Raw genomic sequence first — 72,089 nt, 5'->3', positions numbered from 1 at the left:
TTTTTCTTCTCATATGTCTATTTAACCTTTGTTAGCATAATTTACCTCCAAACGTTTGTGATTTGAAAGTAAAACTTGAATGTTATGCAAACAGATGAAGGGAAACCTGATTGCTTTGGTAGAAATAAGAGAATTGGTAATATATTCTACTTTTTGAAAAATAATCTAGATATTTCTTAAACACTGGGAATATGTAGAAAATGAAGATTATTGCAAAACAGTATACCTCTCCTGCCAGGAAATCAGTTTGTGAAATAAAAGGGTTCTATAAATATTAAATTTAGCAAAATCTACAAAATAAAATTGTTTAAAATATTTTTCCAGGCTACTGCCCCAGTATGTTGACTAGAAATTTTACACATATAGGGTAATTATACATTCTTAAAGCACTTATTCTGTGTATGCTTTCCATTTCTATGATATTCAACTTTTCACTTATGTTAGTAATAACAAAGTCTTGGTAATTTAGTATAATACATATAGTTATCACACCCTATATTAAAGATTTCATCTATGTTGCCTTATTTGACCATCACAACTACCTCATCATGGAAGTTACTGCTATTTCTCACATTCATAGATGAGGAAACTGAATGGTACAGAGATTAAGTAATTGATCAAGCTAACACAACTCGCTAGTGTTAGAAATAATCTTCGCCTACATGATTTTGAGAATGTGCTATTGACTACTAGGACATACTACTTCTAGATACTGCCACCTCTTTAAAATACACACACACAGAGACACACACACAATACACAGTCTTCCAAACCAGAGAGAGAACTGGAAAGGCTAATTGAAGTGACGAGGGGAGGTGAGGAGGATTATATAGGGACTATCATGGGAATATACATTCTTTTATAAAGAACTCGGTATTCTGAAAGGCAATGGCTGAAATCTAACATATGCTGAACTTCCCTAAACTTAGTAAGAGTAGGAATGAAGATATTTGGTCCACATGATGATTGAAATAAGAGAAACTTTTTTAGTTTGAAATAGTGACTACATACTGTCTAAACTCCAACAGAGTTTTACATCCTTGATGAGTAGAGAAGGAAAACATTTCAAGTGTTAGGTCAATCAAATACAAGCATATCTTTTTAAAATGTTCTGCTCTGTGGTGTGTTCAATAAAAGCAGTAAATATCATTTTTTGTGTTGTAATAGATATGGTATTTGAGGTGTGTTGAAAATATTAATAGTTTAAAACTTAACTGGTTAATTGGAGTCATGTTATTATAGGGATGACATGTTAGAAAGATGAATATTGGTGTTTATTATGAATATTTAACTTGATGTAAGACAGTGTTTCTTAATCAAAGGTAACCATCCAAGTTTCATTCTTAGTGTCTTTTACATCCTTGTTTTAAAAAGAAAAGAAAGCTAGTCTTAAGGTGACTGTCACTTAATAGTTCATACACAGAGGCTGAGTGCTATAGTTTTTTTAAGTCATGAAGAACTTGAATATCAATTTATGTATAAGAACTTTAGAGCATAAAAATGCAGCTTTCCTTCCCGCAATAGCACTCTCTTTTCATCCTTTGTTTCAAACATTTCTTTACATAGACCTATTTAAAACATTTGGGATTCATTCATAGTTGATGTACATGTGTAACATTGCTATTAATGGTAATCAAGACAGGAATATTCCCTCCTGTCAAACCCACAGAGAAAAGCTAAATTGCTCTGACAGGATAAGAGAGACTGGCTGTAAATTTTATATTTGCTGAAATCTTAACAGGAAAGCAAATAAAAAGGAAAAAGCCCAATTTCCCTTCCTTGAAACAGATCTACTCAGTTTTTACTGTTCACAATGAAACATAGAGCTGGATTTTTCTGTATTTCCAGGCTACTGTTTTCTTTTATATAACTCATATTTTTAAATAAAAGTTTTGTTTGCTGTAGATATTATTCTGCACTGAGATTTCTTCAGCGGCACTAGACTCCAAGGAGTACAGTTATCTATGAACCACTGCTCTTTTTTCATGGGATTTGCATCCAATTCCTACTCTTATGACACATCCCATCTATTTGAAAAGAGAATATTTATACACAAATGCCTGGGTATAAGTGCAGCATCAAGTCAGGTGTTAAAAGGGAAATATGTTTCAGTAGTAAGTTTCATACTAGTGAATTTCATCATATCCACCTGTTAAAAATGACAGCACATTCCAGATTTAACATTCTTTTCATGCTACCTGTATCACTAGGGAGGAGTATCCAGTGGTAGCAAATTCCAGCATTTCTTATCAACACAAATTCCTATAACTGCCAAAAACTGAGTGGTAAGAAAGAATGGTCAATGATGCAGGCATTTTTCTGTCTCATTTCTCATGCTTCCTAACCTTACTCTGCCCTTTCCCTCATACGATATGAAACGTATAGGATAGGCACCATTTTCAGAATTGTTACCAATTTTTCTGAGAAAATACCTTACATTTATAAAATAAACCCATCAAACTTCTTTAAGCTATCCTCCTTATCTGCTGGGGTTGTGCACACATGATTGACTTCTTTTAAAAATGGCAAAAAAATCTTAAGTCCCCTGCCAATAACCACATTATTTCAGTTGTACCTACTACTTATTATATAATTATTTCTTCATGGCACCTATCATTGATCACCATTATACATCATCTGTCTTCATCACTAACCTGGGTATTGCATAGAAACAGGATTATGATTATATTTCACCGCTCTCACTTCAGTTCAGTCGCACAGTTGTGTCCGACTCTTTGCGACCCCATGAATCACAGCATGCCAGGCCTCCCTGTCCATCACCAACTCCCGGAGTACACTCAAACTCATGTCCATCGAGTCGGTGATGCCATCCAGCCGTCTCATTCTCTGTCGTCCCCTTCTCCTCCCGCCCCCAATCCTTCCCAGCATCAGAGTCTTTTCCAGTGAGTCAAGTCGTCGCATGAGGTGGCCAAAGTATTGGAGTTTCAGCTTTAGCATCAGTCCTTCCAGTGAACACCCAGGACTGATCTCCTTTAGAATGGACTGGTTGGATCTCCTTGCAGTCCAAGGGACTCTCAAGAGTCTTCTCCAACACCACAGTTCAAAAGCATCAATTCTTCGGCGATCAGCTTTCTTTACAGTCCAAATCTCACATCCATAAATGATCACTGGAAAAACCATAGCCTTGACTAGATGGACCTTTGTTGGCAAAATAATGTCTCTGCTTTTTAATATACTATCTAGGTTGGTCATAACTTTCCTTCCAAGGAGTAAGTGTCTTTTAATTTCATGGCTGCAATCAGCATCCACAGTGATTTTGGAGCCCAAAAACATAAAGTCTGACACTGTTTCCCCATCTATTTCCCATGAAGTGATGGGACCAGATGCCATGATCTTTGTTTTCTGAATGTTGAGCTTCAAGCCAACCTTTTCACTCTCCTCTTTCACTTTCATCAAGAGGCTTTTGTGTTCCTCTTCACTTTCTGCCATAAGGGTGGTGTCATCTGCATATCTGAGGTTATTGATATTTCTCCCAGCAATCTTGATTCCAGCTTGTGCTTCTTCCAGCCCAGCATTCCTCATGATATACTCTGCATATAAGTTAAATAAGCAAGGTGACAATATACAAACTTGACGTACTCCCTTTTCCTATTTGGAACCAGTCTGTTGTTCTATGTCCAGTTCTAACTGTTGCTTCCTGACCTGCATACAGGTTTCTCAAGAGACAGGTCAGGTTGTCTGGTATTCTCTTTCAGAATTTTCCACAGTTTATTGTGATCCACACAGTCAAAGGCTTTAGCATAGTCAATGAAGCAGAAATAGATGTTTTTCAGGAACTCTCTTGCTTTCTTCATGATCCAGCGGATGTTGGCAATTTGATCTCTGGTGCCTCTGCCTTTTCTAAAACCTGCTTGAACATCTGGGAGTTCACAGTTCACATATTGCTGAAGCCTGGCTTGGAAAATTTTGAGCATGACTTTATTAGCATGTGAGATGAGTGCAGTTGTGTGGTAGTTTGTGCATTCTTTGGGATTGGAATGAAGACTGACCTTTTCCAGTCCTGTGGCCACTGCTGAGTTTTCCAAATTTGCTGACATATTGAGTGCAGCACTTTCACAGCATAATCTTTCATGATTTGAAATAGCTCAACTGGAATTCCATCACCTCCACTAGCTTTGTTTGTAGTGATGCTTTCTAAGGCCCACTTGACTTCACATTCCAAGATGTCTGGCTCCAGGTGAGTGATCATGCCATCATGATTATCTTGGTCATGAAGATCTTTTTTGTACAGTTCTTCTGTGTATTCTTGCCACCTCTTCTTAATATCTTCTGCTGCTGTTAGGTCCATACCATTTCTCTCCTTTATTGAGCCCATCTTTGCATGAAATGTTCCCTTGGAATCTCTAATTTTCTTGAAGAGATCTCTTGTTTTTCCTAGTCTGTTGTTCAAGTTCAGGAGGGGCGGCCTTGAGGAGATACCCCTTGTCGAAGGTAAGGTGCAGCGGCTGCACTTTGCTGGAGCAGCTGTGAAGATCAAGGTAAGAGAAACCCAAAAAGATGGTAGGTATTTCGAGGGGGCATCAGAGGGCAGACACACTGAAATCATAATCAGAGAAACCTAGTCGATCTGATCACATGGACCACAGCTGAATGTGGTCCACTGGAGAAGGGAATGGCAAACCACTTCAGTATACTTGCCTTGAGAACCCCATGAACAGTATCAAAAGGCACAATGATAGGATAGTGAATGAGGAATTCCCCAGGTCGGTAGGTGCCCAGTATGCTACTGGAGATCAGTGGAGAAATAACTCCAGAAAGAATGAAGGGATGGAGCCAAAGCAAAAATAATACCCAGTTGTGGATGTGACCGATGATAGAAGCAAGGTCCGATGCTGTCAAGAGCAATATTGCATAGGAACCTGGAATGTTAGGTCCATGAATCAAGGCAAATTGGAAGTGGTCAAACAGGAGATGGCAAGAGTGAACATAGACATTCTAGGAATCAGTGAACTAAAATGGACTGGAATGGGTGAATTTAACTCAGATCAGCATTATATCTACTACTGTGGGCAGGAATCCCTTAGAAGAAATGGAGTTGCCATCATGGTCAACAAAAGAGTCCAAAATGCTGTACTTGGATGCAATCTTAAAAATAACAGAATGATTTCTGTTCGTTTTCAAGGCAAACCATTCAATATTACAGTAATCCAAGCCTATGCCCCAACCAGTAATGCTGAAGAAGCTGAAGTTGAACAGTTCTATGAAGACCTAGAAGACCTTTTAGAACTAACACCCAAAAAAGATGTCCTTTTCATTATAAGGGACTGGAATGCAAAAGTAGGAAGTCAAGAAACACCTGGAGTGACAGGCAAATTTGGCCTTGGAGCACGAAATGAAGCAGGGCAAAGGCTAATAGAGTTTTGCCAAGAGAACACACTGGTCATAGCAAACACCCTCTTCCAACAACACAAGAGAAGACTCTACACATGGACATCACCAGATGGTCAACACCAAAATCAGATTGATTATATTCTTTGCAGCCAAAGATGGAGAAGCTCTGCAGTTAGCAAAAACAAGACCAGGAGCTGACTGTGGCTCAGATCATGAACTCCTTATTGCCAAATTCAGACTGAAATTGAAGAAAGTAGGGCAAACCATTAGACCATTCAGATATGACCTAAATCAAATCCCTTATGATTCTACAGTGGAAGTGAGAAATAGATTTAAGGGACTAGATCTGATAGAGTGCCTGATGAACGATGGACGGAGGTTCGTGACATTGTACAGGAGACAGGGACCAAGACCATCCCTATGGAAAAGAAAGGCGAAAAAGCAAAATGGATGTCGGAGGAGGCCTTACAAATAGCTGTGAAAAGAGGAGAAGTGAAAAGCAAAGGAGAAAAGGAAAGATATTCCCATTTGAATGCAGATTTCCAAAGAATAGCAAGGAGAGATAAGAAAGCCTTCCTCAGCGATCAATGCAAAGAAATAGAGGTAAACAACAGACTAGGAAAAACAAGAGATCTCTTCAAGAAAATTTCACCCCTCTACCATTAGTATATAGCAGAATGCTCAGAACATAAAGTTTAATCACTAAACTTTTGTTGACAGTGTTTTCAGGATGTTATAATTGAACTCTACTGTTTTTTATGGAAATAATTTTTTTTTTCTCACAAGTGCTTCATGAAATATGTTGGGCAGAGAGAGGACTAGGATGATGAACAGATCATATCCAAAAGAAACTTGCACATGAATTTCACAATCTCTGTAGCAAGTGGTATAGTACTATTATGGGCATACTGGAATCCCTGTTTCAGTTTTTCTAGCAAAATATATAAGATATCTTGAATAACTTCTTCATTATTAAAATTATTAATAGTTGGCATTTTCCCCATAACCCCAAATTTTCTCATTCTCTTTTCCCTTATTCCTAACAATGTGAATTTGGACTCATTATTTGCAGACGTTTTATATTTCTGATAATACCTATTACTTCCTCACAACATGTGGCTGGATGCCTAATTGACACTTAATAAATAGTTAAATGTCTCCCACAACTAACAGATGTTGCCAACAAGATTTTGGCAAGCCCTGAATTCTGTCAGTTTAAGGTTGAAATCCTTGACAGAAGCTCAAAGCGCTGATTATCTGTGGCATTGACTAAAAGGAGAGAAATACATGAGGCAGAAGTGGCATTCTGTTTGAAAATGTAAGGTTTCTGACACACATTTTTGCTCAGATGTAGAACTGCTCTACTTCCCTATGGAGGTGGATTGGAGGGACTCCTGTGGAAAATAATTGCATGATTGATGGATAACCAGACACAGTCAGTCAGTTAGGCCCTAGGTGTTGTTGGATATGGTCTAGTACTTTCAAACCTAGGCACTCTAAAGGAGTAAGACATGTTTGCTGTTGTTGGGAGATTTGAATAAGCAACAGTATTGCTTTCTGCTCGATGTTAGTACTTCTGTATTACATAGTAAAAACCTTTTCCTTACAGTTCTCATGTAAGGCGGTACCATATGTTCAGGCTACTATAACAAAATACCATAGACTGGGTGGCTTATAAACACCAGACATTTATTTCTTATGCTTCAGGAATCTGGAAGGTCCAAGATCAAGGTGTCAGCAGATTAAGTATCTGGTGAGAACCTTCCTCATGGTTAATAGATGGCTGTCTTCTCATTGTGTGTTCATATGAAGGAAGGGGCAAAGGAGCTGTTTGAGTTTTCTTTTGAAAGGGTGCTAATATCTTGATGATTCCACCCTCATAATCTAATCACCTTCCAAAGGGAAGTCACTCTTTTCAACCACATGGACTGTAGCCCACCAGGCTCCTCCGTCCATGGGATTTTCCAGGAGAGAGTACTAGAGTGGGTTGCCATTTCCTTCTCCAGGGGATCTTCCCCACCCAGGAATCGAACCCGGGTCTCCTGCATCGTAGGCAGACGCTTTACAGTCTGAGCCACCATGGTAGCTCTCTAACCCTAAACAACATCATATGCTGAATTAGGCTTCAATATATTAATTTTGGGGCAACACAAACATTCAGTCTTTAAGGTCATGTACTAGCCTTGTACCTTTATATAAATTTTCTCATCTCATCACACCATGCAGGACCTTGATTATATATGTAATCTACTGATCATCTACCTGTAAGTGTTTATGTGCTAAAGTTTATTGGTCTCCTTGTTACTGTCTAACTTGAAGTTGGAATTTGCTAAATAGCAATTGTTTAAAGGCCAGATCCTTCTAATTTTCCCATTTTGCAGCACACCCAGGATTTTCTGAGTGGTTTAGGCCAGTGTTTAGACTAACTCATTTCCTTTTAATCAGGTAAAATTCAATTAAAATTTGGTATCATTGACAATATTGAAATAAATCTCACAGTTTAATTTCCTCACATAGAATATTTCAGATATGCTGCAATTTGACTACTTATTAGATTTGGAAAAAATTGATCTTAACAATGAAAATTTTATTCTAATCCATTCTGAGTTCTACATTAGAGTATTTTTCTTAAAACCCAATTCTTAGTTATGTTAGTTCAGTGGTCCCTTTTTTCAAATAATAGGGATTCTTAAAAATTAAATGATAGAAAATAATGAAATGGGTAAAAATGTGCATTCTTAGGATTTATGGTTAGGACTGAGGGAGCTAGAGAGAATGGGGAAATTTCATATGATATATACTTGACAATGTATTGTTTGAAATTTCACAATGAAGGTAATATAATAATCTTCCAAAATAAAAATCATAAGAACAATATTGAAAATTTGCAAGACCTAATCACCTCATTCATTCATTCATTCAACCAGTACCTATAGGGTACTATATAAGCTCTATTTCTGGAGAATAAAAGGAAAAGTAAAACATAATCCCTGTTCTTTAAATATTTAAAATCCAGAAAGCAAACATATGAAACATCCATGATTCTAGTATGGTGTTATAAAATCTAAGAATCATTGCACTACAGTAATGTGGACTCTTTCGCTACATGGATTTGAATCCCGACTTTATTATTTACTAGCTGTATATTGGGAATGTGGCTAAAACTCTATGTACCCCATTTGCACCATCTATAAAGTAAGAAGAATTAAAGTACATATCTTAAGTGTGTTTTGGGGAAGATTAAATGACAATATCTGCAGAGAGTTTAGGATATGTTTGACAGAGAGTAAATAGTTAATAATTACTAGGTAATTATCCTGGAAACATAAACAAAGGGCATCCAAGTCGCCTTTTTTCTTTAATAGAGAGGAAATTAGAAAAGGCTCCCTTAGACTGGGTAACTGATTTAAATTTAAAGAACACTGTGGAAAAAAAAAAAAAAGGCCTGGATATTCTGCTGGGCTAGTGGTCTGTCTGGAATCCAGACTGCTGAGAAATTTCATTTGATTTGCTCAGTGTTTTAGATTTGTAAATATTATCTTCAAATATTGATTATCATGAAATTTCACATAAAAATCAGATATTGAAAAGTCAGAAGTAATAAGCCCATGTCCAGATGACAGCATTTGGTCAGAGCTATAGGACAGCTGTGTAAGATACTTGGATGAAGCCCTCACTTTCTTTTTAACCAGCACACCTCTGAACTCCTGACACTGGAGACTCTAATAAAATGCATTTTTGCCTATGTTTTTCTTTCATGCTGCCTCCTTTGCACACGCCCTAAAGCATTTAAATTGTTGACCCATGATGAAAGGGATCCTACAGGGACTAGCTGGAAGAGACAATAAAGGGCAAAGCCAAGGTCAAAATTGTAAAAGGCTTACTCTTTGTGTTTGGAGGAATAGAGATTGTACGCTAAAAGCTTCAGGGAGCCACTGATGCTTATAGCAAGGTGAATTAAGTGATGAGAGGGGCTCTTTCAAAAGACTGTACTGATATCACAAGGGGTGATAAACTAGAGGAGTGGTTGAGATTGCTTTCAATTTTTTTAAGTGCTGAGTTTGAAATGTCCAAGAGATATATATATACGAGCTAAAATCATTATGTGAATTCTGTTGCCTAGATATGACAGCCTCAATAGCTGAAACCTAAGAATTGATGAGGTTACCAAGATGGGGAAAGGGCAAAGCTTGGAATCGAAAAAAATCCAAAGTATCCACAATACTAAGACTGGGACATGAAAAATCTAGGACCACAAAACAAACAGAAGTACTTTGAGACTTCAAAACATTTTATAGTTTTACTGAGGTATAGTTTATATACAATAGAATTCACCCTTTTTGAGTGTTCAGTTTGAATGTTAATAATTGTGCGTAAATATACAACTCCCTGGAGAAGGAAATGAAAACCCACTCCAGTATTCTTGCCTGGAGAGTCCCATAGCCAGAAGCACCTGGCGGGTTACAATCCATGGGGTCACAAAGAGTCAGACAGACATGACTGAAGCGGCTTGGCATGCATGCATGCATACAACCACCAGCACAATTCCAATGTAGAATTTTTTTTTTCCTTCCTCCCTTTGATTCCTTCCACCACGCACTGGTCCAGGCAACCATTTATCTTTTTTATGTCACTATAGATTTTCTAGAAATTCATATAAATGGCATCATACATGTAGCATTGTTTTTACTTCTCTCACTAAATCATCCATGATCTTACATGTGTTAATATGTCATTTCTTTCTATCACTGTATAATATTCTGTAGTGTGAATGTATCACAGTCCTATTTACCAGATGATGTAGATTTGGGTGGTTTGCAGGTTTTGACTGTTTGAATAATGAATGAATAATATGTGTGTATATATTTTCATTTCCTTTAGTTAAATATATAGGAGTAGAATTTCTAGGTCTATGGTAAATATTTCAATTACTTTCTAAGGTACTGCCTTACTGACTTTTAAAGTGGCTGACCGCTTTACAATTTCACAAGACTATGAGAGATCTTCACTTTCTTTACATCTTCAGTAGCATTTGGCATCATCAGTAGTTTTAAGTTCAGTCATACTATTGAAAATGTGTAGTGGTGTTATAACGTGGACAGTTTATTTCCAAGGTGACTAGGGATTTTTGTGTTTCTAAAACAGTGGAAACAGTGTCAGACTTTATTTTTGGGGGCTCCAAAATCACTGCAGATGCTGATTGCAGCCATGAAATTAAAAGACGCTTGCTCCTTGGAAGGAAAGTTATGACCAACCTTGATAGTATATTAAAAAGCAGAGACATTACTTTGCCAACCAAGGTCTGTCTAGTCAAGGCTATGGTTTTTCCCGTGGTCATGTATAGATGTCAGAGTTGGACTGTGAAGAAAGCTGATCGCCGAAGAATCAATGCTTTTGAACTGTGGTGTTGGAGAAGACTCTTGAGAGTCCCTTATACTGCAAGGAGATCCAACCAGTCCATTCTAAGGGAGATCGATCCTGGGTGTTCATTTGAAGGACTGATGCTAAAGCTGAAACTGCAGTACTTTGGCCACCTCATGTGACAGGTTGACTCACTGGAAAAGACTCTGATGCTAGGAAATGTTGGGGGCGGGAGGAGAAGGGGACGACGGAGAATGAGATGGCTGGATGGCATCACCGACTCTGTGGACATGAGTTTGAGTGTACTCCGGGAGTTGGTGATGGACAGGGAGGCCTGGCGTGCTGTGATTCATGGGGTCGCGGAGAGTCGGACACGACTGAGCGACTGGACTGAACTGAACTGATGTACTTGTGGTCTGTTTGCATACATGTTCTTAAGTGTCTATTTAAAACCTTTGACCACTTTAAAATTGAACTATTTGTCATCTTATTGAGTTGTGGCAACAAAGCATTACTTGGATAAACCAGGTTTAGACGTGATGTATTATCTTTACAGATTGTTGGATTTAATCTGCTATAATTTTATTGAGATATTTTTTCATCTGTGTTCACTAGGGCTATATAGTTATATTTTTCATGGACTATATCTTTGTCTATTCTTGGTATCAAAATTTTGGCTTGATAAAATCAGTTGGAAAATTTTTATTCCTCCTTTAGTACTAGACAGAGTTTGTTTAACATAGGTATTTTTCTTCCCTAAATGTGCTATGGAAATAAGCTGACAATTCATGTGAGTCCAGAGGTTTCTTGGTTGTTAATTGGTTTGTTTTTAGGGAAATTGCAGTGCCAGTATTCTGCATAAGGTTAATTTTTTGTTTATTTTTTAATCATTTGGTCATTTGTATATTTCAGGGGGAGGTGGGCAGTGCTTTTCAGATATCTCAGTGTTAAAGAATCTCTGCCAAGCTGGAGATGTGGGTTTAATCTCTGGGTGGGGAAGATACCCTGGAGAATGGAAAGGCAACCCACTCCAGTATTGTTGCCTGGGAAATCCCATGGACAGAGGAGCCTGGCAGGCTACATTCCATTGGGGTCTCAAAAGAGTCGGACATGACTTAGTGACAAAACAACAACAAACTTCAGGGAATTGTTCATTTCATCCAGGTTTTCATATATATGTGTATAATGTCATTCATTACATTCTCTTATTGCCTATTTAATTTCTGTAGGATCTGCAGTGATATACTATTTTTAACCCCTGGTATCATTATTTTCTGTTATGTCTTTCTTTGATTTGTTATTTCTAGGTATAAGTTTATACATTTTCAAAGCATTAGTTTTTGGTTTTACTTTGTTTTTCTCTTTCAATTGTTTTGATTTCTGCTTTTAGTTTTACGAAGGCCTTATATCAAATTTGATTTCTTTTTTGTTTTCCTGATTTCTTAAACTCAAATAATTGATTTTAAATTCTCTTCTTTTCTAACGTTAGTATTTTTTTTATTTATTTTATTTTTTTTATTGGAGGCCAAGTAGGGAAAACCACTAGACCATTCAGATACGACCTAAATAAATTCCCTTATGATTCTACAGTGGAAGTGAGAAATAGATTTAAGGGACTAGATCTGATAGATAGAGTGCCTGATGAACTCTGGATGGAGGTTCGTGACATTGTACAGGAGACAGGGACCAAGACCATCCCCATAGAAAAGAAATGCAGAAAAGCAAAATGGCTGTCTGAGGAGGCCTTACAAATAGCTGTGAAAAGAAGAGACACGAAAAGCAAAGGAGAAAAGGAAAGATATAAGCATCTGAATGCAGAGTTCCAAAGAATAGCAAGGAGAGATAAGAAAGCCTTCCTCAGTGATCAATGCAAAGAAACAGAGGAAAACAACAGAATAGGAAAAACAAGAGATCTCTTCAAGAAAATTAGAGATATCAAGGGAACATTTCATGCAAAGATGGGCTCGATAAAGGACAGAAATGGTATAGACTTAACAGAAGCAGAAGATATTAAGAAGAGGTGGCAAGATTACACAGAAGAACTGTACAAAAAAGATCTTCACGATCAAGATAGTTACGATAACGTGATCACTCACCTAGAGCCAGACATCTTGGAATGTGAAGTCAAGTGGGCCTAAGAAAGCATCACTACGAACAAAGCTAGTGGAGGTGATGGAATTCCAGTTGAGCTATTTCAAATCTTGAAAGATGATGCTGTGAAAGTGCTGCACTCAATATGCCAGCAAATTTGGAAAATTCAGCAGTGGACACAGGGACTGGAAAGGTCAGTTTTCATTCCAATCCCAAAGAAAGGCAATGCCAAAGAATGTTCAAACTACCACACAATTGCACTCATCTCACACGCTAGTAAAGTCATGCTCAAAATTCTCCAAGCCAGGCTTCAGCAATATGTGAACTGTGAACTCCCAGATGTTCAAGCAGGTTTTAGAAAAGGCAGAGGCACCAGAGATCAAATTGCCAACATCCGCTGGATCATGGAGAAAGCAAGAGAGTTCCAGAAAAACATCTATTTCTGCTTCATTGACTATGCCAAATCTTTTGACTGTGTGGATCACAATAAACTGTGGAACATTCTGAAAGAGATGGGAATACCAGACCACCTGACCTGCCTCTTGAGAAACCTGTATGCAGGTCAGGAAACAACAGTCAGAACTGGACATGGAACAACAGACTGGTTCCAAATAGGAAAAGGAGTACGTCGAGGCTGTATATTGTCACCTTGCTTATTTAACTTATATGCAGAGTACATCATGAGGAACGCTGGGCTGGAAGAAGCACAAGCTGGAATCAAGATTGCCAGGAGAAATATCAATAACCTCAGATATGCAGATGACACCGCCCTTATGGCAGAAAGTGAACAGGAACTCAAAAGCCTCTTGATGAAAGTGAAAGAGGAGTGTGGAAAGGTTGGCTTGAAGCTCAACATTCAGAAAACAAAGATCATGGCATCTGGTCCCATCACTTCATGGCAAATAGATGGAAAAACAGTGGAAACAGTGTCAGACTTTATTTTTGGGGGCTCCAAAGTCACTGAAGATGCTGACTGCAGCCATGAAATTAGAAGACGCTTACTCCTTGGAAGGATAGTTATGACCAACCTTGATCGTATATTAAAAAGCAGAGACATTACTTTGCTCACCAAGGTCCATCTAGTCAAGGCTATGGTTTTTCCCGTGGTCATGTATGGATGTGAGAGTTGGACTGTGAAGAAAGCTGATCGCTGAAGAATTGATGCTTTTGAACTGTGGTGTTGGAGAAGACTCTTGAGAGTCCCTTGTACTGCAAGGAGATCCAACCAGTCCATTCTAAAGGAGATCGATCCTGGGTGTTCATTGGAAGGACTGATGCTAAAGCTGAAACTGCAATACTTTGGCCACCTCATGTGATGAGTTGACTCACTGAAAAAGACTCTGATGTTGGGAAAGGTTGGGGGCAGGAGGAGAAAGGGACGACAGAGAATGAGATGGCTGGATGGCATCACCGACTCTGTGGACATGAGTTTGAGTGAACTCCGAGAGTTGGTGATAGACAGGGAGGCCTGCCGTTTTGTGATTCATGCGGTCGCGGAGAGTCGGACACAACTGAGAAACTGAACTGAACTGAATTATTTTACAATATTATATTGGTTGGTTTTGCCATACATTGGCATGAATCTGCCCCGGGTGTACATGAGTTCCCCTCCTGAACCCACCTCCCTCCTCCCTTTATCCTCCCTCTGGGTCATCCCCGCACATCAGCCCTGAACATCGTGTAACATGCATTGACCCTGAACTGGTGATTCGTTTCACATATGACCACATACATGTTTCAATGTCATTCTCCCAAATCATCCCACCCTCACCCTCTCCCACAGAGTCCCAAAGACTTCTATATATCTGTGTCTCTTTTGCTGTCTCGTATACAGGGTTATCATTTCCATCTTTCTAAATTCCATATATATGCGTTAGTATACTGTATTGGTGTTTTTCTTTCTGGCTTACTTCACTCTGTATAATAGGTTTCATTTTCATCCACCTCATTAGAACTGATTCAAATGCATTCTATTTAATGGCTGAGTAATACTCCATTGTGTATATGTACCAAAGCTTTCTTATCCATTCGTCTGCAGATGGACATCTAGGTTGCTTCCATGTCCTGGCTATTATAAACAGTGCTGCAATGAACATTGGAGTACATGCGTCTCTTTCAATTCTGGTTTCCTCGGTGTGTATGCCCAGGAGTGCGATTGCTGGATCATATGGCATTAGTATTTAAAGGTATAAATTTCCCTTTAAGTACTGCTTAAGCTGAATCTCCTACATTTTATGTGTTTTATTATAATTTAGTTCAATATATTTTCCCATTTCCTTTCTGATTACTTCTCAGACCTCTCATTTAGAAATGTATTATTTCTAAATATTTCTAGTTCTTATTTATCCTGATCTTTAATTTACTGTGTGGAAATAGAATACACTCTGGATTATCTCATTCTTCGAAAAGTAAAAATATTTTGGGACTTGATTTTTAGCTTAGTATATTGTCTGTCACTGTAACATGTCATGTATTCATGAAAAGAATTTGTATTCTGATGTTATTGTGTTTGAGACTGATGAATACCAATCAAGTCAAATTGGTAAATAGTTTTTTGTTTTCTATGATTTGTATTTCCATGGTTCTTGTAAAATTATTTTAAAGAGTTTTAGACATATTTGCAACAAAAATGTATATGTTTAAGGTGTGCACTATGTTTCTTTGATAAATATATATACATTGTGAAATGATTGCCATAATCTAACTAACTAATATATCCGTCATCCTCCAAGGTTACCCTTTTTCATGTGTCTGGTGAGGACTCTTGAGATCAACTCTGTAAGGAAATTTCAAGCTTATGATACGTTATTAATATCAGGTGGCTCAGTGGTAAAGAATCCACCTGCCAAGCAGGAAACATAGATTTGATACCTGGGATGGGAAGATCCTCTGGAGAAGGAAATAGCAACTCCGATATTCTTGCCTGGGAAATCCCATGGGCAGAGGAGCCTGGCAGACAACAGTACATGGGGTTGCAAAAGAGTCAGACACGACTTAGTGACTAGGCAACAAACAGCAAGTTTCAATAAGTTTGTTTTTTAAAGTTACAGTTGTTTCAGAGCTGACATTTCTACAATTAAGTTTTTGTGACAGTTTTTATTCTCTTTGTAAGTTCATTAGACTTCTTAGGTAGGATTTGCCTGTCACTGATGTATTACAATGATGAGTTTTATATTTTCTTCTCTCGCAATTTTTTTTTGTAATTTTTGTATTATTTTTATGGAACTGAAATTTAGGAAACTTAAAACTGACAGATCTCACAGTAAATATGTGCTTCAGTGATAAATCATGTAGATATTTGTGAGACTATGAATTTAGATTAACATCAAGACTTTATTGTTATAATTAGAGCAATGAAAATGGAATTTATTTCTATATCACTAGGCTTGATTTGTCATATCGTTTTTATACCCAGTCAAATGAAAATAATGTTTGCTTTTAGGTAAATATTTTAAATAAATATTTCTAGCATTATGAATTACTTATGTCTTGGGGTAAGTTCTCTCAATAGTAGGTATCATCTTGACTGATAGAGACCACATACGATATCTTTGTGGGGAGGCTCAGCATCATGTAGACACACACATATTTTTCCTTGACATGTGTTAGGAACTGATAAACACTTCTCTGCACAAACATCACTTTTACTTCTTTTCAGTACTTATAAAAAGCTAGTGGATAATTAGAGTAATCCCCTGATTGAGTTTAAAAGTTATTTCAGAAACAGAGAAAAGAGACATCGGTGCAGCAGAGATTTATTTTTAACACTCTGACTTCAAGGTCAGAATCAATTTTTCTTTTGTACACAATGGTGATAGGAAGGTGAAGGCTAAAGATAAAAATCTATAAGCTTTTTTCTAGCTATAATTTATAAAATATGAGTATTTTTAAGAGAAACTTGTGTGAAAAGATAGAATTGATTTCCATCTGAGAAAATTTGAGTGTTGTATAAGGTGTCATAAAGCTACATATCATGTAACTTGGTGGTCATTCTTTCAGTTTCCTCATGATACATTTGATTAACTATAGGGTTTGTGCAATTTTCAAAATTTTGAAAAGTCATAATCGTCACTCAACTTTTAAATATTTGTAACTATGGAATTTTTATTGTTATTTCAAAATCATTTATTTATTTATTTTCTAACTTTTTGTTTTGTAGTGGGATGTAGCCAATTAACAATGTCATGATAGTTTCAGGTGAACAGTGAAGGGCCTCAGTCATACATATACATGTATCCATTATCCCTCAAACTTTCCTCCCATCCAGGCTGCCACATAACATTGAATCGAGTTCTGTGTTGTATACAGTAGGCCCTTGTTGGATATCCATTTTAAATATAGCAGTGTGTACATGTCCATACCAAACTCCATAACTACCCCGGCAACCATGAGTTCATTTGCTAAGACTATGAGTCTGTTCCTGTTTTGTAACTAAATTCATTTGTATCATTTCCTTTTCAATTCCACATACAAGGGATGTCATATAATATATCTTCTTCTGTGTTTTGATCATGAGATGTTCAGGTAGTAAAAGTTCATAGAAACAGTTTGTGACTCTAGTTCCAATTATTGCAATTTTTTATCTTGGAACCTAATCTCATAACTAACATTTAAAATAAAAAGTATTTTGGTATATCAACAGAAGTAAATACCCTTACTTAAACAGGAAAGTTTGAGAGAAGGCAGAGAAATATGAAGATTATCAGAAAGTGTTGCTTTACTGGAAACAGGCCATCATCTTAAATCTTTTTGTTTATTAATCTCACTTTGAATATTTTGAGGCCTTGGAAAACAGCACTTTTGAAGTGTATTGTTATTTCTAGTTTGTGGGCATTTATTTACATGGTTACACATAAGCTGAGGGTTGTGGCTCAACTAGAAATTCAATTCCTTGTCTAGATTTAGATATGGAATTGGAATATAGGGAGAAACTTTAAAGGCTCCATATGTTACAGATCTACAGAGAGGAGAGGTGAAATGCCTACATTTACTTAATTAGTTATTTGAGAGCAAGTGACTACAATTCTGGTGTCTTGAATTCTATGATATTGTACATTTGATTATATTATGCTGCCTAAACATGATGGGGAATATATACAGTTTCAAAAAGATACATTTCTCCCTGATGCTACCACAACACGCATCCTGTGTTGTAATCCCCACTCCATTACATTTTGTGGCTTTTATAGATATAAATGTATAAAGACTGTTAAGTTGTGTGATTGATTGACGCTTTTCAATTTTTAACACATGTATTAGCATATAGTTGATGTACAATCAGCTGTTCATATTTAAATAGCATATTTTGAGAAGTTTTAACAAATACATATTTCTGTGAAACTCTCATTGCAATCACAATCATAGAAACACACATCACTTTAAAAAATTTTCTTCTGCCCCTGTAATTTCTTCCTTCCAACTCCTGCTTCATTTCACTCCCATTTCAGGTTGCTACTGATCTGTTTTCTGTCAATATACATTTGCATCCTCTAGAATTTTATTTTAATAGAACCATACAATATGTACTCTTATTAACTGGCTTCTTTCACTCAGCATAATTATTTTGAAATCCCTCAATGGTGTTGCCTATATAAATAAATCATTGCTTTTTATTGTTATTGTTGCTGCTGTATCATTATATAGATATATCAAAATTACCTTATCCATTTACTTGTTGATGGACACATTTGGATTTTGGATTGAGACTGGCTTTTTTCCGTCTTCTAAATGAAGCTGCTATGAACATTTATGTTCATGAGTTTTTGTAGACATATGAGTTTACTACACTTGGATAAATAAGTAGGAAAGAACTGCTAGTAAGTGTACGTGCTTGGACAATCTTTTAAAAATGATTTTACCATTTTGGATTTTGAGTTCTAGTGATTCCACATTTTTGCCAACACTTGATAGAGGTTGTCGTTTTATTTGGTTTTTAATTTTTGGTTTTCCCATCCTTTGGTATGTCATACTATATCAGTGTGATTTTAATTTGCATTGTAGATAGTCTTTTTTGTTTGCTTATTTGCCATTCACATGTGTTAGCAAAGACATTTTTATTGTATGAATTTCCTCTTTTTCTGTTATATATTTCCTTGATTTCTACAGTGGTGTTGTTATTATTTCCATTTTTCTGTGTAGCTTGCTTTTTTGTTTCTAAGATAAAAACTAAAGATGTTGTTTGACACACTGCTTCATTGATAATGTAGGCATTTTATGCAAAAAAAATCCCTCTAATAATTTTCTTAGCTGCATCCCATAGAATTGGATGTTTTGATTTTCATACAGTTAAAATGATCTTAATTTTCTTTGTGATCTCTTCTCTGTTTCACAGATTATTTTAAAATAATACGTGGATACCTTTCTAGAGTTGACTTCTAATTGGATTCTATTGTGGTCACAAAGCATACTTAATATGACTTTAATTCTTCCAAATTTGGTAATACTATTTTGGGGGCTTCCCTGGTGGCTCAGTCAGTAAAGAATCCGCCTGCAACGCTGGAGACCTGGGTTCTAACCCTGGGTTGGGAAGATCCCCTGGAGGACGGCATGGCAACCCACTCCAGTATTCTTGCCTGGAGAATCCCCGTGGACAGAGGAGCTAGTGGGCTGTAGTGCATGGGGTTGTAATGAATCAGATACGACTGAGTGACTAAGCACAGCACATGTTTTGGCCCACAGTGAGTTTTATTTCAGTGTATCATCTTTGTTCAATTGAAAAGAATGCACATTATTCTGTCACGACATGGAATGTTCCACAAATGTCACTCAGGTGAATTTGATTATTGTGTTCATCAAAACTTTTATATTATTTCTGATTTCCTGTATACATGTTCTGTGAAGCAGAGTAAGGTGAGTGTTGAAATCTCTATCTATAGTTATGGATTTGTCTGTTTCTTCTTGCAATTCAAATGCTTTTTTATCACTTATTTTGAAAGTGTTAAAATTTTGTAAATGTCTATGGTTATTAAGAGTTTTTGCTGAATTGGCTCATAGAGCATTGAGAAATGACCCTTTTGCATCCCTAGTAATATTCTTTGCTATAAAATTTATTTTGCCTGTTATTAATATAGGTATTCCAGGTTTTCTATAATTAGTGTTGGCATGTTGTATCATTTCCATCCTTTTAACCTAGTTTTGTTTTTATATTCAAAATGCATTTCTTTTTGGCTGAATATGGTCTTGTTCTTTTATCCCATTTGATATTCTCTTATTTTCATGTATTGCTACCAGTTATTAAATTGTCTAAATACAAAGAAGACAATGTGAATAGTTATTCACATAATATAAAAGATTAAGAAAAAGTAGAGAATAGTGATTCTAAGCTAATATTTTAGAGGGACTGGTACAATAAATGTTAAGAATGATGTTGTTTTAATGAAGATGATAAGTGTTGAGCTAGAATGGGCTTTTTCATAGATAAGGATTGACTGACCCTATATCCCGTAACTAAATGTATTTTAAGGATAGAGCATATATTTATAAAAGTGAGGGAAAGAGATCACTAAATGCTTTGAAAAAAAGTTAGAAAGTTTTTGAGTATTCAAAGTAACATAGAGTGAGATTTAAAAAAAAAAACAACTAGAAACAAAGTGGAAATAGCTGTGAGAATATCTTCATTAATCTCACATTATTTATATTTTACCTAGAGACATGAAGAGTATGGAATTATCTGAGTGGAAATTACTGATACTTTTAGTATCTGTTATTTGTTTTCTGTGCAAATTACCCTTACATTCATAATATGAGCATGAATGTGCGTTACACTTGATACATTTGTTAGCATATTGGAATGAGGGAAGAGTCGTATCCACAATCAATCATAATGGTAACATTTAGAAACAGATGGGAATATAGCATTAGATTCAGTTGGACTGACATGGGTGAAACAAGCTTTCTCAGAAACCCCTAGATGGCTGAGAATTTTGTACAGTACACATGTAAGAATTGCATATTCAATGATAAAAGCATCAATGATAGTAATTTTCATTATTACCATTTTACAAATGAAATGAAAAAAAAATCAGTGACCTTCATATACTGAGTTAATCCAGCTTGTCTTTAAAACATTCTTATGTTGACAGCCACTGAATTAGGCTTTTCTTTCTCAATTTTAAAGAGAATTTTGAAAACTGTCATATTCCTAGGTAATTCATAATAATTATATTTTGGCATCTCTTGAGTCACACAGTTTGATTATATTTAACCCACACTTTAATTTCCACTATTTACCCATATGCATATATAGCTAACTTGGTACAGATATCTCAAAGCATATTTTTTTTCTCATTAGTAAAGCTACATAGCGAAAGAAACAAGGAAATATAAACTGGAACTGTGCTACAAATAATCTAAAATATATACTTAGAAAAGGTAGATATGTCACTCCCTGGTTTGCTAGCAAACTCACTAATAGCATAGCAGCCAGCTCTTGATTTACTTCAAAGGAGAAATGTGATGTCAGAAAAAAACCAAAATATACTCTAAATATGAGAAATTCCCTTGTAGAAAATATATGCATAGATTTTAAATAATTTCAAAGATTATTGTTTCAAATTAACAAAGAGCATTTTGATTCTCTACTGTCTAAGTTGACAGCTGCAGGACTTTGAGAATGTTGAAAAAGTAAAGTTGAATGCATTAGTTATTTTTGAGAAGATGGAGGAGTTCATTCACATTTAATAGGCAGTTAAAATTTATGTTTTCCCCTTTAAAGTGGTGGGCAGATGCATATAGGAAATTCTGTTTGCAGGCTTCTTTGAAAGCTACAAAATAGAATAAGGAAGAAGGAAATGCATGAGATTCATATCAAGGAAGACATTTTTTTTTTCCTGAGGGAAGACTGTCACTATGCCCTTTGTTGTAACAGATGAGATAAACGGATAGAGAATAAAGAATGATAACTATTCTGAAGATTCTGGCACTTCATATGATTGATCCCATAGGTAATCCAGAGAATGTTGTTTAAAATAAGATTGCACATATCTTTGGCTTGACTTTTTTGATCCTAGAAAAGATGCTTAAAGAAACCTAGTGATGATATGAAATTTCCAAAGGTTGTGAATATAGCTATTTTAAAAAATTTATTTATGCATGCAAAATCATTGTTTGATTTTCCTTTGTTCATAAAGATTTACAGCCTTGACTCATCCGACAGTGACAGTAGACAATAGAAAAATTAAAAGTAAATCTGATAATATATTCTGATTATCTCTTGCTAGATGAGAAACCACCTAAAAATCAGTTGCTTAAAACAGTGAGATGATACTATCTCTAATAGTTCTGTGTTTCAACTAGGTTCACCTAGGCAGTTCTCACTAGAGTAACTTGTGCGGTTGCACTCAGTAATGGCTGATTACAGTTGCTGGCATGGCAATAAAAGGATCTCAGAGAACACTCTCCCCTGGACAGAAAGCTATTAAACTTGTAACAATCAACAAAGTCAATCATTCAAAGTCTCTGAAGATTCATTAAAGGGCTAACAACAAATTGAGAAAAATTTATTAAACAAAGTCCTTGGAGGCAGGATAAGAACAACAGGAAGTCCTGGTTTTAGTTATTAGTTAAATGCAGTTAGTGAGTGCAGTTATATCCCCATAGTTCTGCCTCACAGAATTGCTGTTCCAGTAAGTTTGATTGCCTAGTGGCAGTTCTGATCTCCCTCAGAATCCTGGGGAAGAGCTTTTTGGAATGACTTTGTTGTTTGAATGCTAAGTCGTGTCACACTGTTTTGTGACCCCATGGACTGTAGCCTACAAGGCTCCTCTGTCCACTGGATTTCCCAGGCAAGGATACTGGAGAGGGTTGCCATTTCCTTCTCCAGGGGGTCTTCCTGACCCAGGGATCCTACCTGCGACTCCTGCATTGGCAGGTAAATTCTATACCACTGAGCCACCTGGGAAGCCCTTGAAATGATTTTGGTAGCCAGCAAACATTGGCAGATATCATTTGCACTTCTCTGTGCTATGGAAAGTTTATATCATGTGACTGGCAGTAGCTGTGTGGCTTCCAGTTCCCTACCTGCCACTGTTGCTAGGTAGAATGGACCTAGGGAAGAAGCAGATAAAGTGAGAAGATCCATTTCCCACACAGTTCTCTGTGTTTGAAAAAAAGCTGCTGCAGAGGGCTTGGTAGGTGTGTGGCAGCTTCCATTCCCTCCAGCTTCCTGTAATTAAAGAACGATTTCAAGTAAATTTAGCAGCTGATCAACTTCAGCAGATACCATCACCTGTGATTCTGGCGTGTAGAAGTTTCACACTGTGTCGTGGCAACAACTGGAGAGCAGCACCAATCCTCCAACTCCCTGTTTGCATGCACATGTACCCATATGCCTCACACACAGGTATGTGCACACATTCACAAAGTTCCTGGTACATAGCACAAAAATTTGCCTGGAGAGTGTTGCTGCTAAGTCACTTCAGTCATGTCTGACTGTGCGACCCCATAGACAGCAGCCCACCAGGCTCCCCCGTCCCTGGGATTCTCCAGGCAAGAACACTGGTGTGGGTTGCCATTGCCTTCTCCAATGCATGAAAGTGAAAAGTCAAAGTGAAGTCGCTCAGTCGTGTCTGACTCTTTGCGACCCCATGGACTGCAGCCTACCAGGCTCCTCCACTCATGGGATTTTCCAGGCAAGAGTACTGGAGTTGGGTGCCATTGCCTTCTCCGGGAGAGTGTTGAGCAAGCTTCAAAGATGGGCAATACCCTGCCCGTGTAAAGGAGTTGGGATTCAGTGTGGAACAATGCATGCCTGAGGACATTTTTGCAAACAGCAGTGCAATTAGCTGGCAATTAGTGGGGGCTAGTATCTCAGTAGATAACCAGCCAGGAGCTTAATTTGCTGATAAAGGAAAAAGGGACTCAAAGAGAGCGGAGGTAAAACCTGACTGGTCCTTGATTGTCAGGAAGACAGTGTACATGTTGCAGTGTGACCCTCTGAGAAAAATATCAATAGTATACACTACGAGAGAAATAGACTTTGTTGGGCTAGTTCAAACATTCTGTGAGGTTGGAGTTATCCTGATACGAAAATCCAACAGAGGAATCACTAAACAAGAAACCTACAGGCCATGTAGACATAAAACTCGTAAACAACAAAATACTGACAAACTCACTCCAATGATGCTTGAAAAAGAACCCAAAACATCTGTGTTTTTATATATATATAAACCCCGTGTCCATCAACTGATGAATGAATGAACAAAATGTGATCTATCAGTAAAATGGAATAATATTCAGACATAATAAAGAATGACATATTGATAAATGGTACATCATGGAAGAATATTGAAAACATTCTACTACGTAAAAGAAGTTAATCACAAAAATCTCACATGTTATATGATTTCTTTTATATGAAATGTCCAAAATAGGTAACAGAAAGTAGCTTTGTGGTTTTCTACAGCTGAAGGTGGAAGGAGAAAAGGAAAGATATGTGTCTGAATGCAGAGTTCCAAAGAATAGCATGGAGAGAGAAAAAAGCATTTCTAAGTGATCAGTGTAAGGAAATAGAGGAAAACAGTTGAATGGGAGAGACTAGAGATCTCTTCAAGAAAATTAGAGATACCAAGGGAATATTTCATGCAAAGATGGGCACAATAAAGGACAGAAATGGTAGGGACCTAACAGAAGCAAAAGATATTCAGAAGAGGTGGCAAGAATACACAGAAGAACTATACAAAAAAGATCTTCATGACCCATCTAGGTGATCACTCACCTAGACACAGACATCCTGGAATGTGAAGTCAAGCGGGCTTTAGGAAGCATCACAACAAACAAAGCTAGTGGAGGTGATGGAATTCCAGTTGAGCTATTTCAAATCCAGAAAGATGATGCTGTGAAAGTGTTGCACTCAATATGCCAGCAAACTTGGAAAACTCAACAGTGGCCACAGGACTGGAAAAGGTCAGTTTTCATTCCAATCTCAAAGAAAGGCAATGCCAGAGAATGCACAAACTGCTACACAATTGCACTCATCTCACACACTAGAAAGGTAATGCTCAAAATTATCAAAGTCAGGCTTCAACAGTATATGAACCATGACCTTCCCGATGTTCAAGCTGGTTTTAGAAAAGGCAGAGGCACCAGAGATCAAATTGCCAACATTCGTTGGATCACAGAAAAAGCGAGTTTAGGGAAAAAAAAACTGATTTTTTTGACTGTTCCAAAGCCTTTGACTGTGTGGATCACAACAAAGTGTGGAAAATTCTTCAAGTGATGGGAATACCTGACTTGCATCCTGAGAAATCTGTATGCAGGTCAAGAAACAACAGTTAGAACTGGACATGGAACAACAGACTGGTTCCAAATAGGAAAAGGAGTACGTCAAGGCTGTATATTGTCACCCTGCTTATTTAACTTATAGGCAAAGTACATCATGAGAAATGCTAGACTGGATGAAGCACAAGCTGAAATCAAGATTGCCAGGAGAAATATCAATAAACTCAGACATGCAGATGACACCACACTTATGGCAGAAAGCAAAGAAGAACTAAAGAGCCTCTTGATGAAAGTGAAAGAGGAGAGTGAAAAAGTTGGCTTGAAGCTCAACATTCAGAAAACTAAGATCATGGCATCCGGTCCCATCACATCATGGCAAATAGATGGGGAAACAATGGAGATAGTGAGAGACTTTATTTTTGGGGACTCCAAAATCACTGCCAATGGTGACTGGAGCCATGAAATTAAAAGATGCTTGCTCCTTGGAAGGAAAGTTATGACCAACCTAGATAGCATATTAAAAAATAGAGGCATCACCTTGTTGACGTAGCTAGTCACAGCTATGGTTTTACCAGTAATGATGCATGGATGTGAGAGTTGGACTATAAAGAAAGCTGAGTGCTGAAGAATTGGTGCTTTTGAACTGTGGTGTTGGAGAAGACTCTTGAGAATCCCTTGGACTGCAAGGAGATCCAACCAGTCCATCCTAAAGGAAATCAATGCTGAATATTTATTGGAAGGACTGATGAAGAAGCTGAAACTCCAATACTTTGGCCACCTCATGTGAAGAACTAACTCATTGGAAATGACCCTGATATTGGGAAAGATTGAAGGCAGAAGAAGGAAATGACAGGGAATGAGATGGTTGGGTGTCATCACCGACAATTGACAGAATCAGCCTTTCCACTATTAGATCAGCTTTTAGAGTTTTATAAGTTAATTCTAAAACTGGATTTGAATCTGAAACTTGTCTATTCCATCACCCTCCTCCAATTTCTAATCTGTTTCCCAACGTGAAGGGAACTGTGGTAGTTTGGCAATGCACTTAGTGGTTTAAAAATAGTAAAAGGAGTTGCCTCTGCATCCCTGTGCTGCATCGTTGCGGAGCCCACGCTAGTCCTTCAGCCAAGATGCCCGAGGAGACCCAGGCCCAGGACCAGCCGATGGAGGAGGAGGAGGTGGAGACGTTCGCCTTCCAGGCGGAAATTGCCCCGTTGATGTCACTGATCATCAACACTTTCTACTCGAATAAGGAGATTTTTCTGAGGGAGCTGATTTCAAACTCGTCCGACACCTTGGACAAGATCAGGTATGAGAGCTTGACCGATCCCAGTAAGTTAGACTCTGGGAAAGAACTGCACATTAATCTCGTACCCAACAAGCAAGATTGAACCCTCACCATCGTGGACACCGGCATTGGGATGACCAAGGCCAATTTGATTAATAATCTGGGCACCATCACCAAGTCCGGGACCAAAGCGTTCATGGAGGCTTTACAGGCTGGCGCTGATATCTCCATGATTGGCCAGTTTGGTGTCGGGTTTTATTCAGCCTATTTGGTGGCTGAGAAAGTGACGGTTATCACTAAACATAATGATGATGAGCAGTACGCCTGGGAGTCTTCTGCAGGAGGGTCATTCACAGTGAGGACTGACACAGGAGAACCGATGGGGCACGGAACAAAGGTTATTCTGCATCTGAAAGAAGACCAGACTGAGTCCCTGGAGGAGTGGAGAATAAAGGAGATTGTGAAGAAGCATTCTCAGTTCATTGGCTATACCATCACTCTTTTTGTGGAGAAGGAATGCGATAAAGAAGTTAGTGATGATGAAACAGAAGAGAAGGAAGACAAAGAGGAAGAGAAGGAGAAAGAAGAAAAGGAATCTGATGACAAGCCCGAGATAGAAGACGTTGGCTCAGATGAAGAGGAGGAAGAGAAGAAGGACGGGGACAAGAAGAAGAAGATCAAGGAGAAGTACATAGATCAAGAAGAGCTGAACAAGACAAAGCCTATCTGGACCAGAAACCCTGATGACATCACTAATGAGGAGTATGGTGAGTTCTACAAGAGCCTGACCAACGATTGGGAGGATCACTTGGTGGTCAAGCATTTTTCAGTTGAAGGGCAGTTGGAATTCAGAGCCCTTCTTTTTGTCCCAAGACAAGCTCCTTTTGACCTGTTTGAAAACAGAAAGAAGAACAACAACATTAAGTTGTATGTTCGCAGAGTTTTCATCATGGATAACTGTGAGAAGCTAATCCCTGAATACCTGAATTTCATTAGAGGTGTGGTGGATTCTGAGGATCTCCCTCTGAACATTTCCCGTGAGATGTTGCAACAAAGCAAAATTTTGAAAGTTATCAGGAAGAATTTGGTCAAAAAGTGCTTGGAACTCTTCACTGAACTGGCAGAAGATAAGGAGAACTATAAGAAATTTTATGAGCAGTTCTCTAAAAATATTAAGCTTGGAATACATGAAGATTCTCAAAATCGGAAAAAGCTTTCAGAGCTGTTGAGGTACTATACTTCTGCTTCTGGTGATGAGATGGTTTCTCTCAAGGACTATTGCACAGGAATGAAGGAAAACCAGAAACATATTTATTACATCACAGGTGAGACAAAGGACCGGGTAGCCAACTTGGCCTTTGTGGAGCGTCTCCGGAAGCACAGCTTGGAAGTGATCTACACGATCGAGCCTACTGATGAGTACTGTGTGCAATAGCTGAAGGAGTTTGAGGGGAAGACCTTAGTGTCAGTCACCAAAGAGGGCCTGGAACTTCCAGAAGATGAGGAAGAGAAAAAGAAACAAGAAGAGAAAAAGACAAAGTTTGAAAACCTCTGCAAAATCATGAAGGACATTTTGGAGAAGAAAGTTATAAAGGTGGTTGTGTCAAACCGGTTGGTGACATACCCATGCTGCATTGTCACAAGCACATATGGCTGGACAGCAGACATGGAACGGATCATGAAGGCTCAAGCCCTGAGAGACAACTCAACGATGGGTTACACGGCAGCCAAGAAGCACCTGGAGATGAACCCTGACCATTCTATCATTGAGACCTTGAGGCAAAAGGCAGAGGCCAACAAGAATGACAAGTCTGTGAAGGATCTGGTCATCCTGCTGTACGAAACAGCTCTCCTGTTTTCTGGCTTCAGTCTGGAGGATCCCCAGACACAAGCCAACAGGATCTACAGGATGATCAAACTTGGTCTCGGTATTGACAAGGATGACCCCACTGCTGATGACAGCAGTGCTGCGGTCACTGAGGAAATGCCACCCCTGGAAGGAGATGACGACACGTCCCGCATGGAAGAAGTAGACTAATCTCTGCCTGAGGATCACTTGGCTGTGTGTTCAGCACTCTGTCTCCATTCCCTCTAATATGTTTTCAAGTATTTCTTTAGTTTTGTTAACATTTAAAAATCTGTATGGCATGACAACTACATAAGGGGGATAAGATTTCTTTATGCTAAGTGTGATACTGTAATACTTTCAGCACTAAAGCAGAGCTAGTTGTTTTTTCCTAGTTTCATGTTGACTTATTTTAACAGATGGAAGTACTTAACGTTTGTTGTAAGGTGTGTATGTAACCTCTGTTAAATTTGTGGTCTGAAGTGTTTAGCTATCAAACGGATTCTTTAGTAGACCAAAATCTTCTGTCACTGAAGTGTTCTGAAGTATATACCTGATGTTTAAAAGAAACACTTGTAAGTTTTCATCTTCTGGGATATACTTTTTAAAACTTCCATCCCCTCTAGTTACGACTGCATGTACCAGGCCTCTAGAAGTTAGTGTGTTAAGCTGAACCAACTTGATTGGAGTCACTGTCCATACATAGGGCTTGTTTTCCAAAGAAAAATATTGTTTAGAGTAGCAAAATTATAAGTCTGCCCAGGCATGTTATAAAGCCGCTGGAAAAGTAACTTGGAGCAAGTTTTGTGAATGGAAAAGTAGTGCTCAAGTCACATTCTGCTTCAAAAAGTTGTAACAAATACAGATGAATTAAAAGAAGAAAAAAAATAGTAAAAGGAGAGGGGGGATAATGAGTGACTGGTACCGGAGACATACAAGGGCTACAGTGGGCTTGATGTCCATGATGGTTCCCTCACATGGCTGATACCTGATGTGTCTGTCAGCTGAAAACATATTTGACTGTCAATCAGAGCACCAACTTGCAGTCTGTACATTTAGCCTGGGCTTCTCACAACATGATGATACATACACCAAACTATCTGCATGCCTACCTCCTCTCAGTGAGGTGTCCATATGCCTTCACCTTTGGTGTGATTCATTCTCAATCCCTCTCTCTCTTCTCTCCCAATCCCAACACAATTGCTATCACAGTACAAAAACTCCAGGACAAATAAGACAGTTTCTTTTTCTTCACTCCAGCTATTGCCCAGTGTTTCTTCTGATGTCAGCTACTCTTCAAAAACATCAAAGATATTAATCTTACGTTTTTATCTGAGCATAGCATACCTCCTAGTGTTAACGTTTTTGGAGTCTGACATGTACAAGACTCAGATTCTTCTAGTCCTTAGTTTTGTTTTGTTTTATATATATATCAGTGGTCAGTAACATCAGTGTATCAGTGTGTTATTCTCTCAGTCATGTCTGACTCTTTGTGACCCCATGGACTGTAGCCCACCAGGCTCCTCTGTCCATGGGATTTCCCGGACAAGAATACTGGAGTGAGTTGTCATTCCTTTCTCCAGGGGATCTTCCTGACCCAGGGGTCGAACCTGGGTCTCCTGCATTGCAGGTAGATTCCTTACTCTCTGAGCCACCAGGGAAGCCCCCTGTGGTCAGGAACATAGTGGAAAAGTGAAAAAGCCTAAAGAATAATGGTAAGTATCATCCTTGAATTGTACCTGATATAAAAGTGAATATATCTCAAGTTTGTCCATGAAACATGATTCTTATTATAGACTTTTGGTATGTGAGTATCAAGTTTAGTACATTCTCCTTGATTCAAATTATTTTGAAAATTATATTGATATATTTTTTCTCTAAAATTTAATATGGATAACTACATTTATGTATTTCCTAACATTGAAACTTAGATAGTAAAGAATATGCCTGCAATGCAGGAGACCCAGGTTTGATCCCTAGGTCAGAAAAGTCCTCTGGAGAAGGTGATGGCTACACATTCCTGTATTCTTGCCTAGAGAATTCAATGGCCAGAGGAGCCTAGTGGGCTACAGTCCATGGGGTAGAAAAGAGTCAGACACAACTGTGTGACTAACACTTTCGCTTTTCACAATGGAAACTATAAATTTTATTAATGCATTCCTGAGGAAAACTCTACTTGAAATGTGTTTCTTACATATTGTCATTGGATATCCTTAACTAGGATGTTATTTCTATGTTTAGGGGCTGATTTTAGCCTGTAATTTCCCTTTAATATCCTTAAAGTGTTCTGGGACTAAAGTTTATGGTTTTTACTAGCCATAAAAAATGAATTGTTAGCTCTTTTGGTTAAACTTGATTTAATTCTCTTTGTGTTTTTCACATATTGTATTCTTTCATTTTTGCTCCTTTCCTGTATTACATTGTATAGATAAAATACCTTCTGCCAGCGAAAGCTTAAATGACTTATTTTTAAGGTTCTGATTTTTATGTCTAAAATATTGAGACTTGCTGTTGTTGTTCAGTCACTAAGTCATGTCTGACTCTGTGACCCCATGGACTGTAGCAAGCCAGGCCTCCTAAGCGTATCCAAACATATATTTATGTTTTCCTAACAGTTTTGCACCATTTCTATATATGTCCCTAAGTAAAACAAGTACCTACCCCCCTCATATGCTTTCCATTAATTGAGCCCATGTAAGGGGCAGACTATGAGAGCTCTAAAATTTTTGTTTTTAAGTTGGCAGGGAGAGGTTTAATACATTTAGAAGAGAGTAATATAAACACATTGTGTTTTAGAAATATCACGTTCATAGCAGTGTTACAGACTGATTCAAATGATAGAAAAAACTCACAGCAAGGTTATTTGGCATTACATTTTTGTAGCAGTCAGGGAAAAATAATGGAAGCCTCAGTTAAGAAAGTGGCAGATGGTGTGGAAAAGACAGATGTTTCAAGAGAGATTTGTGGAGTTGGAGATGGTGGCAGTGTTGAATGATGTGGTGATACCAGAAAGCCGGTTTGAAATCTGTCTTCCTCTGTCCTTTCTCCTTCATGCAATACTGTTTTTTTTTAACTGCCTCTTTCTATCTCTTCCTCTCCTTCCCCTCTCCCTCACTCCTCTATTCCTCTCTCATATCCCCCACCACATACACATATGCATACATTTATGTATGTATAGTTTTGACATTTTTTGTCCTGAATTTCAAGATGGCATAGCCATCTTGCTCTTTGCTTTAGTATGTATCACATGGCCCTGATCCAAACAGGAGAGAAATTAGGAAGTTAATTTAGCAGTCATAAAGGAGCAATAATATATTATTAATATTTCCTGAGCGATATATTTGTCGATTAGATCTTCCATTCCCATCATCTCCTTGTGTCAAATACTAGGATAGCTACTTCTATAGCCAATCCCAGCTTTCCACATTGCTTAAACTGCAGCCATAGTTTCACAGAGACATATTATTCCCACAGTAGCTTTTAAGACTGTCAATCTCCATATGTGAACCCCTTCTCTAGCATCTGCAACAGCGGGTATGAAATTGGGTAATCAAAAATCAAGCTAGAGATCTGACTTCTATGGGCTATCAATAGGGCATAGAACTTTGATTCAGTTCCTGGCACCCCTCAGAGCTTTTATACATGGCTTGCATTGATGGCAGCAAAGATGAATCAGGAACCATGTGGGAGAAGTCTATGACTAACAGCTCAGAGCTGGATGTAGCTCATAGGGAACTTATTTAGCTTTTTGTTTTATCAAGTATCCTTTTGCCTAAACATATTACTCTGATTTTGGTTGAAACTTTATGTCACCAAACAAACATATAGAAGCAAAAGATAATCCACATGAATAGAAAAAAGAAATGAGTACCAGTGTAAATTCTCAAATATTAAGTACTGGAAGAGGCCATTAGCAAAGTGTCTTTTGCTCATATGTATTTGTTAAAGGTATAAAAATAAGATATTGTTGTATATTATTAATGTAACTGTTTATGAATTATCTTCCTGAGCACAAGCATACTACCAATCATACTGAAGAACTGTGCATATGTTGAGGATGTGGCTAAAGAGTGGTAGAGTTGGGAAGATGTCATTTTACTTATAATTTAAGAAGATCTATTTTGGAAAGTCTTTATAAAACAAAAGAGAAGCAATAGGTTCTGGATTTGGGATACATGACTTATATGTTCTTTTTTGTCATCTTAAAATTTTTATTAAAAGAATGAGAAAATTTAAGGAAGTGTCAAGTGGAAGATGAAGCAGAAAGAAGAAAATAGCAGCAACACAGTATAGCAAAAGTAATAATATAACAAGATGTAACAAACTCACATTATAAATCAAAATAGAAATTTATAAACACAGAGATAATGAACAGGTTTTCAGATTTGTCTCATGAACCAATTAATGAAAAGGAGTGAATTGTATGAATTATATTGAATTAAAATTAAATTTCCTGCCAATTTGACTGAAAATACTGACATTAACAAATATACGACTTTTGCCACTGCAGTGAAGTGTTTCCAGCAAGACAGTTAACAAGCCTCATCAATTGAAAGAGTATTTAGGATCATTTATAGAAAAAGAAAACTTGATACACACTTAAATCTTACAGCTCATTTAAAAGAGATATCTCAAATCTGACAAAAACCCTGAACTTTAAATAACGTTACCAGTATGAATTTTAAAGCTAGAAAAACACATTTTATATCATCCATAAAAAATTAATCACTGAGCTAGAGAAAAGACTGAATTCTCTGTTATTATCTTTGGAAAAGGATAGAAGCTTCTTTTCATATGAAAAGAAAATCAGAATATGCAGATAAAATTCTAAGAAAAATGGTATAGAGGTGTTTCAAGGAGTGAACTAAAGATATTTCTTGATTTTGCTTTTTATGATATTGTCAACTTTTTCAAACTTGTAATTTCCTTTTACATTATAAATACATATTTTAATATAATTTAATATTCAAAAATTTGTGTACCCTGTCTCCTACATCTCCTGAATTAGGGGGATTCTTTTACCTCTGAGCCACCTAGAAGCCCACACAGTCTTTGAAACACGCCCACCAAAAGTATATAAACTTTGCTGTTTTAGTCACTGAGTCCGACTCTTTGTGATCCTATGGATTGTAGACCACCAGGTTCCTCTGTCCATGGGATTTCCCAGACGAGAATACTGGACTGGTAGCCGTTTCCTTCTACATGGGATCTTCCCAACGCAGGTATCGGACCCCCATCTCCTGCATAGAAAGGCGGCTCTTTACCACTGAGTCACCAGGGAAGCCCTTTTATAAACTTTCAGTTCAGTTCAGTCGCACAGTCGTGTGCGACTCTTTGCGACCCCATGAACCACAGCGCGCCAGGACTCCCTGTCCATCACCAACTCCCGGAGTTCACTCAAACTCATATCCATCGAGTCGGTGATGCCATCCAGCCATCTCATCCTCTGTCGTCCCCGTCTCCTCCTGCCCCCAGTCCCTCCCAGCATCAGAGTCTTTTCCAGGGAGTCAACTCGTCGCATGAGGTGGCCTCTTTAGGTCCCATAAAACTTTTATCTACTCCTGGTGTCAAAAGAAAAAGATAAATTGGACAGTATGTCAGGTAAGATTACTTGTATGTAGCAAGTATATCTACTAAACAAGACTGAGAAGAGAACTCATCTTTTTTAAAATGTTGGCAGCTTTCAACTTTTCAAGAAGCAAGTATCTTGTAGGGATTAGGGAGCATTGTGGAGAGTGAAGACATGTGAAACCGTTAATGGGCAGGGATTTCTTCATAGAAACAATAAATCACGATGATTACAACTATAATGGTAACTGTTACTGAGTGAACAAATCATACACTTTCAAGTCTGTGTGTCTCAGACAAATACATATCACCAGGTCTGCCAATACACAAAACCTCTAATCCTTCGCAGATAAACTAGCTGATAATATCCCTATTTTGTGGCTACCGAAAACTGAAGATATCAAGATTAGTTGAATTGCGTAAGGTCTCACAGCTAGCAGATGGTAAGATTCTACAATGTCCATCCTTTATCTATACCATACCGTCTCCCCAAGTGAGGTTAAATGCATTCTGAGAAAGATATTGAAAATGCATATACCTTCAAAGATTACTATCCAGTTCCTTTAACTTTATGGTATTATTTTTATTGCTTTTCCTCTATTTTTTTTAAATTGGGGTATATATAATTGATTTATAATGTGTTAGCTTCTAGTGTACAGCAGAGTGATTCAGTTATGCATATCCATATGTAAAACTTGTCATATATAAATGTGCACATATATATGTATTCTTTTCCATTATGACTTATTGCAGGATATTGAATATAGTTCCCTGTGTCAGCTAATAGGACCTTGTTTATTTTATATATAGCAGTGTGTATCTGCTAATTCCAAACTCCTAATTTGTCCCCTCCCCCTTTCCCCTTTGGTAACCATAAGTTTATTTTCTATGTCTATGAGTCTTTTTTTGTTTTGTGAGAAGTACATTTGTATCAGTATTTTAGATCCCACACATAAGTGGTACCATATGATATTTGTCTTTCTCTCTCTGACTGACTTCATTTAGTACGATCATCTCTAGGTCCATCCCTGTGGCTGCAAATGGCATTATTTCATTCTTTTTATGGCTGAGTAGTATTCCATTATATATATATATATTATTCCTATATAAATATATATTTATATAAAATCTTTATCCATTGATCAGTTGATGGATATCTCTAGATTGATTCCATGTCTTGGGTATTGTGTGTATTTTATTTTTCTATAATGTTTGCCTTCCATATCTGCAAGCTCTGCATCTGTGGATTTAATCAACTTTGGAGAAGGAAATGGCAACCCACTCCAGTGTTCTTGCCTGGAGAATCCCAGGGAAGGGGGAGCCTGGTGGGCTTCCGTCTATAGGGTCACACAGAGTCGGACACGACTAAAGTGACTTAGCAGCAGCAGGTCAAAAATATTGGGATTCCAAAAGGCAAAACATGGATTCTCCATTTACTGGCAACTATGCTTAACATTTACATTATATTTGCAAGTATTCGGGGCTTCCCTATAGCTCAGCTGATAAAGAATCCGCCTTCAATGCAAGAGACCCCAGTTCATTTCCTGGATTGGGAAGATCAGCTGGAGAAGGGATAGGCTACTCACTCCAGTATTCTTGGGCTTCCCGGGTGGCTCAGCTTAAAGAATCCTCCTGCAATGCGGGAGACCTATGTTTGATTCCTGGGTTGGGGAGATGCCCTAGAGAAGGGAATGGCTACCCACTCCAGTATTCAAAGAGTCAGACACTACTGAGCAACTTTCACTTAAAAGTATTTACACTGCATTTACATTACACTAAATGTTGTAAGTAATCTAGAGATGATTTAAAGTATAGGAGATGATATATATAGATTATATGCATTTTCTACATTATTTTGTATAAGGGACTTGAACATAGGCAGATTTTGGTGTCCGAGGTGAATCATGGAACCAATCTCCCTCAAAATTACTGAGCGATGACTATACTCTAAATGGATTTCAGTATGTTTTGACAGTTTTACTACCTCTTATCTACCAGTTATAATATAAAACACACTACTAAAAGAGGAAATAATAGAAAGGTTAAAGCGAAAATTAGTAATTTATGCTCCACTATATTTATTGATACTGTGCTCATTTTGCTAGCAAAATCATTCATATTGCACTGCATTCCCTTGAGTTAATTGTAATATTTCAGTTTTAGTTTTTATTTGAAAATAAACACTCTTCTGAAGTTAGCATCTGATCCTGCCAGTCTTTTAGACAGGAAGGAAAGAAGGTAGCCAATGATACTGTCATACCTTGAAGAGTCCCTCAAGAGAAAGTAGAAGGATCAACAATTATATTAAACCTCTTAGAATCTCCAACAACACACTTGGTTTTAGGTGAAGCTGTGGTCCTTGATGTTGTTTATTATTGTAGCCAGTAAGTATTACTTTCAATTGTGCCCCCCAATCTGATCTTTTAAGTGCTAAGTTTTATCTATTTTCCATCTTCACTGAAGTACCAGCAAAGTAGAGAAAATACTTGTTTGGGATTTGTGAGGAAATGGCTGAAATCTTTTTTCTGTAAAAGAGCTATTACTGTAGAAGCTGAAATTGTTTGCTCTTACCAAAATGTTTTAGTAGAAGTTATGGCATACACACATTATCTTTACTTTAAGGCTATTACTGGGTTCTAGTTCCTATACTTTTTTAACTTATTTATTGTGGGGAAAAATATGATATCTACACTCCTAATAAATTTTTGAGTATAGAGTACAGTATTGTTAACTATAAACAGTGTTGTACAGCAGATATCAACAGTTTTTTGCGTTCCTTGACAGGAACTTTATATCCATTGGATAGCAGTCCTTATTTGCCCATCTCTCTAGCTGCTGGCAACCACAATTTTTTCTACATCAATGAGTTTGACTAGATACCTCATAAACGTGGCATTATGCAGTGTTTGTCCTTGATTGGATCATTTCCCTCAGCTAATATCCTCAAGGTTCACGTTGTAGCATGTGACAGGATTTCCCTTTTTTATGGCTGAATAATATTCTGTGATATGTGAGTACCACTGTCTCCTTACACATTCATCTGTCAGTGGGCATAGAAGATGTACACTACCTCTTGACTATTGTGATTAATACTGTAATGAACATAAGTGCAAATCTCTCTTCAAGAGCGGATTCCACTTACTGAGGATAAATACCCAGAAGTGGGACTGCTGTATCCTTTGGTAGTTCTATTTTTAATTTTTTGAGGAACCTCCATAGTGTCTCCCACAGTGACTGCACTATTTGCCATTCACACAATAGTGTATAAGTATTCCCTTTTCTCAATACTTTCATCAATACATTTATTTTCTGTTGACAGTGGATATCATAACAGGAGTAAGGTGATACCTCATTGTGACTTTCTTTGACATTTCCCTGTTAACTAGCAATGTTTCAAATCTTTTCATATACTTGTAGGCCACTTGTATGTCTTTATTCTGATTCATGAAATGTCTTTTATTGGAGTATATTTGCTTTACAATACCGTATTAGTTTCTGCTGTAAAATAGTGTGGATCAGCTATATGTATACATATACCCCCATCCTCCTGAGCCTCCCTAACACCCAATCCCACCCTCTAGGTCATCAAAGAGCACTGAGCTGAGCTTCCTGTGCTCTACAATAACTTCCACTTGTATGTCATTAGGGAAAAGCTTTTTCAAGTCCTTGCCCATTTTCTGGGTCTCCCTGGTGGCTCAGATGGTAAAGAATCTGCCTGCAGTGCAGGACACCTGGGTTCGATCCCTAGATTGGGAAGATCCCCTAGAGAAGTAAATGGAAACCCACTCCAGTTTTCTAGCCTGGAGAATTCATGCACAGAGGAGCTTGGTGGGCTGCAGTCCATGGGGTCACAAAGAGTCAGACATGCTTGAGCAAGTAACACTTTCACTTTATTCCAGTTTGAGTTGATTTTTATGTATGCTATATGATAAGGGTCCAGTTTCATTATTTTACATGTGAATATCCAGTTTTCCAGTACCACTTGCTGAAAAGAATATTTTTCCCCATTGTGTATTCTTGACACCCTTGATGATGATCATTTTAATGTATATCTTCGGGTTTGTTTCTGAGCCATTTTGTTTCTTCAGTCTATGTCTATATAATTCTGTTTTGATTGCTGCAGCTTTGTAATATGTTTTGAAATCAGAAAGTATGAGGCTTCTAGCTTTGCTCCTTCTTAAGGCAGTTTTGCCTATTCAGTGTATTTTGTGGTTCTATATAAATTTTAGGTTTTTTTCCTTTGTCTGTTAAAAATATCATTGGGGAAAAAAATACCATTGGGGTTTTGTTAGGAATTGTATTGAATCCGTAAAGCACCTGGGTTAGTATGGACATTTTAACAGTATTACATCTTTCAAATCCTGGACATGGGATATCTTTGCATTCTGTGTCTTCTTTAATTTCTTCAAAGTATTGCACTTTCCATTGTATAAGTCTTTTACCTCCTTATTTAAATTTATTCCTAAGTATTTTATTCTTTTTGAGGCTATTATAAATGGGATTGTTTTAATTTTCTTTTAAGATTATTAATTTTTTAGTGTATAAAAATACAATTTTTGTATGTTGATTTTATATCCTACAATCTTACTGAATTAGTTTTAGCATTTTAATGTGAAGTGAAGTGAAAGTCGCTCAGTCAAGTCTGACTCTTTGCGACCCCATGGACTATACAGTCCATGGAATTCTCCAGGCCAGAATACTGGAGTGGGTAGGGTAGCCTTTCCCTTCTCTAAGGAATCTTCCCAACCCAGGGATTGAACCCAGGTCTCCTGCATTGCAGGCAGATTCTTTACCAGCTGAGCCACAAGGAAAGCCCGACATTTTAATGTAATTTTTAGGATTTTCTACATATAAGATAATGCAATCTGCAAACACAAATAATTTTTATTCTTTCATTCTAGTGTGGTTGTATTTTGTTGCATTTTTCTGTGTGATTTCTCTAAATAGGACTGTCTACTGGTACACTGAGTAAAAGAGGTGAATGTAGGCATCCTTGCTTTGCTGCTGATCTTAGAGGAAGAGATTTCAGTTTTTCACCATTGAGAATATTAGTTGTGACTTTTGATATATGACCTTTATCATGTTGATGTAATTTCCTTGTCTTCCTAGTTTGTTCAGTGCTTTTATCATGAAAAATTGTTGAATTTCATTGAGTGCTTTTTGTGCATTTATTGAGATGATCATAGGATTTTTATCTTTAATTCTGTATGCTGTATACTGATTATATTATTTTCTGTTAATTTGGTTTTACTGCATATGGGAAAATAAATGAGTAATAGATGAATAATATCACTGTTCCCTGGTAGCTCAGTTGGTAAAGAATCCACCTGCAATGCAGGAGACCCCGGTTCAATTCCTGGGCCAGGAAGATCCTCTGGAGAAGGGAAAGGCTACCCACTCCAGTATTCTTGGGCTTCCCTTGTGGCTCAGCTGGTAAAGAATCCTCCTGCAATGTGAGAGGCCTGGGTTCAATCCCTGGGTTGGGAAGATCCCCTGGAAAAGGGAAAGGCTAGCCACTCCAGTATTCTAGCCTGGAGAATTCCATGGACTGTATAGTCTATGGGGTCACAAAGAGTCGGACATGACTGAGCAACTTTCACTTTCAGTATTACTAGTAGAAATGTAAAATGAATACATTAGATGTGAAATAGGAAATTATGATATAGGAAACAATTTTTTTAATTTAAAAAATTAAGAGAGCTGTAATATAGAAAATAATGTTTTTGAACAATCATGTCTTGATTCAGCTGGTTGCTGTTATTATATAAGTCTGGGTTTGGTTGGTCTGAAAAACAAAACTCTATAAATGCTATGTTAATAAGGAGTTTATATGGGAGATGGAGCTCATTTGATAGTAGATGGTTAAAAATTGCCAGAAATTCTTCCACTCCCTCTCGCTCTGCCCTCTCATGTTAAATCTGGGCTTGGTCATTTTAGTGAATGAATAACTAAATTTTGTTGAAGTTGAGCTTTTTGTTGTAATAGAGTCCTTAAATTTATTTACTTATTTAAGCATCAGGGTATCATTTGAATATTGACTGTTTGCAATACAGAAAATGTGAATTCTTTAATCAATTTATTTTTCAGAATATGGAACTAACCTTACCACCAATAACTGTGTGTTTTGCTATGATGTCCCATCAGCCCTCTGTCCTCTAATATAGTAAAATGGTAATTTTAAAAGTAAACTAATTCATAGATGGTTCTGTAAGGCTTGAATTAACTATACTCTAGTTGGCCTTAAGCCTTGAGTTTTCTTTGATAATACTTTAACATACTTTATGAATTTGTTTACTAATGCTTAAGTCACTAGTGCTTTTTGGATAGAACATTATTTCAGAAGATCTTTACAATTGTAACAAAGAATCATTGTACATGAAGGATGTCCAGTAGCCCATACACATACATAAGAACCTTTCACTTTTGGACAGTGCAGCAATACTATGTCAGTTATTTCCATTGAGGTTGGAGAGGTTGCTTTATTTCATCAATTCCTATCTTCATTTAACAGATAATACTGTGTTTAAGGCATTCTCTTAGGCTCTGTGGTGAGTATAAATAGGAATCAGATGCATAAAATTATTTCAAGAATAGTCTAATGGGGAACTCGTGTGTGTGTGTATGCACACACACACATCATCATCATCATCAAGTACTCTTCCATGAGATAGAAAATACCATATCATTTGGTTGAGAATGAGAGGTCTGAGACTCTTGAACGCTTTAATGGAGAAGGTAACATCTGAGCTGGATCTTAAATACTGGAGAGAATTTTTTTGAGTGGAGCGAAACAAGGACTTTCTAAGCAGCGAAAAGAATATGTGTTAGGCAGGTAAGCCTGAATTATGTAGTGGGGGTGGTGGTGCAGTCGCTGAGTCACGTCTGCCTCTTGTGATCCCATTGACTGTAGTGCTTCAGGCTCCTTTGTTAATGGTATTTCCCAGGCAAGAATACTGGAGTTGCATGCCGTTTCCTTCTCCAGGGGAGCTTCCTGACCTAGGGATCGAACCCATGTCTTCTGCATTGTAGGCAGTTTCCTGTATTGCAGGCAGATTCTTTTGCTGCTGAGCCTCCAGGGAAGACTTGAAACATGTAAAGAGAATGCTAAATGATTTCATAAATCCATGCATAAAGTTCTCATAAAGTCCTTGAAAGGAAGTGAGGGAGGATATGCTTTTGATTGAAATCAGAAATTTCACTTGTCTTGAATTTAAATATTAAGGTGGTGTTTGGTGAGAGTAAGAGATTGAGCACTGGATGCTTATTCTTAACACAGGTTTGTTGAGTTGCCTTCAGAAATTTTGTAAATTGTCTAGGTCTACATTTTGTAAACAATTAGGTCTTTCTTTTCTGTAAAATGAGGCAGACCAATATAAAATTTTTTAAGCTTTTTCTTTCAGATCTGAAAGTGTGGTTGTTACCTTTATTTAGTAAATAACTGGGAACTAATTAAAAATCCCAAAGTAATATGACCAAACCTGTGATAAAGGAAGGTGTTTAAAATGATTAAGAATTTGGGAGTAGGTTGATACAGGGATTAGGAATTTCACATAGTAAGTACAACAACAGTCTATGTAAAATGCAAGAAGAACAACAAAGCATAAAAGACCAGGATGGATGGATAAAATAAAAAATTCAAACATAAAAATGAAAGAAGACTTTAACAATATTTTAGTTGTCAGAAGGAGAAATTGATAAATATCTGTTGTTAAAATGTTCATTCCTGTTTAAAACATTACACTTTAATGTCTTGATATTCATTATTCCTCATGATTTAGACATTTAAAAAACTCATTATTTTTTTGTGAAAAATATTTTGAAAGTAAACTGTTTCTTTCTAGTAGAAGAGATGATGTATTCAAGTTATCATCATCATCATCATCAAGAAAATAGGTATGGTATATAATTGGCTTTCAAACTCTGAAGTACTTTTTGAAAATCTCTTTCTTAAATGCCTCTTTGCACCTCCACAGCTATTTTTCTCCACAGACTTTGAGCAATATTTAGAATAGGATATTAAGGGGAAGTGTATGCTACTAATAAAAACTGATGTAGAAATGTCAGTATAAGTGCATAGAGGTTTACTGGGTATTTTTCATTAGAGGTCAATGTCTCTTCATTCGTACTTTGTATTAGTGTGATGTGATAAAATAATTTGCATAAATAAAAAATAAAAATATTTTAAAACCATGTATAAGAAGTCTATGTAATAGATATTATACATATGTCATCTAAATCCATACTTATATTTAAACTTTGGCAATAAGTTTTCAAAGTGGATATTGATTTTTTTGGTCTGAAGCGATAAATAATTTTGACATGGTGATATTTCATCCTGATTCCTACTATTAAATTAAGAGAGTAGTTCTCAAATCACAATCACTGGAAGGGCTTATTAAGACAAAGAATTCTGGGTCACACTCCCAGAATTTCAGATTCAGTGGGTTACCAATGGGGCCTGAGATTCTGCAGTGCTTGCACAAGTTTAATTTATTGACCCTTGGCACTAGAGACATTTAAATAGAAAAACATTATAAGCTATTATAATTTGCCTTATTATATGTAGGATGTATGTATCCCTGCCCCACTTTCTTACTGAGATGTAGAACAGTTCTCTTATTGCATATATTGTAGACATTAGACTTTTACAAAATCATATGTATAATTAAATCATATGTATAATTTGGAGACCTTTCTAGGTTATCCTAAGACAAAGTTATGTCGGTTCAGTTCAGTCGCTCAGTCGTGTCTGACTCTTTGCAACCCCATGGACCGCAGCATGCCAGGCCTCCCTGTCCATCACCAACTCCTGGAGTTTACTCGAATTCATGTCTATTGAGTTAGTGATGCCAGCCAACCATTTCATCCTCTGTCGTCCCCTTCTCCTCCTGCATTCAATCTTACCTAGCATCAGGGTCTTTCCAAATGAGTTATGTCACTTGTTACATAAAAATATGTAGCACACGTAAAATTTTTAAATTGTGACTTTGCTGACTTTTTGGAGATATTAATAGGATAAATCTAATCTTCAACATATAGCATTTACTTTCTCTGATGAGTAGTATAAGTACACACTTTTAATTTGAAATCATGAAAATACAACTACATGCCAGAATTGTAACACAAGGGTGAAAAAGCTTAGAGGACAAGTAGGTGATGTGTATTTTCACAAATTTAATCTCTTTCTTTCTGCTTGGAAAAGTCATTTGTTTCTCAAAAGTTATGAAGGCTGCTGCTGCTAAGTCACTTCAGTCGTTTCCGACTCTGTGTGACCCCATAGACGGAAGCCCACCAGGCTCCCCCGTCCCTGGGATTCTCCAGGCAAGAACACTGGAGTGGGTTGCCATTTCCTTCTCCAGTGTGTGAAAGTGGAAAGTGAAAAGTGAAAGTGAAGTCGCTCAGTCATGTTCGACCCTTAGCGACCCCACGGACTGCAGCCTACCAGGCTCCTCCATCCATGGGATTTTCTAGGCAAGAGTACTGCAGTGGTTTGCCATTGCCTTCTCCGTCTTCCCCATTTTAATGTGCTTAAAGCAATGGGTTAAAAATCATTCATACTTACTGCTCTACTGTTGTTATATATCGGACCAGTGATTAGCTTACTTCTCAGAGGAAAACAATTAAATTTTTATTGATAAATTTGGAATATATTAGTGTCAGTTCCATGGCATGAAGTTTTGATTTCTGTTTTCTAAAAATAGAATTGTATAGATCTATGATTTTTTATAATTTTTAAATAAATAACATAGCCATGTGTTTCAAAAAATAAAGTTACAAGTGGTTGATACAACTTCTTCCATTCCTGTCAACCAATTACCTAGTTCCTATCCCCCAAGGTAAACAAGGTTATGAGTTTCTTCCCTACTCTTTTACCAATATAGAGGTATTCTGATTATATAATTAAATTTAAATTAGTAGTTTTCCTAATTTTGTATGCATGCTAGTCTACATTATATATACTGTTCTGCACTTTTTTTTCCCACTTAAAATGTATCTTGGAAATCATTCCATATCAGTCCATAAGGAATTCCTTCAGTCTTTCATATGACAATATTATATTTCATTATCTAAACATATCATTATTTAACTAGTCTCTTACCAATGGATACTTAGGTCACTTCTGATCTTTTGATAATGCAAGCAATGACAAAATAAATTATTTTACTTACTCCATTTTACATTTCTGCATGCATATCTATACAATGAATTTATAGAAGTGAATTTATTATTTTGAAGAGTGTATGTATGCATTTTATACTTTTATACTCCAATTAATAATACATGACCTGGAGGGAGGATATGAGGAAGAGGGAGGTGGGAGGGGAGTTCAAGAGGGGGAACACATATACACACAGGGTGGATTCGTGTCAATGTATGGCAAAACCAACCAATATATTAATGTAAAGTAATTTGCCTCCAATAAAAAAAAAAATGAACTGTCTGAAAAAGTAAAAAATAATAATAATAATACACGAGAGTGTCTTTTTCTTTTCATGCTCATGAACATAGCATGTCACCAAGCTTTCAGATCTTTGCCAGTCTGATAGCTGAAAAATGCCTTTTCGATAGAAGCTCAATTTCATTCCTTACTTTTATGAGCTTTAAGAGATTTAACAACTTTTCATATGTTAAAGATATATTTTTATTTCCTTTCCAGGGAATTTTTTTTCTTTGCTAAGTTTTCTATTGCGTAAACTTATGAGATTTTGTTGTTGGAGGAGATATGTATATAATAGGGAAATTATCACTTTGTGAAAAAATGTGTTATTACGGGATAATTTACAGCACTGTATCAAAAATACTCAAGAATAAAGTTTAGTTTAAATGAAGCAGAAGCAGAAGATATTAAGAAGTGGCAAGAATACACAGAAGAACAGTACAAAAAAGATCTTCACGACCAAGATAGTCACGATAACGTGATCACTGACCTAGAGCCAGACATCTTGGAATGTGAAGTCAAGTGGGCCTTAGAAAGCATCACTACGAACAAAGCTAGTGGACGTGATGGAATTCCACTTGCGCTATTTCATATACTGAAAGATGTTCTGTCCACAGATCAACATATGGCTTCCACCTATGGGCCCAAAGTGACAGCTCTAGTTCTATAACTATCCCCAAAGATAAAGGAGAATGCAAGGGACCAGTGGTACCCACCCAAATTTTTTTTTAAAGGGAAAAGTCAAAATTAATATGTGTCATTGTCAGTCAAACACTATTGGCCAGAACTTTGGTTAAGGCTGTATCTTGATGCTCAGGAATCTAGGAAATCAAGCCTTGAGGTTAGCAGTTCTTTGCACAGTGAAAATAATACTACAGAATAGGGCTATGGGTAAAGTAATAAATTTACCATAAGTGCATTAAACATATAATTTTTATTGAAGTATAATTGTCATGCAGTATTAGTTTCAGGTGTATAATATAGTGATTTAGTTCTTATACATCATGAAATGATCACCTCAGTAAGTCTAGTTGTCATCTGTCACCATAAACAATTACCAGAATGTTATTGAATATATTCCTTATGCTGTATATTATGTCACCATGATTTTTTTGTTTTACAATGAAATACCTCTTAAAATCATGTACCTATTTGCCAGATCCCCTATTGCACTCTCCTCTGGCAACCACCACTTCTGTTTTTATTTGGTTATACTTGTTCATTTGCTTTGTTTTATAGCTTCCATTCTGTCTGCCCTCTGATGGAGAAGGATAAGAGGCTTATGGAAGCTTCCTGATAGGAGAGACTAAGAGGGAAACTGGGTCTTGTTCTGATGGGCAGGGCCATGCTCAGTAAATCTTTAAGGCAATTTTCTGTTGGTGGGCAGGACTGTGTTCCCTCCTTGTTTGACCAGAGGCCAAACTATGGTGGAAGTAATGAAGATAATGGCAACTTCCTTCAAAAGATCCCATGCAGGCACTAATGCAGTCAGTGTGCCCAACCCTGCAGCAGGCCTCTGCCACAGACTCCTGGACACTCATGGGCAGGTCTGGGTCAGTCTCTTGTGGAGTCACTGCTCCTTTCTCCTGTGTCCCAGTGTACACAAGGTTTTGTTTGTACCTTCCAAGAGTCTGTTTCCCTAGTCCTGTGTAAATTCTAGTGACTCTATGGTGGGTTTAATGGCGACCTCCTCTAAGAGGGCTTATGCCATGCCCAAGTCTGCTGCACCCAGAGCCCCTGCCCTTGCGGCAGTCCACTGCTGACCTGTACCTCCAAAAGAGGCACTCAAACACAGTTCTGTCTCAGTCTCTGTGGGGTCTCTGGGTCCTGATGTGCACAAGGTTTGTTTGAGCCCTCTGAGCATTTCCTACAGGTATGGGGTTTGATTCTAAATGTGATTTCACCCCTTCTACCATCTTGCTGGGTCTTCTCCTTTGCCCTTGGAAATGGGATATCTCCTCAGAGTCACTGCAGCACCATGCAGCCACCACTCCAGCGCTGTGCAGCTGCCATCTAGTCAAAGCTATGGTTTTTCCAGTAGTCATGTATGGATGTGAGAGTTGGAATATAAAGAAAGCTGGGCACCGAAGAATTGATGTTTTTGAACTGTGGTGTTAGAGGAAGACTCTTGAGGTCTGCAAGGAGATCCAACCAGTCCATTCTAAAGGAAATCAGTCCCGAATATTCATTGGAAGGACTGATGCTAAAGCTGAAACTCCAGTACTTTGGCCACCTGATGCGAAGAGCTGACTCATCTCGAAAGACCCTGATGCGGGGAAAGATTGAAGGCAGGAGGAGAAAGGGACAACAGAGAGATGAAATGGTTGGATGGCATCACCGACTCAATGGAGATGAGTTTGAGTAAGCTCCAGGAGTTTGTGATGGACAGGGAAGCCTGGTATACAGGAGTCCATGGGGTGGTAAAGAGTCAGACATGACTGAGTGACTGAACTGACTGATAGCTTCCATATATAAATGAAATTATATGGTATTTGTCTTTCCCTGTCTGGCCTGTTGCACTTAACATAATACCCTCTAGGTCCATTCATGTTGTTGCAAATAGCAATATTTCTTTTCTTTTTTTTTTTTAAATGGCTATGTAGCATTCTATTAGGAGAAGGCAATGGCAACCCACTCCAGTACTCTTGCCTAGAAAATCCCATGGACGGAGGAGCCTGGTGGGCTGCAGTCCATGGGGTTGCTGAGAGTCAGACATTACTGAGCGACTTCACTTTCACTTTTCACTTTCATGAATTAGAGAAGGAAATGGCAACCCACTCCAGTGTTCTTGCCCAGAAAATCACAGGGATGGAGGAGCCTGGTGGGCTGCCATCTATGGGGTCACACAGAGTTGGACAAGACTGAAGTGACTTAGAAGCAGCAGCATTCTATTGTGTATATGTAGCACATCTTTTTTATCCTTTCGTCTGTTGATGAACATTAAGTTGTTTCCTTCTCTTGGCTATTGTGAATAATATAGCAATGAGCATAAGGTGTGCATGAACTTTTTTGAATTAGTGTTTTCATTTTCTTTGGAAGAATACCCAGAAATGGAATTGGTGGATCATATGGTTGTTCTTGTTGATTTTTTAAGGCACTTCCATATTGTTTTGATAATGGTTGTACCAATTTACATTCCTGAAAATTGAATTTTTCTACTTAGTCATTTTGCCATTGCTTATGGTGGATTTTATCCTATAAAATGGTTTAGTGTATTTGTACATCTGAGTATGTCAATAATTTTATGTTTTATGGCTTTGATAAGTACCTTTATAATTCTGTGATAATCTTTGGAAAATCTCCCCTCATTTTTTCTAGTGAATCTTCTAGACATGCTAGCAACAATCTCTGTTGTTTCTGCCTATCCTTCTCTATCTTATTCTTCCTCTTTTGACATTGGAAATTTAAATTCTACATTTTAGTTTCATTGTCAGTCAGAATGCATGAAACCAGAAAACATATTCTTTACCATCGGCATTATATATCCATGCACATTCTAGTCTTACATATAGTGTTTTTCTAAGACCTATTCCATTAATATGATTATTCTTTGTGGATACATATCAAGATGTGTTGAACTCCACTTATTTGTTTACTGCATTTATGTCCTGAATTTGTTGCTCTTTGGAAATTAAGAAGTGGTGGAGTGTAAGGAAGCACAAATAATAGCTTAGGGAAAGATATAGGAAAGACAGCTTGAAATGTTCATTAAATTGAATTGACAATTGAAATAAAATCTAATTTGCAGAATGTTATTTAATGACTTGAAAAATTTAATTATGATGATTTGATTAAATTAAAGTGGCACAAAACATTGGTATCATCAGAATTGATTTGTGTGCATTATTGCAATTTTAGATTGATGAAGCTTCAACTGGAGATGAAATAATATTGCTCTTCAGTAAAAAGTCAAAGGATTTTAATCGCATTGCAAAAATAATATAACAAAACTTGGCCCTGTGCCTTCTTAACTCCTCTCTTTCTCTCGCTATCTCCCTCTCCATCCCTCTCTCTTCCTCTTTCGCTTTTTCCTCCTTATGTCCATCTATTCTGTTTTTTTCTCTATATTGTGTGCTTGTTCCCTAGTTGAACACTGGTTTTTATGATTTTGGAAATTAAGTTCATTAATTTTCTGCATGTGTGACTTAGCAGGAAGATGAGACTGGCCTCCATCACAATTCTCATTACTTCTCAAAATAAAAATTTTGACTCATTCCTGAATGATTATGTTTGATACACATCTAATTATATGTTGACACATGTTGCTGAGTTGTAACTTACTTTTCAGTGTCAGTTGACTTATACCAAGTGTGTATGTGCTTAGTCTCTCAGTTGTGTCCGACTCTTTGTGACCCCATGGACTATAGCCTGCCAGGCTCTTCTGTCCATGGGGATTCTCCAGGCAGGAATTCAGGAGTGGGTTGCCATGCCCTCCTCCAGGGGCTCTTCCCAACCCAGGGAATGAACCCAGATCTCGTGCATTGCAGGCAACTTCTTTATCATCTGAACCACCAGGGAAGTTTAAAGTCAACCAAATTAATGTATATTCCTGTGTTTTACTTCTTTATATAGGGGACAAGTAGTGATACTTTAAAAATATAATACATTAGTATTTAAATATTGACCTTATGCTTATCCTTTTTATTGTGGTAAAATATAACCATGATGGTGTGGTCACTCACCTAGAGCCAGACATCTTGGAATGTGAAGTCAAGTGGGCCTTAGAAAGCATCACTACGAACAAAGCTAGTGGAGGTGATGGAATTCCAGTTGAGCTATTTCAAATCTTGATAGATGATGCTGTGAAAGTGCTGCACTCAATATGCCAGCAAATTTGGAAAACTCAGCAGTGGCCATAGGACTGGAAAAGGCCAGTTTTCATTCCAATCCCAAAGAAAGGCAATGTGAAAGAATGCTCAAACTACCGCACAATTGCACTCATCTCACATGCTAGGAAAGTAATAATCAAAATGATCCAAGCCAGGCTTCAGCAATATGTGAACCATAAACTTCCAGATGTTCAAGCAGGTTTTAGAAAAGGCAGAGGAACCAGAGATCAAGTTGCAAATATCCGCTGGATCATTGAAAATGAAAAAGAGTTCAAGAAAAATATCTATTTCTGCTTTATTGACCATGCCAAAGCTTTTGACTGTGTGGATCACAATAAACTGTGGAAAATTCTTCAAGAGATGGGCATACCAGACCACCTGACCTGCCTCTTGAGAAACCTGTATGCAGGTTAGGAAGCAACAGTTAGAACTGGACATGGAACAACAGACTGGTTCCAGATAGGAAAAGGAGTACATCAAGGCTGTATATTGTCACCCTGCTTATTTAACTTATATGCAGAGTACATCATGAGGAACGCTGGGCTGGAAGAAGCACAAGCTGGAATCAAGATTGCCAGGAGAAATATCAATAACCTCAGACATGCAGATAACACCACCCTTATGGCAGAAAGTGAAGAAGAACTAAAGACCCTCTTGAAGAAAGTGAAAGAGGAGAGTGAAAAAATTGGCTTAAAACTCAACATTCAGAAAACTAAGATCATGGCATCTGGTCCCATCACTTCATGGCAAACAGATGGGGAAACAGTGGAAACAGTGTCAGACTTTATTTTTTGGGGCTCCAAAATCACTGTAGATGCTGATTGTAGCCATGAAATTAAAAGACGCTTACTCCTTGGAAGGAAAGTTATGACCAACCTAGATAGCATATTAAAAAGCAGAGACATTACTTTGCCAACCAAGGTCCGTCTAGTCAAGGCTATGGTTTCTCCCGTGGTCATGTATGGATGTGAGAGTTGGACTGTGAAGAAAGCTGATCGCCGAAGAATTGATGCTTTTGAACTGTGGTGTTGGAGAAGACTCTTGAGAGTCCCTTGGACTGTAAGGAGATCCAACCAGTCCATTCTAAAGGAGGTCAGTCCTGGATGTTCATTGGAAGGACTGATGTTGAAGCGGAAAGTCTAATACTCTGGCCACCTCATGCAAAGAGCTGACTCATTGGAAAAGACTCTGATGCTGGGAGGGATTGGGTCAGGAGGAGAAGGGGATGACAGAGGATGAGATGGCTGGATGGCATCACCGACTCAATGGACATGAGTTTGGGTGGACTCTGGGAGTTGGTGATGGACAGGGAGGGCTGGCGTGCTTTGGTCCATGGGGTCATGAAGAGTTGGACATGACTGAGTGACTGAACTGATACATAATATAGAATTAGCTATTTTAATCATTTTTAAGTGAATACTTAGTGACAGAAATACATAAAATAGACCATCATCACCATTCAACTCCAGACTAAAATTCTCCCCATTAAACAATCATTTCCCTTTACCCTCTACCCCTAGACCCTGGCGACCACCATGCTACTTTCTGTTTGTAAGAATTGGAGTACTCTAGGTGCTTCATCAGAGAAGGCAATGGCAAGCCACTCCAGTACTATTGCCTAGAAAATCCCATGGATGGAGGAGCCTGGTAGGCTGCAGTCCATGGGGTCGCTAAGGGTCGGACACGACTGAGCAACTTCACTTTCACTTTTCACTTTCACACATTGGAGAAGGAAATGGCAACCCCCTGCAGTGTTCTTGCCTGGAGAATCCCAGGGACAGGGGAGCCTGGTGGGCTTCCGTCTATTGGGTCACACAGAGTCGGACACGACTGAAGTGACTTAGCAGCAGCAGCAGGTGCTTCATATAAGTGGAATCATACAATGTTTGTGCTTTGCTACAGGCTTATTTCACTTAGGATAGTGCTTTGAGGTTCATCCATGTTACATTGTGTCAGAATTTTCTTCCTGTTAAGGCTGAATAATGTTTCATTTTTTATATGTACAGCGTTTTGTTTATTAATCTATTGTTGGCACTTAGTTTGCTTCCACCTTTTGAATTTTGTGAATAGTCTGCTAGGAATATGAGCACTGAAATATGTATTCACGTTTTTGCTTTCAATTTTTTAGGTGTATATTTAAAAGTGAATTTGCTGAATCATATGCTTATTTCTAGATTTAATTTTTTTGAGGATCTTCTGTACTGTTTTCCATAATGGCTATAGCATTTTACATTCCTACCAGCAGGGTACAAATGTTCCAATTTCTCCACATATATATAATATATGTGTCTGTGTGTCTGTGTCCATCCATCCTACTAACCATCTTAAAGGATGTCAAGTAGTATTTGGCTGTTTTTGCCTTTTAGGGTTTTTTTTTTAAATAATTAGTGATTTTGAATATCTTTTCACGTACTTATTTACTATCTGTATGTTTTCTTTGGAGAAATAGCTTCAAGCCCTTTGTGTGTTTTCAAATTTATTGTTTACTTGTTTTTTGTTGTTGCTGAATCATTGGAGTACTTTGGAAATTATTTGATAGGTGACTTGCATGTATTTTATCCCTTTGTGTGGGTTACTGTTTCACTTTGTTGATAGTGTCCTTTGATGAATAAACATCTTACTATTGATTCAATCTATTTTTCTGTTGTTACTTGTGTTTTTGATGTCATTATCCAAAATACTTGCTAAATCCAACATCATGAAACTTTTCCCCTGTGTTTTCTAAATTTTATGGTTTTTAGCTCTTACACTTATGTCTGGTCAATTTTGAGTTAATCTTTTATATATGATGTATACTATGGGTTCAACTTCATTCTTTTGCGTGTGAATATCACTTTCCCAACACAATTTGTTGAAAAGACCTGTGCTTATCTTCATGTCTGTTTCCAAGTTGTATTTTGCAAAGTACTATATGTTGAAAAAAACTATCCTTTCATGGGAGTGATTTCTTTCTCTTTTGCCTTGGTACTCAGAAACTTTTAAATCAACCTTAGCTCAATTATATTAGTAAATTTTAGTATATTAGTATACTAATATTTAGTATATTAGTAAATTTTAGATGTGGAATAAACTATGCTTCATTGACAAACTAATTATTGCCACAATTGCTACTTTGATCTCTCAACTCTGTTTGCCACCATTGCCCCTAACAATGGAGTATTACAGGAGAAATGATAGGAAAAGATGATATATTAATTGATAGGTAGGCAGGCAGGCTGAGAATAGGCACTTGTATCATTAACTTACTTTGCCTTCATCATACATGGGTCCTAAATGGCATAGTTCTTCAGCTACATAATCTGAAGAATGGACCTGGCTGAGTAATACATAAAAAAAAATTGGCATCACTTTTATTTTGCAAATGCTTATTTTTTAACAAAAATAAGCACCTTTTTTCCCATTATTTATAGGCTATCACACATAAAATCCTGGAGCTTTTTGGGACATACATGTCATCAGGGCCTCTTTGCTTTGCTCTGATACCATTTTTGCTTCCATTAGAAACAAAATATTTGAGAGAGGATAGAGAAGTGAAATAGGCAGCAAGCCAGAGTTCAGCCAGCAGGACAGTAAGACATACAATGCTCAGAATGCCTAGGAAAATGCTACTGAAGTAGAGTGCAATCAATATTGGGGCTGAGGTACGTTGCAAAGAGGAAAGATTCTATAGGTGAGTAGAATGGTCCTGTTGATGGTGGAACAGTAGGAGGTGTCTGTTGTAAACTTTGTCTTAGCAGGGGCTTAGCAAGGGCTTTTTACACTGAGAAACTAGTCCTGTGGCAGGCCAAGAGAATGGAAACTCTGTCAACCTAGAAAGAGTTAGGTATACATTTGAAAGAATACAAATATATTTACTTAAAATTATTTCCTGATGCTGAAAGAGTCGGTGTACAGAGTGTCAATAAGAGAGTAATTCAATCTCTGTTCAAGTGTAAGTTATTCTTTATCTCTAAAATGGGAAGAAGCATATTTAGGGTACAAATAAGTAGCCCAAGATAATAGATGGAAATTTCACTGTACAGTGCCTGGCCCATAGATCAGTGATATTTGACATTTGTTGTGGTGGTGGTTTCCAGACAAACAAGAAAGAGAATTTTGTTAGTATTGTTACAAAAATGAATTGCATATGAATTGATTTTTTAAATGTACAGTCACAACCCAGATTTAAGTGGCTGAATCAATACAGTGAAAACCATATTGTATTCAAGTACAGAAATCAAATCACCCTGAACTTGAAACAGAAGACTGAAAATCACTTTACAAAATACATAGTAACTAAAAATGGCACTCTTTTTTTAATATTTAAAAAATACTAGTTTTTAAGAGGCAGAACATAAAAATGCCAAAGGATAAGTCCAGTTAACTCTGTAATGCTTGAATTTTGTGCTTTTTGGAAGGTGCCCTGGAGGAGGAAATTGCAACCCACTCCAGTATTCTTGTCTGGAGAATCCCATGGACAGAGGACTGTGGCAGGCTACAGTCCATCGGGTCTCACAGAGCGGAACATGACTGAAGCGACTTTGTTCTCAGCACTCAATCCCTATATGGGCCATGCCTGTCCTAATTTTTAAAGCTTAAAGTAAGCATTTCAGATTTCACGTTTTAGAGTACTTCTGTTTTAAATTTTTCTTTTCTGTTTTGAATCTGTTAATTGTCAGCATAGTGGTTAACTATATGCTTCATCACTTAGAAGTTTTAAAACCCAAGACTTTCACTTTATAAGGCTTAAATCAGAATAGAAGATGAAGAAAGCAAATACCGGGATTTTAAAAACATTAAATGATAGAGGAGCCAGTGACAGTTTGGAAAAGCACTCTTACCCTTACCTTAGAGTTCTACTTTGGTAAATGTTAATATTTAACTAGTTAACAACATTAACACCACTCTTTCAATAGTTAACTTTTCATGTATAGTAAATGTTGCAAGATGAAATTCATAATTGATAAAGATGACTTGGTTAAAAAAATGTACAAGAAAGTACATCTCTGTTTCAATACCAATCTAACTCTGGGAAAATGAATATAACTTGGAGAGTAATTTCAAATGCTCAACTGTCTGATGTCCATCATGATTTCTGTGTCCCTGCCAATGAGATAAGCAATTTTCTGACAAAAAGAGCAGTTCCTGAAAGGGTACCCCTAGAGGCAACAGAACTCAGCATGGTATTAATACTTTCATTTCTGTAGCATTTCTCAATAAAGCCAAACTTTGTTACCTTCAAACTTGAAAGCCTGGACCCATCCATACTTTGAAAATGTTGACCAAAGGTGCACTTGTGATTTTAGCATTTTCCTCAGGATTGCGCTTAGGGAAATTTCCAGTTTTGGCTTTAAAGACTCTCAGCAAACCATTGGAAGCTTTAAAAATGGAATTTCTGATGCCATATAGAGTTGAATATAACTGGATTCCTTGTAGGAAAAAACAGGCTAGAACTTGACTCCATTCCAACACTGAAGACAAGAGGAGTCACAGTTTCACTATGGAGTTCCAGTGTCACTAAATGAGAATTATAGCTCAGTGACTTTATTTGGATTGATATTGAATACTCTTGTCACAACTGCCTTATAGCTTTTCTCATAAGTGGCAGTCATTGTCAGGCCCTGCTATAAGCAGACAACTTCCGTTTGTGCCATATGTAGCGTACTTCTAAGCAGGTAGATTTTCAGGGCAACTGGTAAGCTTGGGCCTTGGGGCTGTTAGTGGGAAAGTCTCTTTTTGCTTACAGAGCATTTCTTCTTGTTGAAGTTATTTGAAAGATATTCCTGGATGGTTCCTTTACACAGTTTAATAGTTACATTATTTGTGTGTTTCTGGTTGCCTCTGACATGTCTCTTTTTTTCATCTGTGTCTCCCTTGATGTCAGATATAGATTCCACAATCTTGATTCCTTTTACCCTCGCATTGGGAGAAATAGTCTTGTCTGACAAGTTATAGCCAAAACTGAACAGTTGGGACACTGAAATGTGTTGCATCCCTTATGGAATTGAAGGTCGATGTATATCGTTCAAAAGCAATCATTTTACTTGTGTCAGAAGCTTTCTCTTTGGTATAACGGCTGCTGTCCATTACTTCTGCATTAGATGGTAGATTAAAGGTCACATTTTTATCATTTTTGTGTGATGGTTCCTCAAGTAGGCAGCTTGAGAAGCCTTTCATTGTGCAAGATGCTCAGGAACATTGAAGATGTATGGTGTCTCTGTCCTGAAAGCAGCAGCATAAGGAATTGCCAGAGACAGGATGGGTGGAACAGGAGGCCCAGGTAGGCTTCATCTACACCTCCACCATCTGCCAATATCTCTGGCGTATCCATCTACATTTGGAAATTAGCAAACAGGCTAAAAGACCACTAATCTAGAGGTTAGGATATGGCAAGGAGGGAAATATGCCAGCAAAATTGAGATGCACCCTGTTTCTTTGACCCCAGTAACTTGGGCCCTGGGTACCTAGGTGGAGACCATGGTAGCACAGACTGCTTTACCTGCCCTGTGAACACTGTCACATGAGCCCCCTCTTGTGGTGGTAGTTTCCTTATTTATTTGTTTATTACTATTTTTTAAGCTTTCAACTGACTCAATGGACATGAGTTTGGTGTCAGGAGTTGGTGATGGACAGGGAGGCCTGGTGTGCTGTGATCCATGGGGTCGCAAAGAGTCGGACATGACTGAGCAACTGAACTGAACTGAAGCTTTCGAACTTAGTGTTCTACTCCAGTGTGACTGAATGGATGAGGTATTTCCTTTAGGGTCATAGCCTAGTAATTGGCAATACCAGCTGCTGAAAAATTCAAATGCTCTATTTTGCCTTTGTAAATAGTCATTGACAGTGAAGTCATTGTTCCTGCAGCTGTTTTATTATGCTTCTCTTAATTCCCTTAGTTATTCCAGAAGCTAACTCTGATGTAGATTTTAGTTTGCATAATAGGGATATATCCACTGTGCAAATCATCAAATACCTGGTGATCAAACCCTGTGTGAGGGAAAAGTCTGGTTGTTTGCGATGCTGGGCCGCAGCTGTCACCAGGGGGCGCTCTGGAGAGCCAGAATCAATGAACACGGCCTAAAAGGCCAGTACTTGACACTTCTGCTTTCATCAGTCATTGGCTTTTGGCTGACCTAGGAAGGGCATACAGGTTTCTCAAGAGGCAGGTCAGGTGGTCTGGGATTCCCATCTCTTTCAGAATGTTCCACAGTTTATTGTGATCCACACAGTCAAAGGCTTTGGCATAGTCAATGAAGCAGAAATAGATGTTTTTCTGAAACTCTCTTGCTTTCTCCATGATCCAGCGGATGTTGGCAATTTGATCTCTGGTGCCTCTGCCTTTTCTAAAACCTGCTTGAACATCTGGGAGTTCACGGTTTACATATTGTTGAAGCCTGGCTTGGAGAATTTTGAGCATGACTTTGCTAGCGTGTGAGGTGAGGGCAATTGTCCGGTAGTTTGAGCATTCTTTGGCATTGCCTTTCTTTGGGATTGGAATGAAGACTGACCTCTTCCAGTCCTGTGGCCACTGCTGAGTTTTCCAAATCTGCTGACATATTGAGTGCAGCACTTTCACAGCATCATCTTTCAAGACTTGTAATAGCTCAACTGGAATTCCATCACCTCCACTAGCTTTGTTAGTAGTGATGCTTTCTAAGGCCCACTTGACTTCACATTCCAAGATGTCTGGCTCTAGGTCAGTGATCACGTTATCGTGACTATCTTGGTCGTGAAGATCTTTTTTGTACAGTTCTTCTGTGTATTCTTGCCACCTCTTCTTAATATCCTCTGCTTCTGTTAGGTCCATACCATTTCTGTCCTTTATCGAGCCCATCTTTGCATGAAATGTCCCCTTGGATGAGAAACCTGTATGCAGGTCAGGAAGCAACAGTTAGAACTGGACATGGAACAACAGACTGGTTCCAAATAGGAAAAGGTGTACGTCAAGGTTGTATATTGTCACCTTGCTTATTTAACTTATATGCAGAGTACATCATGAGGAACGCTGGGCTGGAAGAAGCACAAGCTGGAATCAAGATTGCTGGGAGAAATATCAATAACCTCAGATATGCAGATGACACTACCCTTATGGCAGAAAGTGAAGAGGAACTCAAAAGCCTCTTGATGAAAGTGAAAGAGGAGAGTGAAAAGGTTGGTTTGAAGCTCAACATTCAGAAAACAAAGATCATGGCATCTGGTCCCATCACTTCATGGGAAATAGATGGAAAAACAGTGGAAACAGTGTCAGACTTTGTATTTTTGGGCTCCAAAATCACTGCAGATGCTGATTGCAGCCATGAAATTAAAAGACGCTTGCTCCTTGGAAGGAAAGTTATGACCAACCTTGATAGTATATTAAAAAGCAGAGACATTACTTTGCCAACCAAGGTCCGTCTAGTCAAGGCAATGGTTTTTCCCGTGGTCATGTATGGATGTGAGAGTTGGACTGTGAAGAAGGCTGATCGCCGAAGAATCGATGCTTTTGAACTGTGGTGTTGGAGAAGACTCTTGAGAGTCCCTTATACTGCAAGGAGATCCAGCCAGTCCATTCTAAAGGAGATCAATCCTGGATGTTCATTGGAGGGACTGATGCTAAAGCTGAAACTGCAATACTTTGGCCACCTCATGCGACGAGTTGACTCACTGGAAAAGACTCTGATGCTGGGAAAGGTTGGGGGCGGGAGGAGAAGGGGACGACGGAGAATGAGATGGCTGGATGGCATCACCGACTCTGTGGACATGAGTTTGAGTGAACTCCGGGAGTTGGTGATGGACAGGGAGGCCTGGCGTGCTGTGATTCATGGGGTCGCGGAGAGTCGGACACGACTGAGCGACTGAACTGAACTGAACTGAACTGAGGAAGGGCATAACCTTGAAAAATGTATCTCTTTACAATAGAAGCATTCCCTGAAGTGGATGACAGATAAAACCTGGGGCAAAATGTCCTTCGTCGAAGAAGGATCTTGGTGGTTCCTTGCATTTATCACATAAGAAATACTCCTAAGATTTGACACACTAAAATATAGGCTGACTTGAAGTAGCTCTGATTTGTTTTCAAGGATATTTTGCAAAATATTGTCTTTGGCTTGCAATTAAAAATTAGGTTTCCTGTAGTTGCAAGTTAGAGCTTGTTTCATTATAAAGTACTGCTTTATTTTCTTTTAATATGTTCATTAATTTAGTGATATAAGATGATATTGACATCCGCAGTTTTAAATCTATCACATATGTGTCCTCCCAGAATGTACAGTCCTGTTCTTTTTATTTATGGGGAACTAAAAGTAATGGCAGACGAAAATAACATGGCTATGATTTACTTAGAATTAATGTTCAATTTAATTCTTCATGTTGATTTACTCTTGAATTATATCCTGCCTTTGTGTGGCTTCTGTAGAATAGGTTTTGTAATACATATTTTCCATTCTTAAATATGACTGCCTGAATATTGCTTTTGTTATTCATTTTGATGCTTATTAGCAAATACTAGTCTAACTTAGGTGTTCTATAGACCTATTTATATAAAACTTGTTGCCATGGTAACTAAGTGTTTCTCATTTACAAAATAGACCAAATTTGGGGTGGGGGGAAAGTGGGGAGAAGGAAGGGTAGCCACCAAAGGAATCCTTGGCCATATTAAGAGCCTGTTTGCTACAAGAGGAAAGGGAAAAATAGGGAAATAGTTCTCCTGTAACACTGTAATTCCTAGTAGCTCTTTCTGAGTCAGGTTATTAAAGAATAAGTCATGTGGCAAAAAAATGAGATTGTCTTAGGGTTTCATGATACTTTATGATATATATGGTCCTATCTGTTTACCAAATAAACTATGTTCAAAAAAGGAATGAACAAAAGTCATTATTCTTTGCACCAAGTACATATATCAGCCCCCAAATATGTAACATTTAAGAAAGATATAGAGAAAGATTTGAGCTTTGTTTAATGCTATTTTGAATGGCAATATTCATTCATTTGTAATTAACTTAAACTTCTACGTTGGTTGCATTACAAATGTTGGAAAAAGATTTCACTAACTAAATGTTGCATGTTAAAATGTATTTTGACATTTGAAATTGAATACTTTAACTTGGTAATGCAGTCGTAAAGGATTTTTGAAGGCTGAGATAATTGTTTGATTGAAGTTTTCTCAAGCAATGAAATCAACTGTGTGGTAAGAAATGGGTTGTTTTCTTTGGTGTACTTGATAGGAACCATCATAATATAGTTAATTCTTTTGTGGCAGCAGTTGAAGCAAGTCAGTGATGTTTTTCTATAGCAAATGATTTTTTTGTAGAATGTGTTACGAGAGGTCATCACATCATTAATCTGAGAAAAATAATCATCAAGGACCCATTTCAGCATTACCTAGCAGGTACTAGCTTTATTTCATCATGAATATTTCTCTTACTTCTTCATATGTGAAATGAGTTAGATTTGAAGTTATCTGTAGTTTGAGTGTTGATACAAAAACATTTTGAAGAGTTCAGTATCCTGATCTGTGATCCTTATAATAAAAGTGTCAGTTACTCATATGCTACCATAAATTGACCTTTAATGTTTGATTTTGTGAGTATTCAGAATCCAAAATTCACTGTGCATTTGATTTTGCTGAGGTTTATTTTTATTTACCTTTTGTCAATTAAAGTGATGAAGTTTATGCAGAAATAGTTAGTGGTTAATAATTTATCTTAGCCAAATATTTGTCAGGTTTCTATTAGTATTAGCTTTCATTGTAATAAGCTTAATGGGATACTCATAATCAGATTATTTTCCTTTGACAAGTCATTTAGATACATTTTAAACACATATGCATATATATAAATGCACAAACACATATGTGTAAATTTATATTATTTATTAGAGTCCTATCTCTCGCTTTTAAATAACAAACTTGAGACAACTTTGTTCTACCAAATTTAAAATTGCGAAAATACATTAAATATTTTAAGGATGGAGAGGAACTAGGAAAACACATGATTCATGTAGTTACAATATTGTTAGACATAATATTTAATATACCCCCCAATATTTTTACCATAATTTAGAGTATATCTTGTGAACAAACTGTAATCAGTGAATATCTGTATGGAAGCATATGATTATGCACACCAGTTTTTGTCATTGCTCAATGTTTTCCTGGAAGATGGTTACTTCCTTCATAATAGCAAAACACATTTCTAAGTGCTGTTATGTCAAGTGCATAATGTATGTAAAAATTACAAACGAATTTTAGTACCTCAAGACAAAATTTTTTTCCTCCTTCACATCAAGTCTGTGTGGCTGCTCTCAAGGTGAAGGTTCAGGAACAGACTTCAGAATTGATGCATACTTCCATGAGTACCAGAGGAAGGGCAAGCTCGAGAATGAGAAACACAAAACTTCATTTAGTTGGGACAGTTGTATGTGCTGTGATTCTGGAAGGAGGAAGGGTGGTAGTGATGTGGGGAATCACTATTGCCTCCCACGTCAGGAACGTCTGCTTTCAGTGGAATATACCATTTACAGTAACTTCCCAGAAAATGGAAATTTATGATTATTTTAATCTATGTACTATTTATTGAAGCCTCAACATGACCCTAGTAGTGGTTTCTTTGACTCTGATTAGTTTTTACTGAAGTGCTAATGAAGAACCAAATGCATATACACTCTTTGAAGTGGATATAAGAAATAGATACAAGAATCTGTTAACATCAGTTTTTCCTTTCATTTACTTATTTATTTTGCACGGCATGGCCTGCTTTTTTTCTATGTGAGGAAATACGTATTAAATCACAAATGAGTCAATCTGGGAAATACAAGAAAGAAAGCCGTGTTTCAACAGCAGTTCCATATTCCATTTTCACCACCACAAAATGGATTTTATATTACACATAATAATATGGACAGAGGATACTAGGGAAGCACTGTCATGCATCCAAAGATTATGCATAATCACTCTCTGTGCTATTGTGTGTTTAATCAACTTGTAGGCTATTGATAAAAAGAAAACACTAGTTTTAAAATCAGAGACACATCAGTTGCTACTTCATTTCAATCTTAGATATATTACTAAAACTTTGTATCTCAGAGGCTTCGTTTATAAAATCACAATGCTAAGCTATTTGCACAGCTACTGTGAGAATTAAACAAATGACATATAAAGCTCCTATCGTGAAGGATAAAACATAGTAGACCTTCAATAAATGTGAATCATGACAGCTGGTATTATATAATGATAAATAATATTCTGACTTCTATACAGGTTTGTGGCAGATGACCCTGAAATATATAACCTGCTTAGAAAGTTCCTTTTTATTAGGCAAACTTCTTCTACTTGTGTAGCAATACAGTGCTATTCTAGACCGTTGAAAAATAAGTACAAAACTTGCAGATAACATTAGCTCCAAATTTTTGTTTTCTCTTTATGAGTCAAGCACTGAACCAGGGCCTTAGCATGTATTGTCTCATTCTGTCCCCAGAAGAATCATTTGAGGGCGTTTTTTTTTGTCTGATTTACCGATAAGAAAATTGTGAAACTACACTGTAGTACCAGTAGACAGTCAAATCGTCCATGTCTCTTTTATTGCTAAAATGCTTAATTGCATTCTTTGTGTGGCAAGTACACTGGAGTCCATACTTAAGCAGAAATTAGATTCTAAAGTCAGAGTACAAGGGAAAAATAGGACAGCTAAAATTATGCTTAAAAATCCTTCAGTTCAGTTCAGTCGCTCAGTCGTGTCTGACTCTTTGCCACCCCATGAATCACAGCACGCCAGGTCTCCCTGTCCATCACCAACTCCCAGAGTTCACTCAAACTCATGTCCATCGAGTCGGTGATGCCATCCAGACATCTCATCCTCTGTCGTCCCCTTCTCCTCCTGCCCTTAATCCCTCCCAGCATCAGAGTCTTTTCCAGTGAGTCAACTCGTCGCATGAGGTAGCCAAAGTATTGGAGTTTCAGCTTTAGCATCAGTCCTTCCAATGAACACCCAGGACTGATCTCCTTTAGAATGGACTGGTTGGATCTCCTTGCAGTCCAAGTGACTCTCAAGAGTTTTCTCCAGCACCACAGTTCAAAAGCATCAATTCTTCGGCGATCAGCTTTCTTCACAGTCCAACTCTCACATCCATACATGACCACTGGAAAAACTATAGCCTTGACTAGATGGACCTTTGTTGGCAAAGTAATGTCTTATGCTATCTAGGTTGGTCATAACTTTCCTTCCAAGGAGTAAGCGTCTTTTAATTTCATGGCTGCAATCAGTATCCACAGTGATTTTGGAGCCCCAGAAAATAAAGTCTGACACTGTTTCCACTGTTTTTCCATCTATTTCCCATGAAGTGATGGGACTAGATGCCATGATCTTTGTTTTCTGAATGTTGAACTTCAAGCCAACCTTTTCACTCTCCTCTTTTACTTTGATCAAGAGGCTGTTTAGTTCCTCTTCACTTTCTGCCATAAGGGTGGTGTCATCTGCATATCTGAGGTTATTGATATTTCTCCCGGCAATCTTGATTCCAACTTGTGCTTCCTCCAGCCCAGCATTTCTCCTGATGTACTCTGTATATAAGTTAAATAAGCAGGGTGACAATATACAGCCTTGACGTAACCCTTTGCCTATTTGGAACCAGTCTGTTGTCCCATGTCCAGTTCTAACTGTTGCTTCCTGACCTGCATACAGGTTTCTCAAGAGGTCAGTCAGGTGGTCTGGTATTCCCATCTCTTTCAGAATTTTCCACAGCTTATTGTGATCCACACAGTCAAAGGCTTTGGCATAGTCAATGAAGCAGAAATAGATGTTTTTCTGGAACTCTCTTGCTTTTTCCATGATCCAGCGGATGTTGGCAATTTGATCTCTGCTGCCTCTGCCTTTTCTAAAACCAGCTTGAGCATCTGGAAGTTCACGGTTCACATATTGCTGAAGCCTGGCTTGGAGGATTTTGAGCATGACTTTACTAGCGTGTGAGATGCAATTGTGCAGTAGTTTGAACATTCTTCAGCATTGCCTTTCTTTGGGATTGGAATGAAAACTGACCTTTTCCAGTCCTGTGGCCACTGCTGAGTTTTCCAAATTTGCTGGCATATTGAGTGCAGCACTTTCACAGCATCATCTTTCAGGATTTGAAATAGCTCAACTGAAATTCCATCACCTCCACTAGCTTTGTTCGTAGTGATGCTTTCTAAAGCCCACTTGACTTCACATTCCAGGATGTCTTGCTTCAGGTGAGTGATCACACCATCGTGATTATCTTGGTTGTGAAGCTCTTTTTTGTACAGTTCTTCTGTGTATTCTTGCCACGTCTTCTTAATATCTTCTACTTCTGTTAGGTCCACACCATTTCAATCCTTTATCGAGCCTATCTTTGGATGAAATGTTGCCTTGGTATCTCTAATCTTCTTGAAGAGATCTCTTGTCTTTCCTATTCTGTTGTTTTCCTCTATTTCTTTGCATTGATTGCTGAGGAAGGCTTTCTTATCTCTCCTTGCTATTCCTTAGAGGACCCTATATTATGGCATGAGAAGAGGTTCAGAATCATAGAAACACATTAGATAAGACAGACTGAGAGCTAATATCCCCAAAGAAGCTACAGTTCTTTTTTTCCTGGTTCCTTTGGGGGAATGGATGTAGGTAATGGAGTGGCGGGTGTGCTTAAGGACATGAGGCAAGGCGCTCTCCTTCTTACTCCTTTTCTCTCTCCATCTTTGTTCTCTCCCATCCCCTCTGACACCTTCCCTCTCACCCTCTCCTGTTCTCTTCATGTTTCCTGCATGAATTAACTAAGATAGGTGGTGATGGTACAGTATGTTAATAATGCATCAAAGAGAAATTACCACTATGCAAATCATCAAATATCTGAAATCTGATACTTTGATACTGTTTTTAACTGTATAGATTTCTGAGTCAACCTTAATAGCAAATTATTTTGAATAGCACAGTAAAAAATTGTTAAAATGTCATTTGATGTATCACAGAAAAGTAACAGACCTTGGCATCTTCTTTTCTTATTTCTGTGTCCCCAACACTAATATTTTGATGTCATTATTTTAATGAATAAAACTGAAGTGAGTGGATCTACTCCATGTCTGAGAACTAGGGGAGAGATGCAGTTGGGGTAAAAACTGCCCAAGTTTTTGCCAAGAAGAAAATGTATTTAGAAGAAATAGTTTTAAATTTTAATAACCATGCTCAAAGTAAGGATAGAGAGTTCTTATACTTTGTCAGTGCATATGATAAAGAAGAATAAAATTATCATTGAAGCACGTGTTAAAAGGGTACAAGGACACTTTTTTTTCCTTTATTCAACAAACTGTGTGCTTTAGTTTTTAAAGATAAAGATTTACATAATCTTACTTTCAGTATTTGTTTCTCATGTCTATTTTTCTTAGGAGGACTAAAGTTTTTCTGTGAGTTTGGGTATTTTGTGTTTTTGATTTTAGCACTTATGACAAAGGAAGAAAAAGTATCTAAGTCAGAAATTAGGCACTACAGTTCCTTTACAGAAAGTCTAGGGCATATGAATGCTTTGGGCTGGCAGGGTACTTGATTTCTGGTGTTGCATTGCCTTTGAAAACACGTAGCAGATAAAACAAAATAAGACAGTAGCCTTAAAAAAATCAACAATATGTTATGCAAACATTGACGTTTTCTGTTGTATACTTGAAACTAATGTAATATGTCAATTATATCTCAATTTATAAAAATCAAATTTATAAGGGCTTTTGGGTTTTCAATTTCCCTCCTCTTCATAGTAGAAGAATAGTTAAGTAAAAGTTGTTATTTGGAATACTAAAAGGAAACAATAGTAAAATCTCTTTCTTTTTGACTTCTATTGTGAGTAACAGTGAGGTCATAAAACGATTATTGTAAGATGTAGTCAACCATGAGAATACTGTTTACATATTTAAGACTCAGATCAGATCCTCAAATATTTTTATCTGTGGTCACCTTCTAGGGAAGTGATTGCTTGTTAGTTCAGATATGTTCCTTTATGCTTATACATTTTACTAAAATCCATCAGTTTCTTGTCAGACATTTTTCATTTTTTATTGTTTTGTATTCCCAACTCCTTTATCTGTGGTTAAGTAAAGTGAAACACTGACTTATTATCTCCTGAAATAAATTATAAATACCAATGTGAAGTTTGAGACATTTTGGAAAATAAACTGTATGACTCATAAATGCTTGGTTTATTTTTGTTTTATATGTAGAGTTTTCTGTCTTCAAATATGTAAAAATGCAAAAATAAATGTATTTATATATCTGTACACTTGTTTTCTTTTTGAGCAAATTTAGAAAGTTTATTTCTGTTCTGGAAGTTCAGAACCTCTTAAAGCAGCATGCTGTTTAGCAATTCTATTTTATGTTGTTGGAATTTTCTCCCTATTATGAACTAATTTTTTGTTAAAACATAGTGTTATTAGTGTATAGTATGGAAGTAACTTTGAGGTGGAAAAATATTCTCAGAGAATGCTTTCACATAAAGGATTGGATTTTTAGTGTCACTGTGGATAATGTTGAATTACTTTGATTTTCTTTTTGGGTTGAGTCACTCTTCAAGAAAAACCTTTTGATAGGCAGTGACATCTGCTAAAAAGTGGCAAAATGCTCCTTGATTTTGATGCACCAAATGAACAGAAATAACTGTAGTGTTTGTAAGTTGGACACTGAGTAATACTTGTCACAATATCTACTTATTCTTCATCCATACCATCATCACCTTTATCCTGAAAAGAGAAAGGCAGATATTTATTGAGCAAATATTTACATTTCTTTGTTCAACACTATTGGAAACTGAAACCTCAAGCTTATTAAATGAAACCTAGAAAACATGAGTTTTTATTTATTATTTTGTTTGCTCTATTGAAGGTACTGTTTTTATTTATTTATTTATTTTTGGTTGTGTAAGGTCTTCGTTGCTGTGTGGACTTTTCTCTAGTTGCAGCGAGCAGGGGCTACTCTCCAGTTGTGGTACACAGGCTTCCCATTTCAGTGGCTTCTCTTGTTACGGAGCACGGGCTCTAGGGCACTCAGATTTCAGTAGTTGTGACACATGTGCTCAGTAGTTGCAGCTTCTGGGCTCTCGAGCACAGGCTCAATAGTTGTGGCACATGGGCTTAGCTGCTCTGCAGCATATGGGACCTTCCTGGATCAGGGATCTAACCTGTGTCTCCTGCATTGGCAGGTGAATTCTTTAACACTGAGCCACCAGGGAAGCCCATGAGTTTTATATTTTACTCATATATATTTTGTAACTGCTCATAAATGCAAATTTTAAATATATATTTCATATAGTATATATTTATATCTATATGTGTTTGCATTCAAAACTCATATATATGTATATATTTATATTTGTATGGGCTTCAGTTCAGTCACTCAGTCGTGTCCGACTCTGCAACCCCATGAATCCCAGCACGCCAGGCCTCCCTGTCCATCACCAACTCCCAGAATTCACTCAAACTCATGTCCATCGAGTCGGTGATGCCATCCAGCCATCTCATTCTCTGTCGTCCCCTTCTCCTCCTGCCCCCAATCCTTCCCAGCATCAGAGTCTTTTCCAGTGAGTCAACTCATCGCATGAGGTTGTATGGACATACATATGTCTGAATCTTGATAAGCTATAAATTACAGTGATATAAATAGAAACTGGTGAGTACTATTTAAAAGACAAACTTCAGTTTTCATGGTGTATAGATCAAAGTTCTTCACAGATAATCTTGAGAAAATTCATGGTAGAACTTACTCTGCAGTTAGGTGATGAGGCTTCTTTAAAGGAGGGATTCATAACATTTTTCCCTAGCTTTACTGAGAAAAATTTTGACATGTAACATTATGTATGTTTAAGGTATATAATGCAATGATTTGATATTTTTGTATTTGGTGATATGATTACCACAATAAGGTTAGCACACTCATCACCTCAAGTAGTTGTGTTGTGTGTTGGGGGGCGGGGGGAGAGGGTGAGAACTCTTAGGATCTACTGTCAGCACCTTCTGAATATATATATGATGTTGTTGACTATGCCCACTATGCTATACATTACTTTCCCATAACTTATTCATCTGATAACTGGAAATGTGTACTTGAAGTGCCTTCACTGTTTTCTCCACTCCCCTACCTACTCACACCACTAACAACCAACATTCTGCTCTGTTTCTATGAGTTCAGTATTGATAGAGTCCACATAAAAGTGAGATCATACAGTATTTTCTTTTCCTCTCTCTGGCTTAGTTAACTTAGTAATGTCCTAAGGTTCATCTTGGAGAAGGCAATGGCAACCCACTCCAGTACTCTCGCCTGGAAAATCCCATGGACGGAGGAGCCTGGTAGGCTGCAGTCCATGGGGTCGCTAAGAGTTGGACACGACTGAGAGAATTCTGCAGTCCATGGGGTCGCTAAGAGTTGGACACGACTGAGAGACTTCACTTTCACTTTTCACCTTCACGCATTGGAGAAGAAAATGGCAACCCACTCCAGTGTTCTTGCCTGGAGAATCCCAGGGATGGGGGAGCCTGGTGGGCTGCTGTCTATTGGTTCGCACAGAGTCAGACACGACAGAAGCGATTTAGCAGCAGCAGTGAGGTTCGTCTCAAGTGGTGGAATTTCCCTCTTTTTGAATGCTGACTAATAGTTTTATATAACCAAATTTTCTTTATCAGTTGAAGGATGCTTAGATTGTTTCTATGTCTTGACTATTGTGAATAATGTTGCAGTGAACAATGGGGGTGCAGATGCCTCTTCAAGATAGTGATTTTGTGTCCTTTGGATATACACCCAGAAGTGGAGTTACTGGGTCATGTAGGAGTTCTATTTGTAGTATTTTGGGGAACCTCCGAACTGCTTTCTATAGTAGCAGCCAACTTATATTCACTGGTTATATTTTACTGATGATTATTTATGTTGAGCACCTTTTCATGTCCCTGTTGGCCATTTCAATAACTCCTTTGGAATAATGGCTACTGGCCACCTCATGCGAAGAGTTGACTCACTGGAAAAGAGTCTGTTGCTGGGAGGGATTGGGGGTGGGAGGAGACGGGGACAACAGAGAATGAGATGGCTGGATGGCATCACCGACTCGATGGACATGAGTTTGAGTGAACTCCGGGAGTTGGTGATGGACAGGGAGGCCTGGCGTGCTGTGATTCATAGGGTTGCAAAGAGTCAGACACGACTGAGCGACTGAACTGAACTGAACTGAAAGTCATTTCCCTCTTTTTAAACTGAATTATTACTATTATTTTTGCTATTGAGTTGTAAAGCTTCTTTATATATATATACACACACATATACATGTATATTTGCATATTAACTATTTAATAGATGTGGTTTGTAAATGCTTTCTCTTATTTTGTAGGTTACCTTTTCATTTGGTTGACTTTTTTGTTTCATTTTGTTTTCACTGTGCAGAAGATGTTTAGAATAATATAGATGGTTGGATGGCATCACCGACTCAATGGACATGGGTTTGGGCGGACTCCGGGAGTTGGTGATGGACAGGGAGGCCTGGTGTGCTGTGGTTCATGGGGTCGCAAGGAGTTGGACACGGCTGAGCGACTGAACTGAACCGAACTGTGTACTGCTTACAATTCTTTTTTTGGTTCTGTTGCTTGTGTTTTTTGTGTCATATTTAAAAAAAATAATTGTCAGCACCATTGGGAAAGAGATTTTTCCTCTGTTTTTTTTCTTCTGAGTTTTATCATTTCTGGTCTGTCTTTTAAGATTTTTTTTATCCATTTTGCAACTTTTATAAGTCGTGTAAGTTAGAGGTTTAATTTCATTTCTTGCATATGAGTATATAGTTTTCCCAGAGCTATTTATTGAAAAGAATTTCCTCACCAAATTTCCTTGGTTCCCTTGTCAGTTATTAGTTAACTGTTTATGCATAGATTTGTGTCTGGGATCTTGATTTTATTCTGTTGGTCTATGTGTCTGTTTTAAGGCAGTACCATGCTTTTTGATTAGTATACCTTTTTACTATAGTTTAAAATTGGCAGGTGTGATGCCTCCAACTTCATTCTTTCTCAGGATTGCTTTGATTATTTAGGATTCTTCATTGTTTAATGGCTCAACTGTAATTCCATCACCTCCACTAGCTTTGTTCGTAGTGATGCTTCATAAGGCCCACGTGACTTTGCATTCCAAGATGTCTGGCTCTAGGTGAGTGATCACACCATCGTGCTTATCTGGGTCGGGAAGATCTTTTCTGGATAGCTCTTCTGTATATTCTTGCCACCTCTTCTTAATATCTTCTGCTTCTTTTAGGTCCCTACCATTTCTGTCCTTTACTGTGTCCATCTTTGCAACAAATGTTCCCTTGCTATCTCTAATTTTCTTGAAGAGATCTTTAGTCTTTCCCATTCTACTGTTTTCCTCTATTCTTTGCATTGATCACTGAAGAAGGCTTTCTAATCTCTCTTTGCTATTCTTTGGAACTCTGCATTCAGATGGGTATGTCTTTTCTTTGCTCCTTCGCCTTTTGCTTCTCTTCTTTCCTCAGCTAATTGTAAGGTCTCCTTAACAACCATTTTGCCTTTTTGCATTTATTTTTTCAGCAGTGGCCACGGGGCTGGAAAAGGTCAGTTTTCATTCCAATCCCAAAGAAAGGCAATGCCAAAGAATATTCAAACTACTGTACAATTCCACTCAACTCACATGCTAGCAAAGTAATGCTTAAATTCTCCAAGCCAGGCTTAAACAGTACATGAACCGTGAACTTCCAGATGTTCAAGCTGGATTTAGAAAAGGCAGAGGAATCAGAAATCTAATTACAAACATCCATTGGATCATCAAAAAAGCAAGAGAGTTTCAGAAAAACATCTCCTCCTTCTTTATTGATTATGCCAAAGCCTTTGACTGTGTGGATCACAAAAAACTGTGGAAAATTCTTACGGAGATGGGAATACCAGACCATCTTACCTGCCTCCTGAGAAATTTGTATGCAGGTCAAGATGCAACAGTTAGAACGGAACATGAAACAACAGACTGGTTCCAAATTGGGAAAGGAGTACGTCAAGGCTGTATATTGTCACCCTGCTTATTTAACTTATATGCAAAGTACATCATGAGAAATGCTGGCCTGGAGGACACACAAGCTGGAATCAAGATTGCCGGGAGAAATATCAATAACTTCAGATATGCAGATGACACCACCCTTATGGCAGAAAGTGAAGAAGAACTAAAGAGCCTCTTAATGAAAGTGAAAGAGGAGAATGAAAAAATTGGCTTAAAATTCAACATTCAGAAAACTAAAATCACAGCATCCAGGCCCATCATTTCATGGCAAATTGATGGAGAAATAATGGAAATAGTGACAGATTTTATTTGGGGGGAGGTTCTAAAATCACTGTAGATGGTGACTGCAGCCATGAAATGAAAAGATGCTTGCTCTTTGGAAGAAAAGCTATGACCAAAATAGATAGCATATTAAAAATCAGAGATGTTACTTTGCCAAAAATGTTCTGTCTAGTCAAAGCTATGGTTTTTCCAGTAGTCATGTATGGATGTGAGAGTTGGACTATAAAGAAAGCTGAGTGCCGAAGAATTGGTGCTTTTGAACTGTGGTGTTGGAGAAGACTCTTGAGAGTCCCTTGGACTGCAAGGAGATCCAACCAGTCCATCCTAAAGGAAATCAGTCCTGAATATTCATTGGAAGGACTGATGCTGAAGCTGAAACACTAAGACTTTGGCCACCTGATGTGAAGAGCTGACTAATTGGAAAAGATGCTGATGCTGGTTTACCCTAGTGGCTCAGTTGGTAAAGAATCTGCTTCCAGTGCAGGAGACCCAGGTTCAATCCCTGAGTCAGGGAGATCTCCGGGAGAAGGGAATGGCAACCCACTCCAGTATTCTTTCCTGGAGAATGCTGTAGACAAAGGTGCCAGGCTGACTATAGTCCGTGGGATTGCAAAGAGTCAGAAACGACTGTGGGACTAACTTTCACTTTTTTTTCTGTTGCTGGGAAAGATTAAAGGTGGGAGGAGAAGGGGACAACAGAGGATAAGATGGTTGGATGGCATCACTGACTCAAAAGACATGAGTTTGAGTAAACTCCGGGAGTTGGTGATGCACGGGGATGCCTGGCGTGCTGCAGTCCATACGGTTGGAAAGAGCCAGACACGACTGAGTGACTGAACTGAGCTGATTATTTCATATGAAATTTAAGATTATTTTTTTTACTATTTCTTTGGAAAGTGCCACTGAAATTTTGATAGGGATTGGAATTTGTTACCTTTTACTAAATGTATACTAAGTGTGTGACTCAAAGTTTAATACATGTTTTCATTTTAACTTCATAACTATAGTGTAAGAAAGACGCTTACTCCTTGGAAGGAAAGTTATGACCAACCTTGATAGTATATTAAAAAGCAGAGACATTACTTTGCCAACAAAGGTCCGTCTAGTCAAGGCTATGGTTTTTCCCGTGGTCATGTATGGATGTGAGAGTTGGACTGTGAAGAAAGCTGTTCGCCAAAGAATTGATGCTTTTGAACTGTGGTGTTGGAGAAGACTCTTGAGAGTCCCTTATACTGCAAGGAGATCCAACCAGTCCATTCTAAAGGAGATCAATCCTGGGTGTTCATTGGAAGTACTGATGCTGAAGCTGAAACTGCAATACTTTGGCCACCTCATGTGACGAGTTGACTCACTGGAAAAGACTCTGATGCTGGGAAAGGTTGGGGGTGGGAGGAGAAAGGGACGACCGAGAATGAGATGGCTGGATGGCATCACCACTCTGTGGACATGAGTTTGAGTGAACTCTGGGAGTTGGTGATGGACAGGAAGGCCTGGCGTGCTGTGGTTCATGGGGTCGCGGAGAGTCGGACACGACTGAGCAACTGAACTGAACTGAAGAAGCATAATTGTGGCTTGAGAAATTATGTAACATGTAACTTCTTCATGTGCCAAAGCTATGAAGTGTCTACTGTGTTTTGGATGCAGTTCAAGTCACTAGAGACACACCAGTACACTATATTGAAATGACAATATATTCTGTGGAGCTCTTGATCCAATTGAGGGTTATTTAAAATGAAATTAATGTATTTATCATATATGACATGGTGATAAGTACAGAGAAAATGAACCAGAAAAGAGGGATAGCGTGATCTGAAAAATGAGGCGGTACATTCTGAATAGTCAGGGAATAGGT

The 72,089-nt window shown here is 37.7% G+C and overlaps 1 pseudogene; it reads left to right on the top strand.

Annotated features, from left to right (window-relative positions):
- Positions 1 to 25,904: 25,904 nt before the first annotated feature.
- On the top strand, positions 25,905 to 29,050 carry LOC129535215 (heat shock protein HSP 90-alpha pseudogene; annotated as a pseudogene).
- Positions 29,051 to 72,089: the final 43,039 nt, after the last annotated feature.

The sequence above is a fragment of the Moschus berezovskii genome, chromosome X, assembly GCF_049115385.1.
Source record: "Moschus berezovskii isolate FMDL1 chromosome X, NW_MosBer_1.0, whole genome shotgun sequence".
Taxonomy (NCBI): Eukaryota; Metazoa; Chordata; class Mammalia; order Artiodactyla; family Moschidae; genus Moschus; species Moschus berezovskii.
This window is presented reverse-complemented; position numbering and strand designations above follow the sequence as displayed.